Genomic DNA, 72,089 nt, shown 5'->3' with positions numbered 1-72,089 from the left:
CATAGCCTCTGCCTCTCCGTGAAGGAGAGTAAACGTGCGCCTATCTATCACAAGGACACCTGATGAAATTCACTCCGAGCGCGCCGATGATCAGTTCGGGCCTGGTCCATGCTGAGAGTGAGAAGGCAGCGTCGCAAAGAGATTTAGCTGATTGCATCCGACACAGGCACATCCTTCAACACCATATGAGCAGATATCATAGGTGTGTACAGAGATCTTAACTTCAACTGTGACTGCACCTGTGTCCAATGAGTCGGTATCAAATTTGTGATGTCTTCACCTGCACAGCTTCGAATTATCCGCTGAAGAAAGGCTATTTCCAAATATGGCTTCCATGCCCTTGTGAGGAAGGAACCTTGGTGTTTTCTTTAGGTGGAGGATGTTACAAAGAACCTTAATGAACGCAACGTGACAGAGGTCGTCGATAGGCGCTTTATTAAGGATTTGGGCGAAGATCCGATGGTGAACTCGGATGGCAAATGACATGGGATACGACTATTATCCACAGCATACACATGCATAATTGGGTCAATCATTCTATCGAGCTTTTCTGCCTTTCTTTCTTTGGGGATATGTTTCTCAACCCTAAACCCCTCCTTCCTCCAGAAATCGTTTCGCCATCACCAATCAAACGTTTTCTTACCACGTCACAATGGCTTTTGACCTCTACGTCATCTGCGGCATCAAGTTCTAGTTCTCTGCAAATGAATGTCAGTGCAGCATTCGCCTTATTTACTACCGAATTAACCCGCGAGACAGACTTCATGATATCCAGAACTAACACTTTAGTACAAATGAATCTCTTATTTATGAGTTTTCTCCCCATTTAGAAACGTTTTTACCTGCGCATTATTCCTTGCTTGATAGAGGTATTTAAAATTATGAGCGGGATAGATCGAGTTGACGTGGACAGGCTTTTTCCATTGAGAGTAGTGGAGATTCAAAAAAGAGGACATGAGTTGAGAGTTAGGGGGCAGAAGTTTAGGGGTAACACGAGGGGGAACTTCTTTACTCAGAGAGTAGTGGCTGTGTGGAACGAGCTTCCAGTGGAAGTGGTAGAGGCAGGTTCGATATTGTCATAAAAAAAATTGGATAGGTATATGGACAGGAAAGGAATGGAGGGTTATGGGCTGAGTGTAGGTCGGTGGGATTAGGTGAGAGTAAGCGTTCGGCACAATCTAGAAGGGCCAAGATAGCCTGTTTTGGTGCTGTAAATGTTATATGGTTATACATTTAACATTTAGCAGACTATGGAGTGGCGGTGCATTATTCTACTACGCAGCGACACCTGCACAAATATGACCTTCATGGAAGAGTCATCGGAAGAAAACCTTTCCTGCGTCCTCACCACAAAATTCAGCGTTAGAAGTTTGCAAAGGAACATCTGAGCAAGCCTGATTGCATTTAGGAAACAAGTCCTGTGCACTGATGAAGTTAAAATAGAACGTTCTAGCCACAATGAGCAGAAGTATGTTTGGAGGGAAAAGTGTGCAGAATTTCATGAAAAAAGCACCTCTCCAACTGTAAAGCACGGGAGTAGATCAATCATGCTTTGGGCTTGTGTTGCAGCCAGTGGCACGTGGAACATTTCACTGGTAGAGGCACGAATGAATTCAATTAAATACCAGCAAATTCTGGAAGCAAACATCACACCGTCTGTAAAAAAAGCTGAAGATGAAAGGATAATAGCTTCTACAACAGGTTAATGATCCTAAAACACCTCAGAATCCTCAACAGGCGCAAGCTGAAGTTAGGCTGCATCTGGTTAGCTCTGGTTGCTCTATACTAGGAATGGACTCGAGGAGTTGAAGAGGGTACAAACTATTGCCCGGAATGGAGGGCGTGTGGTGGAACAAACGTGGTTTATTTTCTCTGAAGCCGTGGAGATTGAGGCAAAATCTGATAAAGGTGTATAAGATTATGAGCAATGCAGATGAAGTAGGCAGACAGTATCTCTTTTGAGGGGTTGAAATGTCTAATACCAGAGGGCATACATTCAGTGTGAGAGGGGTAAGTTCAACGGAGAAAGTCAACGACTGTGTGAAAGACAAGTTCTTTTACACAGATTTGTTGGTGCCTGAAATGAGCACCTTGGATTTGGTAGAGGCAGATACATCAGGGATATTTAAGAGCCCCTGCAATAGACATGTGAATGTGAGGAAAGCAGAGGGGTACGGACATTGTGTGTACAAAATAGATTAGTTCAGTTTGCCATCTGATTACTGATCCACTTGGCCACTTTCAAAGAGCTAAAAACATTGTGGGCTGAAGATATATATTATTCTATGTTCTATGTCTATGTTCTATAACATTGTTCAGTCTACAATGTTTCAATGTGATTTTCGGTTCATTGTGTTGTTTTACCATACCAAAATCTCCTGAACTTCTTTCAGCATTTTGGCCGTATTTGCAAACCCATTCCACATTTCTGCAATGGACTCCCTCGTCACCGTCTGGGACTGGAAGCCTTTCCCCATCACCAGACTGAGGAAGAGCGGGGAATCCTCTGTCGGAGTTCCCTTCTGTGTGAGTTCTGTGATTTCCTGAAGACATGGAATGTGTTAAGTGACAGACTGAGTGAAAGAGAATGGAGAAGACAGTACCTGCTCTGTTATGGGACGTCCCAGTGACTTTGAGCACAGGAACAGTCACTGGGCAGCCTCTTCACCCATTCTGAAAATTTCTGTGCTCAGTCACTAGCAGGCAAAGTACTGACTGTGGAAATTACAAATCAGAATGTTATTAGAGTCACAGCAAACAAAATAGAGAAATAGGCCTTTTGGCCCATATAGTCCACGCCAAAATGGTAGTTTATGCTTTGCCCCAACTGCCTGCATCAAAACCCTCCGTACATCTCCCATTCTGTACTCATCAGAACTTCACAAATGTTGAAAATTAAATTTGCAACTACCACATACGATGCCAGCTCATTCCACCTCTGAGTGAAGAAGCTCAACCCTCTGCATGGTCCGGTCCGTGAAATCCATATTCCGGTTTACGGTCCAGTCCATGTTCCTTATTCCGGGTTTTCCGGGTTTCCACAGTTTCTGTTGAGGCAGCTGATTCTTATTCGGGCTAGCCTCATAAATAGCTTCAGGATTCAGCCTCTGGCTGCTGGATTGTCCTGTCCTGATCCCCTGTCTGTATCCCTTCCGTTCGCCTTCCTCCTGGAGCATAGCCTCGCCTGCCTCGCCTCTTCCTGAAGCCTGGCCTTCCTTCGCCTCGCCTCTGCCTGAGGCCTTGCCTTGCCTTGCCTCGCCTCGCTGCGACTCTGCCTGGAGCCTCGCCCTGCTTCGCCTTGCCTCGCCTTGCCTCTGTCTGGAGCCTTGCATCGCCTTGCCTGTGTCTGGAGTCTCGCCCTGTTTGGAACTGTCTGTCCGTGCCCACGCCTCCTCTAGGTAGATCCGGCTGTTCTGCCGCTACCTAGCGTTGGGAACTGTCTCGTCATGTGCAGCGTTCTGTGTTATGAGTCCCGGCCCTATGTCCCGTATCCAAGGAGGGGTCCCGGCTCGGTGTTTCATGTTCCTGTTTCTCCCTCGACCAGGTCAAGGCTTCGGGGTCTCTTCCATTTCTAGCTACGTCCTAGCACCTTGTCCTGTCCAAGCCACGGCTTTATGTTCTCGTCCTGTCCATGTGCCTCGCCCAGGCCAGGAGTACCTTGCCCAGCCCGGTATTGGGGTTCCCTGGTCCTGTGCTGGCGTTCGCTTGTCTTGTCCAGGAGTCTCACGTCCAGTCCAGTCACATCTCCTCGCCCAGATCTGGAGTCCGAACCCGAGTCAAGACCCAGGTTCTGGGTCTTTGTCCAGACTCTGGCCCGGAGTCCAAACCCAGTCTCCAAGCTCCCTGTTCCATGTCCTGGTTCCGGTATCCTCGTCAAGTCCTAGCCCTGGCCTGGAACCTTTTTCTCGTCCGGGGCCTGTGTCATGTCCAGTGTTCCTTCTTCCTCACTTTCCTTGCTTCCTTCTCATGACTAGTTCTGTTCCTGGTAATTCAGCGTCTGTGTCTTGCTTTTGGGTCCACTCCCAACGCCCTCCTTATGACACCCTCAGGTTCCCCTAAAATATATCCCCACTCACCCTTAACCTAAAGACTGTGTGAAGACTGATGGCGGGTGGTGAAGGGGGATGGTGCGGGAGGGTGGACACAGCTGTAGGGGGTAAGGGGAGACAACTGCAAAATGGAAACAAAGAGTGTCTAGACTTACTATCTGAATACAAGTAATTGTTTGAACTTACTTGCTGCAAAGATGCCCTGTACATTCTCAACGAAATTATTGATATAGATGAAAAGCAGCAATGAGTGTAGCCCTGGGGAACACCACTAGACACGGGCGTCGAGTCCAATAAACAGATCCCACCATCACTCTCTGGTTCCTACCATCAAGCCAATTTTGCATCCAGCTAGCGAGCTCTCCCTGGACCCCATGATCTGACTTTCCACAGAAACTTCCCATGCTAAACCTTATCAAAGACCTCACTGATGCCCATATAGGCCGGGATCCTGGGACAGTGGAGTTACAAGTCAGAGGGCATAGATTTAAACACTGGATGAAGAGGTTTAGACGGATATGAGGAAGAGGTGTTTCACTCAGAAATCTGAAACACACTGCCCGAGGTGGTGGTGGAGGCAGGTCCCGTCACAACATTTAGGAAGAGGATGAGCATTGAAACTGCCGAGATACAGTCGGCTATGAACCAAGTTTTGGTCTCCAGGGTTAAGGAAGGACATCCTGGCTGTAGAGGAAGTGCAGCGTAGATTCACGAGGTTAATTCCTGGGATGTCTGGACTGTCTTACGCAGAGAGGTTAGAGAGACTGGGCTTGTACACGCTGGAATTAAGGAGATTGAGAGGGGATCTGATTGAAACATATAAGATTATTAAGGGATTGGACAAGATAGAGACAGGAAATATGTTCCAGATGCTGGGAGAGTCCAGTACCAGAGGACATGGATTGAGAATAAGGGGTAGGTCATTTAGGACAGAGTTAAGGGAAAACTTCTTCTCCCAGAGAGTTGTGGAGGTGTGGAATGCACTGCCTCGGAAGGTAGTGGAGGCCAATTCTCTGGATGCTTTCAAGAAGCAGCTAGATAGGTATCTTATGGATAGGGGAATCAAGGGATATGGGGACAAGGCAGGAACCGGGTATTGATAAGGATTTGATCAGCCATGATCTCAAAATGGCCGAATGGTCTACTTCTGCACTTATTGTCTATTGTCTATAAGTGCTGATAAATGGGACGAGTGTAGACAGTGAGTGGATGGTCAGAACAAGTATGGCTGGCTAAAGGCCTGTTTCCGGGCTGTGTGATCCACCCCTCCGGACATGCTAAATTAACGATGGTGGCACCACAAGGAATTGATTTCAAACTCCACACCCCTCTCCAACCTGAAATAAAACAGACTTCACCCCTTTGTCACCACTGTGAATAATTGTTTCAGGGTGAAATACAAATTGGCCACCTCTGCTAAACAGCCTGAAATTGATGAAGTTCCTCTGCCTTCTTCCACAAACATTGCTTTCTTACAGTGAAAACAACCCTCTCACAGTGTCAAAATCAGTGATTTAATCCGGCCCCAAACACTGTGCTTTCATCCCTGCACTTTGTAACTTGAACCATCTCACTGAGGGTCTGATGGAGACACAACCCCTGCCCTTTGCACATGTGATCACATCTCCCCTGCTTCTGACATTTCAAATACCCTCCGAATGGTTTTCTGATTCAGTCTGAAGGTTATGGTACATTCAGCTCATCGCCAGGCGTGACAAACCATGTCTTCCCGCAGCTGTTTCCACCTGTTGGTGTGTCCTCTTTCCTCCACCTCCAGGGAAGCAGCATCTCCACACAAACTCCTCACTTGAGACGATTGTCTGTACCCGTGACACAGGAAATGACATCTCTGTCACTCTCCTGATACCGTGCCTGACCTGCTCACCTCCGGGTATCCTCCCAGCTCACTCTCCTCCTCAACAAGCCTCATTCCTCAGTCACAATCTGTGAAATCTTCAAAGAATAACGCAATCGATATATTAGACAGCCCGTGTACTCCTTCACTGCTGACCAGTAAAATCTCTCTCTCCTCAGCCCCTTTCTTTTTCCCTTTCCCTTTGCAAACTGCAAATATGCCATCAGATCTGAATCAACTGTAAGGACATTTATATCTCACAGGAGGATGTACAAACTCCTGTCGTTCTCTGATGCAGAGGTCACAGTTACACCTTCCACTTGCCAATCTGCACTCGCAGCCCATGACACACAGATATCCCAGATTCTGGGGCTTTGTAACAGACACAGTGTTAACAGCAAAATTAGACAATAATTATTATGAATAGAGCATTTCTGCTTCCTGAAGGGATTCGTGAGCTGTCTGATCCAATGGGCCAGATCCTCCCTTGTTTACAACTTAATTTGTCCCGTGTCCCCCCTTCCCGGGTCATGGGAATGTCCAATCATCCCACTTTCTCCCAATAACATCGCCACCACCGCGCCTACTGCTCCACATCTTTCCCATCACTTACTCCACACACTCACGTCCACCCATAACCTCTCCCCGCACACACAGACAGATCACCTTCACCCCAAACCTCCTCCCAGCTTTGAGAACCACAACTAACTGATCCCACAGACCGGGGTCGGACTCAAAGCTCCAACGGGGGCAACTGGCCCCCGATTTACACAGACCAGATCAGACTTGCGGCCCGAACAGGAGAGCCACCGGCAAACCCTGGGATCGGCACTGTTCCTGCAGCGGCCAGAGGTTTAAGCAGCGCCCCTGCGCGTCGCCGGAGGTTACTACAGCGCCAACAGCGGACGGAGGTTCCCGCAGCGACCCTGGGCGTCGCCGGAGGTTACTACAGCACCACCAGCGGCTGGAAACTGACAATGCGGATGGTTCATCTGTCGGTCCTTTCACTGGGAGACGCCCAATAGCCAAATCGACACCATCCAACCAACTCTGGGCGAACTATGAACTATGATAACTATCAAACATAATTCCTCTCAGCCATCAGCTTTCTGATTGATTCTCTGTCTTTTAGAGGAAAGGGTGCCTGTGGTCTACATTGTCAGAAAATTTAGTTTCCCAGGAGACAAATATTGCAGGGACGAGAAGTCTTCTATTGCCTAATACACTGTGTGTCTAGCCCGCTGACAATTCGGGTTTGCATTAGTAAAACAGTTGGTTATCAGAATACGAGACCGTTAAGTGACGGAAGCCACCTCAAACCACATCATCTTGAGAAAGATTTCCCACAAGCTTTGGGGTTTTGTGACTGAACTCGAGACAAACAACATGTTGCCCACTGCACCAGCAACACGGCACTGCAGGGCACATTAAATGGGTCTTTACATAACCTAACACTGGATTCAGTGATGACACCCGTGATTAATGTTGCTGTCCCACTGAAAACGTAAGAAAAGTCCAATAAGGAACGTTGTCCCACGGGTGACATCAGACCGGCGCCCCTACGTGCCTGACATCGCTCATAGATTCTCCTCACCGGGATCTTTCGTCACGTGAGCAGTACCTTACAGCAAACGCGCGTTGCAGTGCTCCCGCTTGTTTGGTTTAACGGCTGAGCTACTATTCACGTGCCCCTCCCAACCCCAACCTCTCTCCCCACAGCGAACAGAGGATTCATGAGCTACGCTATTCCCATTGGTGTGAAGCGATGTCAGTCACTGATTACACCGAGTAGCGGAGGCAGACCTGCTGAGAAGGCGTTAACCCGGCTGAACTGCAGCCAGTTCCCGCTCCAAACTCACCGCCAAAGTGGAAAAAAAACTTAAAGTAGATATCCGTTTTTTAAATTGATTTCGATTTCCCTCCGAGGTAAGTTGTTTGTATTTGTGAAACGTCTCCTGCGGCCAGAGTCTAATGTATGGCTGAGAGGTAGGATGAGACTGCTCCGTCCGTCGGCAGAAGAAGGAGGGAGGGGGAATTTTATTGAAAGGATGATGGTGAGAGAGGGGGCGGTCAGGATGTTTGTCCCAGTGGGAACAGGAGGGTCTCATCTGTGGAAATGTTTGAGCCCACGGTGGTGGCGAGCAAAGGGGTTCACCATATTAGGGGGCAAACGCCGGCAGACTGTTGACCTGCAAGTGGGGACTACGGTCCGGGCAAAGTGTGGATAGCAGGGGTGTTGAGGGGAAGGATGTTTCGGCCTGGGCTCTTATTGGATGGGCTATAGGAGTGGAGTGGCTTTCTTCTTTTCCTGTTGTCTGTGTGATTAAAGGGAAGGTATGAACCGACCCTTTTTCGGCCGGCAGGACGTCCCAGTGGGTCTTAAAGTGCTTGGAGACTAGTTGTTCCTAAACTGTGTCAACAATTTGTCTGAAGGACCAAATACAACATTTCCAAGGCTGTTATTCACACAAAATGTGTATTTTTATGTTGATCCTGACATAAAATGTGTACTTACGCATTGTTAATGACATAAATATCATATTTATATAGTGTTAATAGCATAAAACCTGTATTTCTATATTGTTACGCACAGAGAATTGTATAATTTGTGTTCCGTGTGTTATCTGAATGTACTTGCCTGTGATGCTGCCACAAGTCAGTGTTTCTCTGTACCTGTACCTTCCCGTACTTGTGCACTTGGCAATAAATTCAACAGGACCTGGGAGATCTTAGTGAGATTTGATTAGTTATGATCACCTTGGCAGCTTGGTAGGTCAACTGTAAAGAGACAGTACGCTGTTAAATGCCAGACCCTGAACAGTGTTAATAAACAGAGGAATCTTGGATCCATGATCACAGTTCCCTGAAAGGGACCACACAGATTAATAACAACACACACAAAATGCTGATAGAACACAGCAGGCTAGGCAGCATCTACGTCGACAGCGCTTCTCCCTATAGATGCTGCCTTGCCTGTTGTGTTCTACCAGCATTTTGTGTGTGTTGTTGTTTGAATTTCCAGCATCTGCAGATTTCCTCGTGTTTACATAGATTAATAGGGTGGTTAAGACGGCAACGGGAATGCTTGCCTTTATTCGTCAAGGCATTGAGTTAAAAAGACAGGAAAATATGTTGCAGCTTTATAAAACACGAATTAGGCCACAACTGGATTATTTCATACAGCTCTGGTCGCCTCATTCTAGGAAGGATGTCAAGGCTTAGGAGAGGATGCAGATGAGGTTTACCAGGGCATTGCCCGGATACTGGGGCATGAGTTATAACGAGAGGTTGGACAAACTTGGGTTGTGTTTTTCTGGAGCCCTGCAGGCTGGTGTGAGACTTCCAGAAGGATTATAGGATTACGAGAGGCATAGATAGAGTACAGAGAAAATACATTTTCCTCGAGTTAAAATTACTTATACAAAAGGCCATGCATTTAAGGTGAGATGGGGGTTATTTTAGAAGAGATGCAAGATGTGGGAGACAAGTTCTTTTACACAGAGAGTGGTGGGTAGCTGGAATGTGCAGCCTAGCTGATGGCAGATGCATATACGTTAGTGGCCTTTAAGAGCCATTTACATCGGCAGGTTGATGTGAGGAAAATGGAAGAACATGGCCGCTGTATAGACAAAAAGCGTCAGTTTAACTGAATGTTTAATTAGCAACTTTTCTGTAAGCAACACACAGTGTGTTGGAGAAACTCAGCAGGTCAGGCCGAGGCCATTCTTCAGGACTGTAATGGAAGGAGAGAAGTCAAAGAAAAAAAAAAGGTGAGGGAGTGGAGGACGTAGTACAAGGTCGCAGGCGATTGGTGAAGCAAAGATCCGGAATGCTGATTGGTGAACGAAATAAAGGGCTGAAGAAGGGGGAATCTGTTATGAGAGGGCAGAAACGATGGATAAAAACGAAGGGGGAGGAGCACCAGAGGGAAGTTATGGGCAGATAATGGGGAATGGTGAAGGGGGTGGCAATTACCAGAAATTCGAGACATCAATGTTCATAGTGCCAGCTTAAAGGTTACCCAAACGGAATATAAGTTGTTTCTTCTCGAATCTGAGTGTACCCTTATCACGACAATAGAGGAGGCCATGGACTGACATATCGGAATGGGAATGAGAAGTGATCTCCAGTTTACGTCGTGGTTCACTGACATGCAAGAGGCCACACCGGGAACCCCGGATATAGTAGGTAACCCCAACAGGAGAAATAACGATTTCTCCTTCCGGTGATCAAGATTTTCGCCTCTCCCCCTTTCCCTATTCCACATTCTGTCCTTTTATTTCTTTACACATCTTAATACTTTATCTGGGCCCCTCCTCCGTCGCTTTCTCTTATTGTCCATCCTCCTCTCCTATAGGATTCTTTATTCTCCAGCAGCTTCCCACCCACCTGGCTTCGCTTTTTCCCTTCCAGAAGGCCTCTTTGCGCTCCCACTACCTTTTAATTTAGGCTTCTCCCCTCTTCCGTCTCAGTCCTGAAGAAGGGGCTCGGTCGAAATGTCGTCTGCCGACTCTTTTCTGCAGATGCTACCTGACCTGCCGAGTTCCTCAAGAATTTTGTAAGCTTTCATTTCATACTGGAGTAACACAGAGGTTAGAGTGTTTCTGTGATAGGGAATGGAATGAAGAATCACCAGACTGATCCCTGGAGAGGCCGCGTCATCATGCAAATAGATATAAAGCACGATAAGCCTTTAATTTAGAGAACCGAGGACGAATAAGTGAACGCATTGAAATGCACAACATCAGCAGCGGTTGAACCAATGAGAAATGGTGTGGATTGTTCGGGACTGAAATGGGGGGAAATGTCTCTAACTCCGAGGGTGGTGAATGTTTGTGAATCCCCACCTGAGAAGGCAGTAAAGATTCATGATCGTCCTCGCGTAAAACTGAGGTCGGCAGGTGTGTGGAATCGAGGAAATGAGGATCGGGCAGAAACATGTGGCTGAGATGGGAGCGCAGCCGCCATCTTGATGATCATTCGATAGGCTGAATGGCCACCTCCTGCTGTTTCTCCCTTGGTGATGTTACATTCTTAGTCTCCAGTGAGGCAGGGGGAATGCGTATAGAAGTTAGTGTTTGTAAACATTGAACTGATTTGAAAAGAACCTGCACATTTCAGGTCTGGGTGTAAACTGTATGGCGGTCTGGTATGGGGGCCGAACCCGTAAATCGTTGACCCAAGAGTGGAGAAAGGGGGACGAAACGGAGGTGTAATTATGAAATAATGTGGAAAATGCTGCAGGTGGGTCATGCGCATTTGAGGGGCGAAGAGAAGAGTCACCAGTTTAGGAGAGAGACCTTCAGCCCGTCACTACATCCCGCTCCATTTTCCCATTTTAGCGCAGATCTGCAACATCTGCGGGTTTGTTTCTCATTGTTGTGCATTTTAATCTTTCTTCCGTTCTGTCAAGGCAATAAGATCCAGATCTGTCACGTCCTCTCGTTCTGGGTGGGTATTTTTTTTTCTTGACTCATTTCACTGTTACGAGCTGCAGTGCATTTAATGTTTCCCGATGTACGACCGTATTTAAGGGAGAATTAAGCCTTTCCATTGATCTGTGTGTCTCCAAAATGTGTACACTTCAGTGAAGCCTCCTTCCAGAGGATTCAAATCTGCAAACAAGGTTCTCTAATATTTCCACCAAAATAAAATAGGGAGTAGAATTATTATTATTATTATTATTATTATTATTATTATTATTATTATTATTATTATTATTATTATTATTATTATTATTATTATTATTATTATTATTATTATTAATAATAATTTTTTTGAACAACTCTGTGCTCCATGGTCTATGGTCTATGCTCTTTGCTCCGCCTCCAAAAGTCCCGCCCCGGCTCTGAAGACGCGGGGGCTCAAATTGCGCATGCTCAGTCTTGGTTTGCTTTCCGTTCTGAGTTGAAGCGCATCGTCGCGGGGAGGCGGGGGTAGGATCGCTGTCTGCGAGGCAAATACATCAAGTTCCCACCGGTGAGTATTTGAGGTCCTTCCGAGCGGGCATGTTTGAGTCCCGTTAATTCACCCGAACTGGCGGGTCGGTCCGGGTTGTAGGACCTTCACAGCCAACCGCCTGAGATGAGCCGCCGCTCAGCACTTGTTGCTTTAGCCCGAGGAACGGGTAATCTGGTGATGCCGGGACTGCAATCATCAGTTGCGCTGTACCTGGGGAAATTCGGCCTGTTGCAGCCGGAGGTTAAACGGAGTAATCGCGTTTGCGGGACGCTGCTCCATGTGTATAAGCAGTTTTATCTTTCGTCAGTTCAGACTAGGTAATGAGATCCAGATTTGTGACGTCCCCTCTTTCTGTGTGGGCTGTTTTTTTTTTGTTTCTTGACTCCATTCCACTGTTTCGACCCGCCGAAGAGCAGCGAATGTTTCCGGGTACATAACCCTATTAATGCGAGAATTAAGCCTTTTCCTCTTGCCTGTTCCTCAAAAATTTGTACACTTCGATGAAATCACCCTCCCGAAGTTCCGGAGCTGAAACTCAGACTGTCTAATGTTTCCACACAATTTAAGTGAGGAATGGTTTATTATTGCCATGTACTAACGTACAGTGAAAATTTTGTCTTACATACCATCCACACAGATCAATATGTTACACCTTCTTGTTCAATTTCCTTCCAGCTTGTACCTCACCACGTCAATGATATATGTCAACAATCTTTTTTCTAACCTTTGTCTCATTCTCAAGTATTGTACTGCACTTTTACTTTACTATGTTTTCCAGGAACTGTGTCTCTTTGTTCGGTTAATTGATGTTTAATTGAATACAGCACGAGGCAGGGTAAAGGCAGCCATTAAGCCATTTAAATTTTAGTTTCAGCCTTACAAAATGGCTTCTGTGCTGATTTTTGTCACAATGAAACGCAGAGCATATTATGTTGAGTTTGTTATTTCCTTTCTCGATGATTTTCGGTTAACCACTTCCTCCGTTTTCAGGGTAACAGCCCTCGGTAGCTGCAAGAAATGTTGCACACATTTATCGCTCTGTGGTCACCGCTTCGTAGCGTAGAGAAAGTGGCCTCGGGAGCAACTGCAACAGAGAGATAGTGGGAGGAAAGGATGCTGTGAGCATTGACTGTATGGAATGTATTACACACGCGTAGGAATGGACTGAGAACTAACAAATTAGGAGGGGTGGGGCTGGCATTACACAGATCTGTTGAACAGTATTGGGCGCCCCCAACATTTTGCAGTCAGATAATATCTGTGCAGTAAGAGAGAGAGAGGGAGAGAGGGAGAGAGGGAGAGAGGGAGAGGGGGAGGGGGAGGGGGAGGGGGAGAGACAGGGAGAGGGAGAGGGAGGGGGAGAGAGAGGGAGAGGGAGAGGGAGGGGGAGAGAGAGGGAGAGGGAGAGGGAGAGGGAGGGAGAGAGAGTGAGAGAGGGAGAGGGAGGGGACAATGTTCTTTTGCAGGAATTTTGAAGTAAGATGGATAGACGATCATTAGGTTCAGTTTGTGAATCGGAAATGCCAGGATCACCACGACAAATCGTCGGTCCCAAAGCGTCACTGAGCAGTCTTTATGTAGGTTATAATACTTGTTTGGTTCCAGTTCCACCTTAATATGTGAATCAGAAGTGGCAGGAAACCCACGGCAAATCGCCGGCAGCGAAGCGTCGCAGGGGAGCTGCAATACTGGAATGGAGTCCCTGAGATTATAGAACAGGCAGTATACAAGCTCTACTCCAGGTTGTTCAGCTGGGTTTGAATCTCTTCAGTTTGCAGCGAAAAAGATGATCGGAGCGTTTGGACTTTGGTTGTGGGGAAATCACCGATTACACCGCCCAGCGGAGCCGAGCTTGCCAATCATGATGACGTTTTAGAAAGAGACAACAATGTTGACCCGACTCGATGTCAGCAAACACAGGACGATAACTCAAGTTGGATTTAGCGAATGGAGGCTTGTGACGACTGTGATGTGCATGTTGGTATTGAAATATGTCATTCATGACTTTGATTTGTTTATGAATACACATAGCACGGCTAGCAAGTTGTGATACTAGGGAGTCTTCAGGGGGTCTTGTTGATATTGCAACATGTTATCATGTACTTCAAAGAGATGTTGGTCAGTGATGGAGATAGACTGAGATACAGGAAATGGTTTTCAATTTGGACAAGTGAAAGATGGTGCGTTTTGGACCGTGAAACCGTGGTGCGCCTGGTATGCTGAATGACGGCGCACCAAGCGTTGTGGAACAGAGCGAGCTGGGGTTTACCAGGGTAACTTTCGCTGAAAGCGGACGTGCAGGTATAGAGGGTGGAAAAGAAGGCTTTATCCATGCTGGCCTTATTCAGTCAGGCATTGAGTTTTGGTTTGCAGACATCGTATTGCAGTTATATAAATAGCCTGTGAGGCTACACCGAGTATTCCGTAGAGTTGTGGTCACCATATTGTAGGAAAACTATTATCGAGCTGGAGAGGGTGATGAAGAGATTGATGAGGATTCTGCCTGTGCTAGAGGGCCAGGTTATACGGAAAGGTTGGTCAAGTTGGATCTTTATTCCACGGAGCACATACAAATTTGGGTGACCTTGTAGGTTTATAAAATCAAGCGGGAGAAAGAAATCGATAACCATCCCCTTTGTCTTGTTGACATTGGGAAAGAGGTTATTTGACTGGCTCCAGGTCTTAAGCTGTTTTCTCTGTATGACATTTCATTATTGTTCCTGATGAGCCCCACCACACTGTGTCATCGGCGATTTTAATTTCAGTGTGGTTGTTGGGTGTTTGGCCATGCAGACTGTGTGAGTGGAGTGTACAACAGTGGGCTCAGCACACAGCCAAGTTCTGGATAATGGGAAGGAACAGCGGTTGTGCAACCTGACTGTCTGTGGTCTGTTAGCTAGGAAGCCCAACATCCAGTTGAGCAGTGGTGTAATTAGATGGCTGAGAAGGAATTTGTTCACCAATGTCTGTGGGACTATAGTGTTACATGCCGAACTGAAATTCAGAAACAGCATTCTGACACAAGTGTCCCTGTTTTCAGTGTGTGTCAGGTCAAGGGGAATGACAGACGCTATGGCATCTGTCCTGGAGTGATTCGGTACGTACGTTTATTGGTGAGTGCCCAGTGAGTAAGGATTGGAGTTTTTGATATGTGCCGTTATCAGCCGTTCAATGCACGCCACACTAACTGGCGTCAGATCGGTTTGTTCTGAATGTGTAGAGTTCGTTGGTACAGGGATGATGGTGGCTGATTTGAAGCAGGTGAGAACGGCAGCCTGGAAGAGTGAAGTGTTGGCAATGGCCGTGAAGAGATCAATGCGCTGATGTGCACACTGTATGCGAGCTCAGCCTGGATGTTTTCTGGCCCAGCACCCTTGCAGAGACCTTATTACGTCTTCTGTTACAGACATTGACTGCTCGGCTCTCGGGGTGGCGGGGGGTAGTTTTCGTGACTGGCTTGTGTTGTGCCTCGAAGCAGTGCTTAGAGCGCCAGGGAGGGAAGCGTTACTGGTACAGTCAAGGCAACCTTTTCCCTCACGTAGTCTGTGAAGCCCTTGATGCCCAGCTACATACACCAGGCTTCGTTTCCCAGGGTTGGGGAGTCCGATCGAAGGAATATGAGAGGTAATCTCAATACACAGAGGTAGTGAGTACCTGGAATGAGCTGTTCAGTGTTTGCATCATTGGTTATCACGTCGGGTTCAGTATCCTCACCGTGTTTGGAAATTCCTTCTCACTGTCGTCTGTCTGTGAGCAGCTGAAATTAAAGAAAAACTCAAGATGCTGGGAACTTGAAATCAAATTAGAAATTGTTCAAAGCCATCCGACACAGGGTGTTAGACCGGAAAAAAAATTATCTTTCGTCAGATTATCTGTTGAGTTTTTGTTTCATTTGTAGCTTGTTAGCACGCTGCCTTGGAAAGATTCAAGTCTCTTGGGAAACGAGGTTGTGTGGAACTGGGAAATTGGATTGAAAACTAACAGATGGAATTTAATACAGATAAGTGTGGGGTGTTGCATTTTGGCAGGGCAAACGAGTATATAACTTACTCATTGACTAGTAGGGGGTCTGCAATGTGGGACAAAACAAATTGACATGGGAATACAGATCCATTAAGGGAGAAGCAGAGTTAGATAGTGTCTTAAAGAGATCCCATGTTGGAAAACCCCTGCTGGATTTATACAAGTGTATTGTAGTATAAATAGTGTGAATGCAGTTAAGCGCTTGCCCATCTGAGGGTGAATTTAGGGCAAAAAGACAGACAGACAGACTTTATTGATCCCGAGGGAAATTGTGTTTCGTTACAGCCGCACCAACCAAGAATAGTGTAGAAATATAGCAATATAAAACCATAAATAATTATATAATAACAAGTTAATCATGCCAAGTGGAAATATGTCCAGGACCAGCCTATTGGCTCAGGGTGTCTGACACTCCGAGGGAGGAGTTGTAAAGTTTGATGGCCACAGGCAGGAATGACTTCCTATGACGTTCAGTGTTGCATCTAGGTGGAATGAGTCTCTGGCTGAATGTACTCCTGTGCCTAACCAGTACATTCTGGAGTGGATGGGAGACATTGTCCAAGATGGCATGCAACTTGGACAGTATCCTCTTTTCAGACACCACTGTCAGAGAGCCTACAACATCACTGGTCTTACGAATGAGTTTGTTGATTCTGTTGGTGTCTGCTACCCTCAGCCCGCTGCTCCAGCACACAACAGCAAACGTAATAGCACTGGCCACCACAGACTCGTGGAACATCCTCAGCATCGTCCGGCAGATGTTAAAGGACCTCAGTCTCGTCAAGAAATAGAGACAGATCTGACCCTTCTTGTAGACAGCCTCAGCGTTCTTTGACCAGTCCAATTTATTTTCATTTCTTATCCCCAGGTATTTGTAATCCTCCACCATGTGCACACTGACCCTTTGGATGGAAACAGGGGTTACCGGTGCCTTAGACCTCCTCAGGTCCACCACCATCTCCTTAGTCTTTTTCACATTAAGCTGCAGGTGATTCAGCTCAGCCTCATCTCCCTTGCTGATGCATCCAACTATGGCAGAGTCATCAGAAAACTTCTGAAGATGGCAAGACTCTGTGCAGTAGTTGAAGTCCAAGGTGTAGATGGTGAAGAGAACGGGATACAGGACAGACCCCTGTGGAGCCCCAGTGCTGCTGACCACTCTGTCTGACACACAGTATTGCAAGCGCACGTACTGTGGTCTGCCAGTCAGGTAATCAATAATCCATGACACCAGGGAAGCATCCACCTGCATCACAGTCAGCTTCTCACATAGCAGAGCTGGGCGGATGGTGTTGAACGCACTGGAGAAGTCAAAAAACATGACCCTCACAGTGCTCGCCGGCTTGTCCAGGTGGGTGAAGACACGGTGCAACAGGTAGACAATGGCATCCTCAACACCTAGTCGGGGCTGATAGGCGAACTGGAGGTGGTCTAAGTGTGGCCCAACCATAGGCCGGAGCTGCTCTAGATCAAGTCCCTCCAGGGTCATGATGTGGGAGGTCAATGCCACCGGTCTGTAGTCATTAGAGCCACTGGGGCGCGGCGTCTTCGGTACAGGGACGAGGCAGGACTTCTTTCACAGCACAGGAACCCTCTGGAGACTCAAGCTAAGGTTGAATACATGGTGAAGTACTCTACATAGATGTGGGGGGGGGGCACAGGCTTTGAGCAGCCTGGGGTTGACACCATCCGAGCCTGCAGCCTTGCTTGTGTGGAGACGTTTCAGCTGTATTCTCACATGTTCAGCTGTGAAGCCCACCGTGGTGGTTTCAAATGTGGAGGTGTGTAGTCACGAAAGCACGGTAGGGGGCTGTGAGGAAGGGTAGGAGTGGACAGTAGAGTATGTGGTGGTTGGGAGCCGACAACAGAAGAATCATGAGGGGATGGGCAGGGGCCACTGTGTCAAATCTGTTGAAGAGCAGGTTAAGTTCGTTGGCCCTGTCCACACTGCCTTCTGCTCCTCTGTTGCTAGTTTGCCGGAACCCAGTGATGGTCCTCATCCCACTCCAGACCTCTCTCATGTTGTTCTGCTGGAGTTTCCACTCAGGCTTCCTCCTATACTTGTCTTTAGACTCCTTGATCTTGGCTTTCAGGTCCCTCTGTATTGTCCTCAGCTCCTCCCTATTTCCATCTCGAAACACCCTCTTTTTAGCGTTCAGGATGTCCTTAATGTCCTTTGTTACCCATGGCTTGTTATTTGAATAACAAAGGACAGTTCTTGCCGGAACATTGCAGTCCACACAGAAGTTGATGTAACCAGTGATGCACTCTGTGAGCCCATCAATGTCCTCTCCATGTGGCTCACAGAGGGCCTGCCAGTCTGTCACGTCAAAACGATCCTGGAATGCCTCATAAGCCTCCCCCGACCATTTCCTCACTGACCTCGAGGTTGCAGGTTTACTCTTCACCAGATGCACGTAGCAGAGTTTGAGATGCACCAAGTTGTGTTCTGACCTTCCCAGTGGTGGAAGAGTAGAGGAGCTGTACGCATCCTTAAAAAGTGAAATACTTAAGGGAATCTGAGGGGTAACTGCTTCACTCTGAGGGCGGTGCGAATGCTGAAAGAGCTCCCAGCCGTATTAGAGATGAAGGTTCAATTGTAGTATGTAAGAGATGTCTGTGTAGGTACATAGGTGAGGGTGGTCTAGAGGGCTATGGTCTGGGTGCAGGCTGATGGTACCGGACCGAACATAGCACGGAATGGACGGGCTAAGAGTCCTCTGTCTGTGCTCTAAAGGCTCTATGAATCTACATTAAACTTGAACACATAATCGACATTTGTTGCAGACGGGTTGTATCCAACAACGTGTTTTTATTTTGGACCAGCGTCTGCACTGCTGGAAGTTCTGTAGAGATGGAACCACCGTGAGATTGGCTGAATGCACCTCGACAGGGTAAATACAACCAGTGGAATTTTAGTTTCACCGTTACAAAATGGCTGAATGATCATTTCATCTTTGCCATAATAAAATTCAGAACATGTCAAGTTGAGTATTATTTCCTTTTTCAGTTATCTTTGCAAGCCACTTCCTCCGTCGCCAGGGCAACAGCTCGCTGGAGCTGCAAGGAGAGTTGAACATGTTTATCTCTCTCTGGTTACTGACTCTCAGCGGAGAGACAGGGGCCTCAGCAGCCAGTGTTGATACGAGGATGCTTTGATCATTCACTGTGCGGGACGGATGATGTCTGTGCTGGAATGAAGGAACAACTAATGATTGTAGGGATTGCATTTATGCGATTCTGTTCAGTGTGTCAAACATCTTGCAATCAGTCAGTGTTTTGTGCATCAAAAGAACAAAGAAATATCCTGTACTCAGTTTCCAGTGCTATATTTTCAATGTTATATTTAAAAAATATTGTTCTTGTTACACGACGGGGAAAGTTGCTGTTAATTGACCTGAGCTTGATGACTGTCGCCAATAAAATAATGAACAAATGTGCTCAATGTAACTGTGGAGACAAGTTGAAATGTATCAGCACCCTCTTCGTGACCCAGTGTCCATGTTTCCCGGCTGATCTCCATCCAGACAAAGGATCATCAGGCCCCAGTTCTGTCATGGGTTGGTGTGGGAGTGTAAGGTTTTGAACTGGGATTAGCTGAGACACTGCCGCATATTATCGGCAGCAAAGAGCCCTGGGAGAGCTGGTGCTTGAGATACAATCTTGGGATGGAGGCTCCGGGAATATGGGACTGTCTGTGTTTGGGCTTCGGTCTACGTCGGTTCTTTTACAGATGCGGCTGGATGTTCCTCCTTCCTCAATGAAGCAGACGTCTCCGGGGGCTGGATATTGGTAGCGTGAATCTCTCAGTGTGTGATCTGGAAAAGATGTGCGAGGCTCTCGGTGCGGGCTGTGACCCTCTGAGGTTGGATCCTGGGATACCACACATGTTTTGACCCAGATAAAATGAACCGGGGATCAAGTTGTCCGGTTTTATGAGATGTTGAGCGAGTATTCCTGTTCTGTGCTCAGATGTTTGGTTCTGAATTTCCCTTGAAAGCGAAGCAGAGAATGAGTTCCCATTCCATGCCTCACAGGGAGAGGTTGTGATTAAATACGCTGTTTAGTGTTTGCACCAGTAGAAATAGCCCGGGGTTTCAGAAATCAATTCACATTTGGAAATTCCTCTTCACTGTCACCTGTCTATCTGCCAGTGGGAGTCAAAGGGAAACTCAAGATGCTGAAGATAGAACAGAACATGGAACAGTACATCACAGGAACAGGCCATTCGGCCACAATGGTTTGCCAAACCAGCTGAAAAGTATATCAACACCCACTCCAAAAATCTCCTACCTGCAAAATGTCCATATCCTCTCAATCTTCCTCACACACATCTATCTAAACGTCTCTTAAAAGCCTCCGATGTATTTGATTCCCCCACCTTAACAGACAACGCATTCCAGGCATCCACACCTCTCTGAGTAAAACAACTTACCCTCACATTTCCATTGCATTTACTCGCTCGCACCTTCATTGCATGGCCTCTGATATTAGACATTTCTAACCAGCGAAAAGATGCTCCCTGTCTACTCTGTCAATGTCTTTCATAATCTTATAATCCTCTATAGATCTTCCCTCAGTCCCTACCGCTCCATGGAGAGCACCCCAAGATTTTCCACTAGAAACTGGATGAATCCATTCTGACAAAAGGTTAGGAAACTGAATCGCTATCTTTTTTCCTCTCCCCACAGCAATTCCTTACCTGCTGAGCATTTCTTGTGATTCCAGTTTCTCTTTATTACATTCACCCTGGAACATTTTATATCCTCTGTGAATGGAGCAGGGCACCTGCGCTCGTTTTGTGAGAGTTAATAGAAGAGTAAAGAAACCAGATTTTTCCCAGTACATTATCCTTGTACCAAATGTCCTGTTTTTCACGGAAATGTATTCAGTACAGTTGTTGCTAACAAGGTTCACAAAATAAGCTGAGGAATCATAAGCTTTATGCGTGTGGAGCAGTGATGGCCCTGGGCCTGTGTTCAGTGCAGTTCACAGGGATAGTGTTCGGGGTGGGGGGGGGGGTGGGTAGATAGGGCGGGAGTGATTATTTACACCAACTGAATAGCAACAAGTCTGGATGCAGTGAGAATGTAGAGGATGCCTTCATTAGACGGAGAGTCTGGGATCTGACAGTATTGCCGCAGAAATAAAGAAGCTTCACTTAAAAACTGAGCTGAGAGAAATTTCTTCAGCCAAAGGTTGGGGGAATGTGAAGTTTGATGTCACAGAGGGTGGTGGAGGATATCGTTGGGTATATTCACATTTTGGGTTGCTAAATAGGTTGAGTGTTATAGCAGGGAAGCGAGAATAAGGTGTTGAAAATAAAATCTTCCATGAATGATTGAGCAACAGACTAGAATGACCGAGTCATCCAATTCTACTCCGATGTATTATGACTTGTACCTTATACTATGACTGAGCGATGACTTCATTGTATCCCATCACAAACAAGAGAAAATCGTCAGACGCTGGAAATCCAAGCAACACACACAAAATGCTGGAAGAACTCAGCAGGCCAGGCAGCGTCTATGGAAGAGAGCAGCGTCGACATACAGATGCTGCCTAGCCTGATGAGTTCCTCCAGCATTTTGTGTGTGTTCTTTTGCATCCCATGTCAGGCTTTGAAAAGTGTGAGTGACAGTTACAGATTTCTTCACTCGGATCATGATATATGCGTTCAATATTTAAATTTCAGTTTAATGCTTTGTTCTCATTTGTATTAGTAACATACTCTATTCTCTCTGGTTAAAGTTAGACCTGCGGTGAGAGGTTTATTGGAAGAAAAGCCAACGACTGGAAGTAAACCACAACTGAAGATGAGGGAACAGCAACAATTGAACCAGTCCGAGGACTGAGAGCATCAACTGGAGAGAAACCTTCATTGATTCCATTGATTCAGTCAGGAGAAAGTTTGGTGAGTCTCATTTACTCAAACACTGGTCTTTTAGACATTACAGTTCTGTACCAAGGAAGGTAGGAAATAGTTGGAGCGGAACTGTATAAATGTGGAAGTGCCAGTTATGCCAGTTGCAATCACTTCAGATCTGCTAATTGCTGTCAGCATCAGCTCTGTGAGGCCACGCATATTCCTCATATTGTTTGCTCAATTCAAACATCACTTCTGATGTTTCCTTGCTTGTCTGTGTTATGTCATAATAATTTCAAAACGCGGTGAGAATTTCCTTCCTTTATAAGACGCCGCAACTGCTTCCTGCTGTAGTGATTACAGAAATGTGGAATTAACATGAACGACAGCAACATAGATAGATAGATAGATAGATAGATAGATAGATAGATAGATAGATAGATAGATAGATAGATAGATAGATAGATAGATAGATAGATAGATACTTTATTCATCCCCATGGGGAAATTCAACTTTTTTTTCCAATGTCCCATACACTTGTTGTAGCAAAACTAATTACATACAATACTTAACTCAGTAAAAAATATGATATGCATCTAAATCACTATCTCAAAAAGCATTAATAATAGCTTTTAAAAAGTTCTTAAGTCCTGGCGGTAGAATTGTAAAGCCTAATGGCATTGGGGAGTATTGACATCTTCATCCTGTCTGAGGAGCATTGCATCGATAGTAACCTGTCGCTGAAACTGCTTCTCTGTCTCTGGATGGTGCTATGTAGAGGATGTTCAGAGTTATCCATAATTGACCGTAGCCTACTCAGCGCCCTTCGCTCAGCTACCGATGTTAAACTCTCCAGTACTTTGCCCACGACAGAGCCCGCCTTCCTTACCAGCTTATTAAGACGTGAGGCGTCCCTCTTCTTAATGCTTCCTCCCCAACACGCCACCACAAGGAAGAGGGCGCTCTCCACAACATGTCATTGACTCCTCTGTCTATTGCAAGATGCAATGATATACTTGCCCTGGAGTATATCGTCGTGCAAGCCTCTGCTAAGAGCAAACCCTCTTGAAGCCAAATGTCCCACCACCACATTTCATTCAGTCCTAACTAGCAAATGCCAACCAAAAATGTACATTTACGTAGCCTGGCGTCATCAAGTATCTTTCTACCAATAAATTGTCAGACCTGTGAATCTGTGATCAAGCAGAAACAGGTTTCGCAATGTTCCTGTTTGACCCTGTACCAAAGGCATGGGTTATATCTGTACTTGAGATGAACGGATGTTTTTGCAGCCAGGACTGCTGGAGCTGCCGGAGTCGGTTTAAACTCAGTCATTTCGGGATGGGAAGCAGCGTGTTGGATCAGATGATGAAGGAGATGATATTCAGTTAGATACAATGCTCAGAGGGACGGTGGGAGGTTTGGCTGTGGACAGGGCATCATGTAGTGAAAAGCAGCAACAGATCCACCCCCAACCCCGTCACTCCCTCTCTCACCCTCCTGTTTTTCTTGCCGGTGTTAATCGCGGGAGTCAGCAACTCTTTGTACCCACGGGCCAGTGAAATTAAAGCCTTTGATTCCATTCAAAGCCTAGTTTCTTTATAAAGAGTGGGGTTGAATTGTTTTCGAAATGAACATCGGGGAATGCGTAAAAAAAAATTAAATCAGATCAGTAGCAATTTCGGAGGGCTGAGTGGTCCACTTATGCATTCGGTGTGTTGTTTAGAAAAGTTCTAACAGTTTAATTAGTATAAGCCAATATAACAGCCGGATATTAATGTTATTGTGGAACTGAAAATAAAATCTACATTGATAACTACATACATGGAGATTTGTGTGTTAATGCTGTACCCCAGCGGGTTGCGGATCGACCATGACTCACTCGGTGAAATGGCCAGCACGGTACGGGACCGAGGGACGCGCTTACTGACTCTACAGTCTCCCCATCTAATGCGCGAACGAGCTCACCGCCCCGCCCACTGCCCACGTGCATCCTCTCGCGGAGCTTCGTCACCCTCGCGCTCCCGGGCTGACGTTGAGACGATTTGAGCATGCTGTGCGTGCCCGTTATCTGTCGCGGTGACGTGAATTTCACTTATCCCTCATTGGTGACAGCAAATAACCATTTAGCATATCAACCAATGGGGATTTGGGCTTCGTCATTTAGGAGTTCCCTCCGTAGATCCCGCCACGTGTTTCCTAACCCGACTCCCGGAAAAGATCCAACAAGCCCGTTTCTTTAATGTCACTCTTCCTCAACAAGGAGTTGGCGGAGCTGTAAGGTTGACGGATTGAAGTGGGAAAACGGGGGTTTATCTCCTCTGAAGTAACGAGGACGAATAAGGCTTCAAGTCAAGTCAAGTCACTTTTATTGTTATTTCGACCATAACTGCTGGTACAGTACATAGTAAAAATGAGACAACGTTTTTCAGGACCATGGTGGTACATGACACAGTACAAAAACTAAACTGAAATACGTAAAAACAACGCAGTGAAAGCTGCACTAGTCTACAGACCTACACAGGGCTGTGTAAAGTGCACAAAAACAGTGCAGGCATCACAATAAATAATAAACAGGCTAAATAGGACAAGGTGTCAGTCCAGGCCCTGGGTATTGAGGAGTCTAATAGCTTGGGAGAAGAAACTGTTGCATAGTCTGGTCGTGAGAGCCCGAATGCTTCGGAACCTTTTCCCAGACGGCAGCAGGGAGATGATATTGTATGACGGGTGCATGGGGTCCTTCATAATGCTGTTTCCTTTGCGGATACAGCGTGTAGTGGAAATGTCCGTGATGGCAGGAAGAGAGACCCCGATGATCTTCTCAGCTGACCTCACTATCCGCTGCATGATCTTGCGATCCCAGATGGTGCAATTATCCGAACCTGGCAGTGATGCAGCTGCTCAGGATGCTCTCAATACAACCCCTGTAGAATGTGATGAGGATTGGGGGTGGGAGATGGACTTTCCTCTGCCTTCGCAGAAAGTAGCGACGCTGCTGGGCATTCTTTGCTATGGAGCTGGTGTTGAGGGACCAGGTGAGATTCTCCGTCAGGTGAACACCAAAAAAGTTGGTGCTCATAACGATCTCTACCGAGGAGTCGTCGATGTTCAGTGGGGAGTGGTCGCTCCGTGCCCTCCTGAAGTCAACAACCATCTCTTTTGTTTTGTTCATATTCAGAGACAGGTTGTTGGCTCTGCACCAGTCCGTTAGCCGCTGCACCTCCTCTCTGTATGCTGACTCGTCGTTCTTGCTGATGAAACCCACCACGATCGTGTTATCGGCGAACTTGATGATGTTGTTCGAGCTATCTGTTGCAGCACAGTCGTGAGTCAGCAGAGTGAACAGCAGTGGACTGAGCACGCAGCCCTGGGGAGCCCCTGTGCTCAGTGTGATGGTTTTGGAGATGCCATTCCCGATCCGGACTGACAGAGGCCTCCCAGTCAGGAAGTCTAGGATCCAGTTGCAGAGGAAGGTGTTCAGGCCCAGTAGGCTCAGCTTTCCAATCAGTTTCTGAGGGATGATTGTGTTGAGTGCTGAACTTAAGTCTATGAACAGCATTCGAACGTATGTGTCTTTTTTGTCCAGGTGGGTTAGGGCCAGGTGGATGGTGGTGGCAACAGCAGGCCCAGTGAGGGGGCAGCAGGGTCTTGATATGCCTCATGACGAGCCTCTGGAAACACTTCATGATGATGGATATGAGTGCAACGGGACGGTAGTCATTTATGCAGGAAACTGAAGACTTCTTCGGCACGGGGACGATGTTGGCGGCCTTGAAGCACGTTGGAACGGTGGCCCCGCTCAGGGAGATGTTGATGATGTCAGTGAGAACATCTGCTAGCTGGTCTACACATCCTCTGAGCACTCTACCAGGGATGTCGTCTGGTCCAGCAGCCTTCCGTGGGTTGACCCTGCAAAGGGATCTTCTCACATCGGCCACGGTGGGACACAGCACCTGGTCGTTTGTAGGAGGGGTGGACTTCCTCGCCGCCTCGTCATTTTCCTCCTCAAACTGGGCGTAGAAGTTATTCAGCGCATTTGGGAGGGAGGCATCACTTGCACAGTCAGGTGATGTTGTCCTGTAAATGGTGATGTCCTGGATGCCCTTCCACATGCGCCGCATGCCGCCGCTGTCATGGAAGTGGCTGTGGATTCGCTGGGCGTGTGCACGCTTTGCCCCTCTGATGGCTCGCGTCAGTTTGTCCCTTGCTGTTGTTAGGGCTGCATTGTCGCCTGATCTGAAGGCGGAGTCGCGGCACCTCAGCAGCGCACTCACCTCCGCGTTCATCCATGGCTTTTGGTTGGCACGTATAGTGATGGTCTTGGGCAGTGACATCATCAATGCACTTGCTGATGTAGCTGGTCACTGATGCTGTGTACTCCTCTAAGTTGATAGAGTCGCCATCGGTTGCAGCCTCCCTGAACATGTGCCAGTCAGTGTCCTCAAAGCAGTCTTGAAGAGCAGAGATGGCTCCTGCTGGCCAGGTTTTCACCTGCTTCTGAACTGGTCTGGAGCGCCTGACGAGCGGTCTGTATGCTGGGATTAGCATAACAGAGATGTGGTCTGAGTATCCGAGGAGGGGGTGGGTCTCTGCCCGGTACGCGTCGGGGATGTTTGTGTAAACCCGGTCCAACACGTTCTCCCCGCTTGTTGCAAAGTCCACATACTGATGGAATTTGGGATGCACTGACTTAAGGTTCGCGTGGTTGAAATCACGGGCGACAATAAACAGACCATCAGGGTGTGCGTTCTGCAGATCGCTAATAGCCTCGACCATTTCATAAGCGCCTCCTTAGCATTAGCGCTGGGGGGAATGTAGACACCGAATATAAGGACCCGGTGGCTGTCTTTTGTTTGAGGTGTCTGGGTTTAAACAACGGAGTGAACAGACCCACCTTGGGCCTGCAGGCTGTCCCAGTGGGTGTTGTGGGGACAGACCCTTGGAGCATGGTTGCTCCCTGTCTGCTTTAGGGACAAAATGCAACATTTACAAGTCTGATATTGACTGAATGAAAACATCTATATTTATCATGTATTCTGTTTATGATACAATCATTGTCCAATTTATGTTCGTTTAATAACCCCGGCACATGCCTGATGTCACGTGTGGGATCCCCACACCGGGATCTGACGTCACTCTGCGGCCCCACATGCCTGATATCACGTGTGGGTTCCCCGTCACCAGGATCTGAAATCACGTGTGCAGTTCCTTACGTCACACTGGCGTTGAGACGGTCGAACATTACCGGCTAAGGTGACAATTACCTGACCCACCAACCCCACCCCACCCTACAATCAACAGAGGAGTTACACTCTTCACATAGGTGTGAAGCCATGTTTATCACTGGTTACGCCCAATAGAGGAGGCAGAGCAGCTGAGAGGGCGTTACCTCAGCGGCCTTCATCTCCCGCTCTCGCATCGAACTCCCCGTCAATGCGGAACAAGCCTCAAGTAAATGTCCTGCTTTTTGATTTATTTCCACTTCCCTCCGAGGGAAGTTGGGGGGTTTGTGAAGCGACTCCTGCAGCCGGAGTCTGATGTACTGCTGAGAGGTAGGAGGAGACCACTCGGTTCATCGGCTTGATGCGGGCCCAATGGGGAGGGATCTCGGCAGAAGGGCGAGTGTGAGGGATTTTGCTGAGAGGATAAAGAAGGTGTGTGAGGGGGTGGACAGGGTGGAGTCCGAGAGGATGTTTATTTCAGTGGTGGATCCAGGAGCAGGATGGGGGAAGGAGCCCATTCACAGTGGGGAAGGGACATGAGGGGCTCGTCTGTGGAAATGTCTGAGCCCACAGTGGTGTCGAGCAGAGATATTCACCACTTTGCGGGTCAATCACTGGTAGACTGTTGAGCTGCAAGTGGGGCCAATGGTCTGGGTAAAGTGGTATAGAGTGGTGTTGGGGGGCAAGGATGGAACAATGTTGGGTCTGATTGAATGACAGGATAGACTGGACGGGCTGAATGTCCTGCTCCTGTTCATGTTGTCTGTGTGTTTAAAGAAAAGAATAACCACATCCTTCTTGGGCCTGCAGGATGTCCCAGTGAGTGTTGTAGGGACCGGTGCTTGGAGCCCAGTTGTTCCCAAACTGTGTCAACAACTTGGCTGAGGGACCAAATCAACATTTCCAAATCAGCAAAAACAGTATTTATGACTATTGACACTATATATATATTTGTATGATGGTTATGACATAAAACTTGTATTTCTATATTGATAATGATACAGAATTGTATAATTTATGTTCCGTGTGTTATCTGAATGTATTTGCCTGTGATCCTGCCATAAATCAGTGGTTCTCTGTACCTGTACCTTCCCATACATGCGCACTTGACATAAATTCCACAGTTCGTGAGAAAACTCAGTGAGATTTGATTCGTGATGATTATCTTGGCACATTTGTAGCTCAATTATAAAGAGATAGTACACCTAAATGCAACACCCTTAACTGTGTCGATGAGCAGAGGGATCAAGGAGCTCCAAGTTCATCGCTCCCTCAAAGTGGCTACACAGATTGACAGGGTGGTTAAGAAGGCAAATGACATGCTTGCCTTTATTAGTCAAGATATAGCATTCACAATTCAGGAAATTATGTTGCAGGTTCATGAACCGTGAGTTTGGCCACATCTGAAGTATTTCATACAGTTGTGGTTGTCTTATTCGAGGAAGGATGTCAATGGCCCTGGACAGGGCGCGAAGAGGTTCACCAGGATATTGCCTGGATTAGAAGGCATGAGCTGTAACGTGAGGCTGGACAAACTTCGGTTGTTTTCTCTAGAGCTGCACAGACTGGGGTGAGACGATGGAGGCTCATAAGGTTACGAGATGCATAAATACAGTAGTTAGAGAATAACTCTTTACCCGGGGAAGAAATCAATATGCATGCATTTAAAGTGAGAGGGGTAGTTTGAAAGGAGATGTGAGGGGCAAGTGTTTTTTTTCACACAGAGTGGTGGGTTGCTCGAATGTGCTGCCGTGTGTGATGGTAGCGGCAGATATATTGGGGACTTTTAAAAGATGTTTAGATAGACACATGAATGTGAGGGGAAATTGTGTAGGCAGAAGGGATTAGTTCAGTTGGCGATTTGATTAATTAAATAGTTTGAGCACAACATTGTTTTCCGAAGGGCTGTTCCTGTTGTACTGTTCTATGTTCTGTGTCTCTTGCCGAAAGGTTTCGGGGTTACGCAGGCAAAATAAATGAGTGGAAACAACAGGTCAGCTGGAGCCCAATGTGGAAAATGTGAGATCACCCACTTCTGTAGGACAAACCGAAATCCTGAGTGTGATTAAATGGAGATGGACTGAGGCGCATTTGGTAGGGAGGAAGGTCCTGCTATTCTATCTCTGTCATTCTAGAATCTTTGTACAGTAATATCTATTTTTTAATTCAGTATCTGTGTATTGTTGGAGGACCATCAGTGATTATCCTTGATCCCTTCTCTCACCTCGTTCAATCTCCTTATCCCCACCACCTCATTCAGCCTCTGTCCAGTCTGTATCCCACCACCTCAATCATATATATCAACCATCTTGTTCAAACTCTGTCCAGCCTGTTTCCCACCAGCTCAATGATGTATATCAACCATCTTGTTCAACCTGTCCAGCCCGTATCCCACCAACTCAATGATATATATCAACCATCTTTTTCAACCTCTGTCCAGCCTGTACCCCACCACCTCAATGATATATATCAACCATCTTGTTCAACCTCTGTCCAGCCTGTATCCCACCAACTCAATGGTATATATCAACCATCTTGTTCAATATCTGTCCAGCCTGTATCACAACAATGATTATACCAACAATCGCTGTCTTCATTGTGAAGTATTTTGCATTACTGAGTCATTTCTGAATTCGGTGTTTGTTACCTGGATTACCAGAGGATTTATTCAATACAGCACGTGGTAGGTTAATGACAGCCATTCTGATTTTAGTTTCAATGTTACCAAATGTCCACTGTGTTAATCTTTGTTAGGAAACAGATTGATAGTGGGATGCGGAGGATGTTGTGAGCACTGAATGCATCGACTGTATTACCCCTGTGTTGAAATGAAGGCAAAACTAATGAATGTGGGCATTAAAGTTGTGCAGCTTCGTTCAGGCCATCACAAACATCTTGTAATCAGTCAATAGTTGCGCAACATTTCAAGTAAAAAGAGAAAACGCTAAGAGCATTCAGCAGATCGGGCAGCATCTTGGACAGTCCAGTTCTGACACTGGGTCTTCCACAGTTTCTCTTTCCTCAGATCCAATCTGATGTACCGTTTCCAGCACTTTACTTTCAATTTTTTATTAAAAGCATTTTATTCCTGTTAGCCGGTAGGACATGTGATGATTGTGTTGTGCAATATCCCATTTTCTTAACTCCAGATGTGCCACCAGTTTTGATCCCACTGTGAGAACATTTATATCTCACAGGAGGCTGTACGAACCCATGTCCTTCTCTTATGCAGAGGTCACTGACACCCCTTCTCCATTCCCAATCTGTACTCGCAGCCCATGACGGTGATGGCTGTCTAGGGTAGAACCATAGAACAGTACGGCACAGTACAGGCACTTCAGCCCTCTATGTTGTGCCGAACTATATAATCATTAAAAAAAGTACTAAACCCAAACTACCCCATAACTCTCCATTTTGCTTTCATCCATGTGCCTGTCCAAGAGGATCTTAATTACCCCGAATGTTTTAGCCTCCACCACCATCCCTGGCAAGTCATTCCGGGCACTCACAAAACCTCTGTGTAAAGAACTTACGCCTGATGTCCCCCCTAAACTTCCCTCCCTTAATTTTGTACCTATGCCCTCTGATATTTGCTATTGGTACCCTGGGAAACAAGTACTGACTATCCACCCTATCTATGCCTCTCATAATCTTGTAGACCTCTATCAAGTCCCCTCTCATTCTTCTACGCTCCAAAGAGAAAAGTCCCAGCTCTGCTAACGTTGCTTCATATGACATGTTCTCCAATCCAGGCAACATCCTGGTAAATCTCCTCTGCACCCTCTCCATAGCTTCTACATCCTTTCTATAATGAGGTGACCAGAATTGAACACAATACTCTAAGTGCGGTCTCACCAGAGATTTGTAGACTGAGACTTTGTAGGTTCTGGGACTCTGTAACAAACACAATGTTAACAGCAAGATTAGACAGTAATTAATTAATATGAAGAGAAAATTGTTGCTTCCTGACGTATCCTGTCAGATCCAATGGATCAGATCCTCCCTAGTTTACCACTTAATTTGCCCCATGTCCGTCCTCCTCGTCCAATAACTGCGTCCGATAACGCTCAATATCCCACCCTCCCTCTACTGTGCCAATCGCCCCAAATCTTTCCCAGCATTCAGCCCACATCCGCACACACAGACAGCACCTCTTCACGCAGGTCCACTCTCCCAGCAAGGGGACCCGCATCTAACTGATCCCACAATCCCGGCTCAGGCGCAAAACCGGGACTGAAAGACTGGAGAGCCCGGAGCCTCTGGCTGTTGGGAAGAGCTCGAAACCGGACATTTCCCACAGCAAATCACCCTCTATTTACTCAAAGCTGAGATCAGCCCCTTCCTCACCGCCGCTCGTACAGGAGTCCCGCCGGCGTCAGCTGGAGTCGGCACCGCGCCTGCGCTCTGCAGGAGGTTCACCGCGGCACCATCCGTGGCCGCAGGTCACTAGGTCAGAGCGTTTGGCTGTCCGGTTCTTTCACTGTGACACCCCGAACTCCACGTCAACTCCATCCAAACCACCCAGGGCGAACTTTAATGACCAACAAACCATAATTGCTCTCAGTGATCAGCGATCTGAATGATTCAGTCGCTTTTAGAGGAAGGGATACCTACAGTCGACATTGTGGAAGTGTTTAGTTTCCCAGGAGACAAGACTGTGTACGGGAGGTGTTCTGTAACCTGATGCAATCTGTGTTTTCACTGCTGGCAATTCCAGTTAACATCAATAAAACTGTTGTTTATGAAGCTTCTAAACAACAAGACTCTGCACTGACTGCAGCCACTCCATCCCAAAGCAGATCACCCTGGAGAGCCCTCCCCTCTGATGACGCATTGATCACATTGCGCATGCTCGCATTCCCGGAAGGGCGGTGTTTTCCTTTCCATTCTTTGTTGAATAGGTTTCAGGATCGGGAAAAGTCCCCTGGGCGGGGAGCCGGGGGATGGATCACTGACTGCGGGGTGAAGCCATATCATTCCCATCGGTGAGTATTGAGACCAGTCCCGAGTGAGGAGGTCTGATGCTGGGCAGTGAGACCCGTTATCTCAATCGAACTGGCGGCCTTCGCCCCGCTTCCTGGACGGAACCTGCCGGGGTCAGTCCGGGTTGTGGGACCTTCATACCAAACCGCATGGGATGAGCTAACGCTCAGCCCCTGTTATTCTGCTCCTCGGGAGGGGTGAGGATGAGGCGATGATGCTGGGAATACACCCATCTTTCGCACGTTTGGGCAAGGCAGTGAGATCTACATCTATCACGTCCTTTCGTTGCAGGTGGGGAATATGTTTCTCCTGACTCCATTCCACTCTTCCAACCTGCCGAAATGCAGCCTGTGTTTCTGGGTATATTACCCATTTGTGTGAGAATTTAGTCGCTTCTATTTTTCTGATTTACTCAAAAATGTGTGCACTTCAATTAAACCTCCCTCCCGAATTTCCAGTCTATCTGATATTTCCACACAATTAAAATAAGGATCCGGTTTATTGCCACGGGAGACCCTCCACCAGTCACAGGATCCTGTGTCCCCCTCTCATTTTACCGCAGATCTGCAGTATCTGCAGGTTTCATTTCAGCCCCGCCACCCCCTGCACTGATGGTGCAACAATCACTTTGCGCATGCTAACTGTTCCTGGATGGGCGGCAGTTTCCTTTCCATTCTGTGTTGGGATCGTCTGCGGGGTCGGGATTGGGAGAGGACCCTCGCCCCTGGGGCAGTGAACTTGGGGAACATCACCAGCACAGGTTGAATTAAATGCAGCGTGAGGCAGGGTAAAAGGAGCCAATACAACTTCAATTTCATTATTATAGAATGTTGCCGCGTTGCTCTTGCTCATAATGAAACTCACAGTACATGGTGTAGAGATTTGTTGTTTGCTTTTTTGGTTATCTTTGGTGAGCCACTGTTCAGTAACAGCCCAGGAAGGAGTGCTGCATGTTTTGTTTTTTTAATTGTCTGATCACTGTCCCTCAGTGAAAGAGACAAGTGACGTCGTGAAAAGAGAATGCGTTAAGGAAATGGAGCTGCAGCTCGATGTCATTTGCCACATACGGGACGCTGAGGAAGTTCAAAGTAAAAATTATCAGAGTACCTTTAAAACCACCATCCCCTCAAAACTATTCAGCAAACTCCAACACCTGACCTCAATACATCCTTGTGCAATTGGATCCTGGATTTCCTCACTTGTCGACCCCACTCAGTTCAGATTGCCAAAAACATCTCCTCCACAATCTCCATCAGCACAGGAACACCACAGGGATGTGTACTTAGCCCCCTGTTCTACTCGCTTTACACCTGTGACTGTGTGGCTAAGTACAGCTCCACCACCATATATAAGTTTGCTGATGACGCCTCTGTTGTGCGCTCTATCAAAAGGGGTGGTGAATAATCATACAGGAGGGAGACTGAAAACCTGGCTGAGTGGAGTAACAACAACAACCTCAATATCAATAAGACCAAGAAACTGATTGTAGAATTCAGGAGAGGGAAGCCCGAGGTCCTTGAGCCAGTAATCATTGGAGAATCAGAGTTGGAGGGGGTCAGTAACTTTAAATTCTTGGGTTTCACTCTCCGCGGTCCTGTCCCAGACCCATCATATAAATATAATTGCGAAGACAGTACGACAGTGCCTCTACTTCCTCAGGAGTAAGTAGAGATTCGGAATGTCATCAAAAACGTTGGCAAAGCTCTGCAGATGTGTGGTGTAAAGTCTGCTGATTGGCTGCATTACGGACTGGTCGGGGAACACCAATGCTTTTGAGCAGAAAATACTTCAAAAGGTATTGGATTTGGTCCAGTATGTCACGGGTAAAGGTCTCCCAAATATTGAGTTTATCTACATGAAAAGTTGCCGTAGAACAACAGCATCCATCATCAAAGATCCTCACAGCCCAGCAATGCACTTCCCTCGCTGCTGCCATCAGGTAGAAGGTACAGGTGCCTCAGGACATGGAACACCAGGTTCCAGAACAGTTACTATCCTACAAACATTTGTATGTGAATGTACATGGCTTGACGAGTAAGTTCGCTGATGGCACAAAATTAGTGGATGGTGTTCACGGTGAAGATTATCGTAGCTTATTGGGGATCTAAATGGGCAGAGGAGTGGTAAATCGATTGAAAAACCAACGCGAGAAGCAATGGTTTCGTGTAGAGGCTGGTGATTATGTGGGGGGACCAGCCAGAGGAAGTGGATGAGGCAGCACAATTGTATAATTCCAGAAGCAGTTGGGATGTGTAGATGGAGTGAAGAGGCCAGGAGGGAAATGGGTCCATCACAGGAAATTACAACTGAATCTGCCTTCACTGGAGTATGTGGAATTATATTACAGACTCTAAACTCGTTTGTTTTTAAATTTTCAGGTCTCTTACAAATCAACCTCATCCAATCTCCCCAAGTCTTTACAATTCTACCATTTAATATTTCCCCAATCTATTTTCTAGATTTAAATCATCTTAACCAGCTTACTTTATTATCGTATCTGTTCTGAGCAGAGCAAATGTAAGCTGTCTGGATGTGTCAAGTTTCTCATCGTCAAAATTGTTTTCTGTCTCCTTTCTGCCCTATCTTGAGAGCCTTTATCTTTGTGATAGTTGTGGGAGGAACCAGCCTTTTTCAAAGTACCTACCTCTATTCTCTCTGTGCCTGTGCTTCTATTTATGCAGCCCAGGATCCTTTATCCTTTTTAAACCACTTTGCAATTGGGGAGCTGTCCAGAGAGTAGTAGTTAACAATCACCTATACAACATAACACTGTTATATTCTTGTTTCCACCCCCACCAGATCACTATTTTAAGGAATGTCCAAAAGAGTTTATTGTTTATAGAGTCTATTTTAAGGAGATTGACTGTTGATATTAACAGGGAATGTTTTGTCCCTAAGCCAACGGATGCTCTGATACAGGGGATGGCGATACTGTTATTTGCAAAGTACTGTAATCGTACTCTGTCTGACTCATATTCTGCTTGTTTGTAATTCAGGGTATCACCGGCAGTTGGAGCATTTCTTCACCGGGACCAAAGTGTGAACAAGACGACGACAATCAACAATACTGTCACAATCAGAATGGACAGAGGTATGAATTCAGAGATTGTGTGATAAACGAGCATTTCTGGTTTTGGAAGGGCAGCTATCAACTCCCTCCTGGTTTTCTGGGCTGCTGCGGAAAGGAGATGAGCGGAGTTTCCGAAATCTGTTTTCTGTAGCCGAGCCGAGAACATTGCCGGAGTTGTGAATGGCTGAGGATCAGATACAATCTCATTCTGGATAAATATGCGGTTTGCTTCAGTGTTTTAATACCCGAATCCATGTCTGGGCTGTGTACAAATGGTGAATGTGAGTTCTCAATATTTCCCTAATAAGGTGATCTGATAACTGGATTTAAAATTCCCAGGATCTCTGATGGAAAACCCGGATTGGCCAATGACCAAATGTCTCAGTCCCCAGCAGACATTGTGATGGTGCTCAACTCTGATTCCGGGGGTAATAAAACAGAGATTACAGCTGGGACACAGGTCCTTCGGTCCAGCTAATTAATGCTGATCCAAATGTCTTTTGTGCTTGCTCAATTTTCCCACAGCTTTTCCAAAATTTCCCTTATAGACTTCTTCTATCCTTTTCCCTGCCCACATCCTCTCTCTTTAATTTTATTTGTGTTTACTGCCTCCTCTGGCTGCATGTAATTTATACCCATCACCCGCCACGTGAACAAATGCCCCTTCGGTCCATTTTAAATTTCTTCCCTCAAGTCTTAGACTCCTCTACCCCGGGAAAAAGACTATGACCATCTACCCTAACTACGTCCCTGATTATTTTTATGTACGTGTGTAGGATGTTCAAGCTCCAATTATCCAGGGCAAACAGTCCCAGACGAACCACATAACAGAAAACCCAACATCCTAGTCCAGTGGCATACTGGTCATTCTCCACTAAATTCATTCCAGCTTAATCAAGTCCGTTCTATAGAACCAGAGCTCCAGAGCAGATAGTGGAGCGGGGTTGAAAATAAATAATGTTAAAAGTTTCTGCAAAGTCAGTAAGTGTCTTTGATGGTGGTAATGATCTTATGAGGTGTGTCTATTTCAATGCAAGGAGTATTGTGGCGAACGCCGACGAGCTGAGGGCCTGGATTGACACGTGGAATTACATTATAGCCATTAGTGAAACTTGGCTACAGGAGGGGCAAGACTGGCAGCTTAATGTTCCAGAGTTCCAATATTTCAAACGTGGTAGGGGCAGAGGAATGAATGGTGGCGAGGTAGCATTGCTAGACAGGGAAAATGTTACACCAGTGTTCAGGCAGGACAGATTAGAGGGCTTGTCTACCGAAGCCATATGGGTGGAGCTGAGAAACAGGAAAGGAATGACCACATTAATGGGGTTGTATTATAGACCAGCCAACATTCAGCGAGAATAGGAGGAGCAAATCTGCGGAGAGATAACAGCCAACTGCAGGGAGACAAAAAGTTGTGATTGTAGGGGATTTTAATTTTCCACACATTGATTGCAACTCCCATGCTGTTAAAGGTCTAGATGAGTTAGAGTTTGTAAAATGTGTTCGGGAAAGTTTTCTAAATCAATATATAGATGTACCAACCAGGGAGGATGCAATATTAGATCTCCCATTAGGAAATGAGTTTGCGCCGGTGACGGAAGTGTGTGTAGGGGAACACTTTGGTTCCAGTGATCATAATACCATTAGTTTCAACTTGATGATGAATAAAGATCGATCAGGTCCTCGGGTTGAGGTTCTAAACTGGAAAAAGGCCAAATTTGAAGAAATGAGAAAGGATCTAAAAGCTTGGATTGGGACAGGTTGTTCTCTGGCAAGGGTGTGACTGGTAGGTGGGAGGCCTTCAAAGGAGAAATTTTGAGAGTGCAGAGTTTGTATGTTCCTGTCAGGATTAATGGCAAAGTGAATAAGAATAAGGAACCTTGGTTCTCGAGCGATATTGGAACTGTGAAAAAGAAGAAGAGAGAGATATATGACAGGTATAGGCAACAAGGAGCAAATAAGGTGCTTGAGGAGTATAAAAAGTGCACAAAAATACTTAAGAAAGAAATCAGCAGGGCTAAAAGATGACAAGATGTTGCGTTGGCAGTTAAGGTGAAGGATAATCCAAACAGCTTCTACAGGTATATAAAGAGCAAAAGCATAGTAAGGAATAAAACAGGTCCTCTTATAGATCGGAGTGGTCGGCTATGCATGGAACCAAAAGAAATAGGGGAGATCTTAAAAATGGTTTTTACATCTCTATTTACTAAGGAAACTGGCATTGAGTGAACGGAAATAAGGCAAACAAGTAGTGAGGTCATGGAACCTATACAGATTGAAGAGGAGGAGGTGCTTGCTATCTTGAGGGAAATCAGAGAAGATAAATCCCCACGACCTGATAGAGTGTTCCATCGGATTTTGAACGAGACTAGTGTTGATATTGCAGGGGCCCTGGCAGATAAATTTAAAATGTCGGTATCTACGGGTGAGGTGCTGGTGGATTGAAGGATAGCTCACGTTGTTCCATTGTTTAAAAAAGGATCTAAAAGTAATCCGAGAAATTACAGGCCGGTAAGTTTGACGTCATATCTTTATTTAATTTCCCAGTATCACCGGACACCGTTGCATTAAGATCCCGTGGTCATCATTCAACTGCTGGGATTTAAGTGACTGGCATTACTGTGTCTATCCTGTTATTTTACTGGGAGTGAATGTGTCCAGTCACCGGCTTATCGGTATGGTCACCAAGCAGGATGTACGGTTCACAGTAACCAGCACAGTCCCACTCCAAATCTGGCCAGCCAGAGTCACGGCTCCATTGCAGTTTGAATTAGTTTTGTTCAGATCTAAATCATACTCTTATAAACTGCAATTCATCACTTATTTCAGGTAGGGCATTGAAACGAGTAGGGAAAGTACTGAAGAGGTGTTTACAAGGCGGATCATCGGGGAAAGCTGATCGGGACACAGGAAGCAAGGTACCGAAGCAGGGTCAGATTGAGAGCGATGTCCCAGAATGCAGTACGGCCGCAGCGGAAGTGGAGCAAATGCAGCCCAGAGACACCAATCCGGACCCTGGAACCAGCACAAGTGAGGCGACTGCCTGTCAGCCCAGAGACAGTGACGTCAGAGACACTGAGCAGGACCCTGGAACCAGCACAAGTGAGGCGACTGCCTGTCAGCCCGGAAGCTCATTGAACACGGAATTGTCAAGTCCCCAACACGGAGCCGGTGAGTGAAATATGAGGGTGATGTGTTTGCAGAATGTGGCAGGGAGAAGGGTAAATGCGATTCCTTGTTGGAAGGTTGGTCAGAGAGAGGGGGAATGTGTAGGTGTGGTACGTGTGGTGTAGTGGGGTACCCATTACCCCACTACAGGAAGTGTACTACCTGCTCTGAGGATTTACGGGATGTGCATTGGCGGAAAGGCAGTTGTCCAGATAAGAGAATATTTCCAAGATGTGAATTAAGGGAAATGTATTTGCCAGGATGGAGAGTGTATCTCTGGGAAGCGAATATTACTGACAGGCCCAGCATTTATTGCCGATCCAAAATTGAAATAGGTGAGTGGGTCGGTTGAGGGATGGACTGGTGTGCATCAAATCTGGTCCTTCTATGAACGTAATGCCTCGAATATTGTTTGGTAGGTTTTAAGGCCAGTTGGAGATTGGAAATATATCGGTTTTAGTGTCTGTAGGCAGGTTCAAGTCATGTTTTTTTGTTGAGTTTGGTGAGAGCGGTGGAAACGAAAAATAATTTGAGTTCAAGCCTACATTTTCCTTTTTATATTCACAGAGCCAGAGTTGACAATCCCTGACCTCTTAGCAGAGGGGGAGGGATATCGACTGTACCAACTGACAAAGTTCTATAGAGACAGACTCAAACAAGCAATTGAAGAAAAGGTTGAAAGACTCGGTTGGATGTTGACAAAGGAGGGACATTTCAGTAGAGAAGAAAATGAGGTGAGTGTAGTTTGTGTATTGTCACAGAACTGCTGGGAATAGTGACCAAAATTAATCTTCACGTTCTTGGCGTCCTACCTGGCAATGGAGACTTTGATTTCTGACTTGTCTCTCACAGATCTGGTTTCAGCTGTTAAGGTGGGGAGCACTGGGAACTACAGGGTCGGCCTCAACTTTTTATCTCTCACCTGCTGTATTTATTAGTGTGATATGAGAGCAGTAGCGGCAAGTAATGGAAACTATGACAATTAAAGAGGAGGAAGTTCTGGCACTTTTTAGGAATATAAAAGTGGATAAATCTCCGGATCCTGACAGGATATTCCCTTGGACCTTGAAGGAAGTTACTGTAGAAATAGCAGGGGCTCGGACAGAAATATTTCAAATGTCATTAGAAACGGGGATGGTGCCGGAGGATTGGCGTATTGCTCATGTGGCTCCATTTTATTAAAAAAGGGTTCTGAGAGTAAACCTAGCAATTATAGGCCTGTCAGTTTGACGTCAGTGATAGGTAAATTAATGGAAAGTATTCTTAGAGATGGTATATATAATTATCTGGATAGACATGGTCTGATTAGGAATAGTCAGCATGGATTTGTACGTGGAAGGTCATGTTTGACAAATCTTATTGAATATTCTGAAGAGGTTATGTGGAAAGTTTACGAGGGTCAAGCAGTGGATGCTCTCTATATGGACTTCAGTAAGGCCTTTGACAAGGTTCCGCACGGAAGGTTAGTTAGGAAGGTTCAATCGTTGTGTATTAATATTGAAATAGTAAAATGGATTCAACAGTGGCTAGATGGGAGATACCAGAGAGTAGTGGTGAATAACTGTTTGTCAGGTTGGAGGCCGGTGACAAGTGGTGTGCCTCAGGGATCTATATTGGGTCCAATGTTGTTTGTCATATACATTAATGATCTGGATGATGGGGTGGTACATTGGATTAGTAAGTATGCAGATGATACTAAGGTAGGTGGCGTTGTGGATAATGAAGTAGGTTTTCAAAGCTTGCAGAGGGATTTAGGCCGGTTAGAAGTGTGGGCTGAAAGATGGCAGATGGAGTTTAATGCTGATAAGTGTGGGGTGCTACATTTTGGTAGGAATAATCCAAATAGGACATACATTGTAAATGGTAGGGCATTGAAGAATGCAGTAGAACAGAGTGATCTAGGAATAATGGTGCATAGTTCCCTGAAGGCGGAATCTCATGTGGATAGGGTGGTGAAGAAAGCTTTTGGTATGCTGGTCTTTATAAATCAGAACATTGAGTATAGGAGTTGGGATGTAATGTTAAAATTGTACAAGGCATTGGTAAGGCCGAATTTGGAGTATTGTGTACAGTTCTGGTCACCGAATGTTAGGAAAGGTATCAACATAATAGACAGAGTACAGAGAAGATTTACTAGAATGTTACCTGGGTTTCAGCACATAACTTACAGGGAAAGGCTGAACAAGTTAGGTTTTTATACTTTGGAGCGTAGAAGGTTGAGGGGGGACTTAATAGAGGTATTTAAAATTATGAGGGGGATAGATCGAGATGACGTGGATAGGCTTTTTCCATTGAGAGTTGGGGAGTTTCAAACAAGAGGATATAATTTGAGAATTAGGGGGCAAATGTTTAAGGGTAACACGATGGGGAATTTCTTTACTCAGAGAGTGGTAGCTGTGTGGAATGAGCTTCAGGTAGAAGTGGTAGATGCAGGTTCGGTATTGTCATTTAAAGTAAAATTGGGTAGGTATATGGACAGGAAAGGAATGGAGGGTTATGGGCTGAGTGCGGGCCAGTGGGACTCGGTGGGTGTAAGCGTTCGGCACGGACTAGAAGGGCCGAGATGGCCTGTTTCCGTGCTGCAATTGTTATATGGTTATATATATCGGGACTTCGAACAGGCATTCAGTCTGAAACTGATTTCAAATCTTGTCTGCACTGTCGGGCAGATTCACCTCATCTCATTAATCCAGGATGAGTATTAAACTGACAGATTGTAAACTGAGACAACCGGCTTCACTTCTGTCCTTGACAGAAGGAAACCTGCTAACCACATCCGGTCTTGGCTCCGTGAGTTCCCAAACAACGTGTGGCTTACTTGTCATAGTTATAGAAAAGAACAGCATAGAATCAGGCCTGTTGGCCCATCTATTTCCATGCTGGACTACTTAACTATGTATTCCCATTGACCTTCACCAGGCCATGGCGCTTTATACCCTCATCATGCATGGATCTATCCAGACTTTTTTTAACCGCTTGTACTGCTTGCGGTGCTAGCTAGTTTCACACTCTTAGCATCCTCTGAGTCAACAAGTTTCACGCTTGTACCGCTTGAACTTTTCACCTTTCACACTTTACTGATAACCTCTTGTTGTAGTACCTCTTTACCTCAGTACAAAATGCCTGCTTGCATTTATCCCATCTGTACCTCATGTAATTGTGTAAACCTCTCTCAAACCTCCCCTCAATCTTCCACGTTCCAATGAATAAAGTCCTATCCCGGTCACTCTTTTCTTATAACTTAGGTCTTCTAGTCCTGACAACATCCTTGTTTTTGTTTGTGTACTCTTTCAAACTTATTTCCAGCTGCCCTGTAGGTAGGTGAGCAGAACTGCACATAATATCCAAATTAGGCCTCACCAACGTCTTATGCAACATCATATCCCATCTACTGTACACGATATTTTCATTTATGAAGGTTAATGCGCTAAGAAACTTTCTTTCAGATCCACAACTTGAGCACATTTGCCATCACTTTCAATGACTTATGGACCTGTATTCCCAGATCACTCTGTTCTACCACACTTTTCAGTGCCGTACCGGTCGCTGTGTAAGATCTACCCTGCTTGGTCCTTCCAAAGTGCAATTTGTCTGCATTATATTGCATCGGCCCCTTTTAAGCCCATTCTCCAGTCGGTCTAGATCTCACTGCAAGCTCTTGTAGTTCTTGCAAGCGTTAGCTCTTGTTAGCTCTTGCAAGCTCTTTGTCCACGGCACCTTCCCAATGTTGGTGCCATCCGCAAACTTGCTGATTCTGTTAACCATAATTTCATCCAGATCATTGATATAGATGACAAACAACAACAGACACAGTACCGATCCCCGTGACACTACACGAGTTACAGGCGCCAATCAGAAATGCAACAGTCTCTAGCCACACTCTGGATTCCTCCAAAAAGCCAGTGTCTAATCCAGTTTACTACCTCATCTCGGATGCTGAGCAACTGAAACTTCTTGACCGACCTGCTATGAGGGAACTTGTCAAATACCGTGCTCACATCCATGTAGACAATATCCACAAACTTGGCCACAGCAAATTTCCTGGCAACGTCCTCGAAAATCTCTAAGATAGGTTAGTCGTGAAAGATCACGCACAAAGCTGATATCTCATGACCGCAAAAGTAAATAGTTTGACCTAAAAGGGAAGAAGAAAGCACAAAACATTAATGTGCTGACCAGCTGATATCTCATGATCTCAGCAATCAGCAGGTTGTCCTTAAAAAAGAAGATCAATAGGTTTACCTGAAAGGGAAGGGAAAAAATGAAAAAAATAATTCTGTTAACCTGCTGAATATCTAACAAATGAGAGACAGGGACATCCCATTTCAGGTCACTCTCCTTGGAATTCACAGACACTGATTGTCCTGTACTAGATCTGACCTACTCACCATGAGTGGTATTAGAAAATCAAGTGTGTTACACCCGTGAGTGACTCTGTTCTCGTTGGAACTCATTGGCGCTGTATGTAATGAATCAGACAGGCATTATCCAAAGACAAGAGGAGTCATCTGTAAATGTCATCTAAAATTCATCATCTGGAGACGCCTGCTTTACTGGTAAACCTTTAAATCTCTTTCACAACTGTAACTCCTCAGACATGGTAGCAGTGAAACTGAGGGATTATTTTACAGTGCAGTGGACCATCAGGGAATTATGCTGATTTGTTCCATAATTATTTTCCATTATTCGTGTTATGGAAAACCTTTCCAATTCCCTACTGGTAACTGTTCTGGGAGATCAATCATTCAAACCCGGGACATCATTCCTCTTGTTTCTCAGAGCAATGTCCTAAGCCCATCCATGTTCAGTTGCATCCTCGACTACCTTAATTCCATCATCAGTGTATGTTCTGGTCAGACCACTCGTCTGAGTGCTACCGGTACCATGTAACCCAGTACTACCTGTCGCATGGTCGGATGGTTGGTGACTAAACCAGCTCCCCCACCAGACTGGCCTGGTGAGGAGGATGGCTAGACACCCTGCAGGACGAAAAACAAGACCTGTCAAAGGGCGGATGACCCCTCTGTTAGGGTCAACGGCCCTCTAGAAAACAAGCGCGGAAAGCGCATCCCTCGCATCGAAGCTTGGTCTGGCCATTCACTGCAACAGAACTTCCCCCAGCCGTCCTGGACCCAACCAGGCTGCTGGATCCGGGAGGGGATGTCGAGAGGGTGGATCTGGACCGGTGCAACGCCCTACTCACCTAAAATCCACTCACGCACACGGTTCCTTTCTGAGGAGTGGGGTACCACCCCACTAACTGACTGAAAGGAACCATCATCACCCTATGGGACGGATAGCCAGAGAGAGAGAGAGGTGTTGCTTGAAGACGGTTCAATGTTTAATTCATAATTCCTCAGTAAATGAGGAAGCCCATGCCTGCATTCAGGAAGTGATCACCATTTTACAGCATGAGTGCCAGGCAGTAACCATCTCCATTATAAGACGGCCGCACTGACATTCCTTAATGTTCTGTTGTCTTTACACATCATAAGACCATAAGGTATCGGAACACAAGTAGGCCATTAGGTCCATATTCCTACTCCGCCATTACGTCATGGGTGATTTACTATCCCTCTCAACTCTATTCTCCTGCCTTCTCCCAGTGAACTTTGCTGACCAGACAAATCAAGAAGGTACCAACCTCTGTTTTAAATATACCCAATGACCTGGTCTCCGCAGCTGTCAGTGCCAATGGATTCGACAGATTCACTACTCCTCGGCTAAAGAATCTCCTCATCTCTGTTCTAAATGGACGTCCCTCTATTTTGAGGCTGTACCGTCTGGTTCTAGACTCCCGCACTTTGAAACATCATCTCCACATCCTCTCAATGCCTTTCGATATTCCACAGATTACAAATAGATTCCCCTCATCCTTCCACACTCCAGCCAGTACAGGCGCATCCAGGAATCATTCTCATCAAAATCAGGTTTAATATTACTGGTTCTGTCAGTTTGGATTCCTCTCTGGACTTTCCACAATGCATCGCGTATTTTCACTGATCAGGGGACTAAAACCGTTCACAATATACAAGTGAGGTCTGGCCAGTGCTTGTTCTTATATTCTATTCCTCTCGAAATGAACGCTAGCATTTGTTTTTGCCTTTCCTAACACCAACTCAAACTGCAAGGAATCCTGCAACAGGTCTCCTGAGACTCTTTAGAACTCTCAAAAATATTCTATGTCTTCATTATTTCTGCCAAAGTGTATGGCCATGTACCTCCCTATACTACATTCCAATTGTCACTGATTTGTCCATTTTTTCATCATTCATGTCCTGCTGCAAAATCCCTGCTTCCTCAACGCTTCCTGTCTTTCCCCATATCTTCGTAACGTGCGCAATCTAGTCCATAAAGCCTTCAAATCATTGACATAACGGAAAAAAGGAATTCTCCCAAAACCAACCACTGCCGAACACCACTGGTCACCAACATCCAACAAGAAAAAGCCCCATTTGTTCCATTCTGTGCTTCCTGACAGTCAGACAAAATCTGTCTGGAGAAAATCATGGATCCTCTATCAATGCTATTGTCTCTCTTGTCATACTGCCGTTCCCTGTCTTGTTAAACGGCGTCATGTGAGGTACCTGGTTAAAGGTCCTCGGGAAGTCCAAGTGAACAAATTGCACTGACGTTCCGTTGTCGACCCAGCATGCTGTTCTCTCAAAAAATTCCAACAGTTCTGTCAGACAAGATTCCCTTCCATGGATGTTGGCCTTTTTCTTATCATGTGCGTCCAAATACCCCGAAACATTATCCTCAATTATCGACTGCTGACGTCTTCCCAAACGCTGATCAGACTAAATGGCCTATAGTTTAAAATGATCGGTCCTCCGGAACCATTCCAGAATCTCGTGATTCTTGAGTGATCATCACTAATGTCTCCACAATCTCTTCAGCCTCCTTTTTCAGAAGCAATCGAGTGCAGTTGATCAGGTCTTGTAGCTTTAGTTTTTGGTTTGTTGGGTGGTAGAGTTGGTCTCCTGACTTGGTGTGTCTGGGTAGTCTTGTTTTGTCTGGTGTATTTGGAGCTCCTTTCCGGGGAACGCGCTAAGACAGTAGCGCGACATTAATACGCAGCGGCCTCTCTGGACTATGGATTTGGGGATTACAAAACGTTATGTAAATTTTCTGGTGTAGTCTGTTTTCTCATATGCTTTTGTGATATCATTCTGGGGGAACGTTGTCTCATTTTTTGACTGCATTGCTTCTGTGGTTTCTAAATGACAATAAACAGAAACTGAACTGAACTTAACTGACTCATCTATCTTCAGAACTTTCAGCTTCCCGAGTGCCTTCTCCTTAATAATGGCAAGTACACTCACTTCTGCCACTTGACATTCTCAAATATCTGGCACGTTCTAGTGTATTTTTTACAGTGAAGACTGACGCAAAATACTTACTAATACCTTTTGCCATTTCTTTGTCCCCTGACAGTACCTCTCCACTGTCATTTTCCAGTGGCCCAAAATCCACTTTCCTCTCCTTCACTCTTCATATATCAGACGGACCTCTTGGTGAGCTATTTTACGTTATTCGCTAGCCTACCTTCATTTTACATAGTTTCTCTACTTACGGCTTTTTAATTGCCTTCTGTTGGTTTGTGAAAGCATCCCAGTCCTTCAGCTTTCTACTATACTTTGTAATATATTGTCCCCTCTCATTTGCTTTCGTGCTGCTTTGACTATCTTGTCAGCCATGGTTGATCATCCTCCCTTTAGAATAATTCTTCATCTTTGTGATCACTTGTCCTGAGCCTTCTTAATTGCTCCGAGAAACTTCAGCCATTCCCGCTCTGCCATTGTCCCTGTTAGTCAAGTTCGAATATATTTTTGCCCAGGTCTTCTCCTATGCCTCTGTAATTCCTTTATCCAACTGTCGCACTGATCCATCTGACTTTACCTTCTCCCTCTCAAACTGCAGTGTGAGTTTTGCTATTTTATGATCACCGCCTCTTAAGGGATTATTTACCTGAAGCTCCCCAATCAAATCTGGCTCAATACACAACACCAAATCCAAATCCGTCTGTCCTATAGTGGGATCAACCATAGGCTTCTCTAAAAAGCCATCTCACAGGCATTCTATAAATTTCCTCACTCAGGATTCAACACTGACCAGATTCTCCAAAGCTACCTGCATATTGAAATTCCCCATGACTATTTTCACATTCCCCTTTTTGCATACCTCTTCCCTCTCCTGTTGTAAGTTGTAGCTCACATCCTGGCTACTGTTAACAGGCCTGTATCATCAGGGTCATTTTACTTATGCAGTTTCTTAACATCTACATCGTCCAATCCGTTATCACCTCTGTCTCAGGACTTTTCATTTTTAATGACAGCAGCTTCGACCCAACACTTTCACCTACCTGCGTATCCTTTCGATTCAATATTTATCTTTTGATTTAAGCACCCAACTATAAACTTTTGTCAGCCACGATTCAGTGATGCCCGCCATCCATTTGTTTTTGCTCTCTCTCTCCCCTCTCTTCAGTTCTTGTTGTCACATCTTGTTGATGTAATACTGCACATTGACAGACTGAGGAAATTAATCACATTGCATCTACTGCAGGGTGTCAGTGAATCCTTATTCTTACACACTATTGATTTAGAATTTCCTTCAGTTACTGTTTCTCTGTTAATGACTGAACCCAGGGAGGATGAGGCAGCAGCCCAGTTACTGCATCTGTTCTGAAGCTACTGCGGCCATGAACAGATATTTTCCTGTACATTCTCCATACCTGTTTGTCTGCTGCACAATAAATTCATTGTTTCCTTTTGTAGAAGGTCACTGAACTGACAGCGAAGGGAAACCGGGCAGAGAGTTCCAGACTCTTCCTCAGTTTGGTGATGGGCAAAGGCTCCCGGGCCCGGAGGGCGATGTGGGAATCCTTTGTGACATGGAGGACTGAGTTACCGAAGCTGGACAGAATACTGAGGGAAATACAGGAACATGGTATGTTAAAACCACACACTGAACACAAAGCACATTGAGATAAATATTTTAGTTATTTTAATTATTTTAGCTCTGTTACCATGGATGTTTTTTAAAAATGTTTAAACAGGTCCTGATCCACAGGAATACATGAACATCGCCCAAGGTTTATCTGAATTACCCACTCAGCTGATAGGTGAGTGATCAAATGCACAGTTCAAACCACATCTCAAATGTTAGTCTCTGACTTGGCAAAACTTGGGAATCAAAATTCGCCATTAAACATTCGCTGATCTCTGGATTCAAGTAACAATTCAAAGAATCTCTCTTTGCAGCCTGAATATTCTACAATATTTTTTTTTCTATTAATACAGCTGTTGGTTCTGCTGAATCCATGTAGACCACATCTACCACCATACCTTCATCAATTGCTTTTTGTTACCTCTTCAAAAAACTCAATTAGCCTCGTGAGGCAGAACCTTCCCTTCACAAAGCCATGTTGACCCAGACAGTAAATTCCAGGCACCCACAACTCTGTTAAAAAACTACCCACAATTGCTGTAAATTTACCCCATCTCACCTTAACCAAATGCCCTCTGGTATTAGACACCAGTCATATGTAAAAATAAACAAACAAAATACAGGCTGTCGACCCAAACTCTTATCTCTCAAACTTGCACACCTCAGTCAGATCTGTATTCTACCGCCAGAGGAAACAAAGCAAGTTTATCAAACCTCTACTTGTAGCACATTACACCGAATCCAGGCAACACCCTGATGAACCTGTTCTGCACCCTAACCAATCCTTCCAAGAGCTCGACAATCAGAAGTGAACACAATACTCCAGATGCTCCCTGAAACCATAAGATCCAGGAGCAGAATTAAACCATTCGGCTCAGTGAATTTGCTCTTCAATTCCTCTCTACCCCATTATCCCAGTAAATGTTGACACTTTTCCTAATCAGGAACATATCGACCTGCATTTTAAATATACTCAATGAGGCGTCTTCTTCAGACGTCTATGGCAATAATTTCACCGATTCCCACCCGCCAGCCAATAAATTTCTCCCCGTTTGGGTCCGCGGCAGCCAGGACAATTCCCCACAGTTCTCATGCATGTTAATTTTCTGTATGAACCTCCCATGTGGGATCTTGTCAAAGACTCTGCCAGTATACAAGTAGACAATTTCCATGTGGAACTTCATCCAACACCTTTGTCACCTCCTGGAGGAACTCAATCAAGCTGGTAAGACGCAAACCCGACCCAAAGCCTTGCTACTGAACCCCAAACCACCTCATACATCCTCTCTGTCATACTCCCATGGGGCAGAACATATAAAAGGCTGAAGCTATGTACCACCAGTCTAAACGAGAGCTTTATTCTGCATTTATAATACTACTAAATGGTCACCTACTATGTTATTATTAGCTCTTAATAATATTAAGGCAATTTTATATCTAAAATTATAGCATCGTACATCCCGTAACTAATAACAACTCAGATAACAACTTAGATAACCACAATATACTCACAGGACAGCAGACAGAATACCGTTCGGGTTTGAACAACAGATAAAAGATTATGTAATTCTATTTCAAACCCTGTAGAAAACAGTAATCTTTCAGTGTTATATTGTCTATCAATACAAAACACATCTGATTCTGTTCCTCGTGTGTTTAAAAGGCTCCAAATATATATAAAATTCATACAATACTTGTGAAATTTCTGCAGCATCTGATGAAGCATTCGCGTAAAATAAACGTCCTATTAACAACCACAGAGGAACAACGACCACTATCAAAATAAATGGAGGGATTTTCCAGAGAGTCTCACTAAGCACACTATGGTTTTGTCTAGCTTTAAGCCCACTCATAATTTACTGAAACAGACAAAATCAGGTATCTAATCAGAAGAAAATATGAATTATACCTTGACACAGTTATACATTGATGATTTTAAATTATTTGTTCTTTCATCAGTAAAGCTGAAACAAATAATTCAAATAATGGAACTAATTTCCAAATATATAAGCATGATCTTTAGACTAGGAAAGTACAGAACATGATTAAACATAAAGAAAGGTGCAATAGAACCGGTGGAATATCAAACAGAGCATCAGGATACAATGCAACAGAATATGAAACGTATATTTAGGACATCAATAAGCAAAGAAAATAGATAATCGTGTGATAAAGGAAAACCTTCCACCAAAATTTACTTCAAAGCTGAAAATCTAAATTTACTGCAAGGCTGAACAAACTTTGAATTTACATCGAGGATCAAGAAAATCTGCCAATCAGAGCTGAACAGTAAAAATATAACGAAGGTAGTAAACACTCTCTGTGCCCATATTGACGTATTGGTTTGGTATAATATCCTGGTCTGAAACGGATCCGGAAATATGCAAAGAAAAATAAGAACTTAAATAGCAATTTCTGGAAAACACCATGTGCACTGGAAAGCTCGTAGACTGATGTGAACGAGGACAGTATGAGGATGATGAATAACAGATCTAAAAAAATGAGACAACAGCCAGATAAAAATTTTCAGGGTCAGGGTTAATATCATGGATACATTTCGTGAAAGTTGTTTTTCTGCGCCAGCAGCACAATTACAGTAAAGCGTGTGCGGTGAGCGTGTATTTATGTATACAATTGTAGAAATAGAATTGTATCAGCATGACTTAATCAGTCTGATGGCCTGATGGAAGAAGCTGTCGTGGAGCCTGTTGGTCCTGGCTTTAACACAGCGGTACCATTTCCCGGATCGTAGCAGCTGGAACAGTTTGTGCTTGGTGAGACTTGGGTCCAGAATGATCCTTCGGACAATTTTTACCCCCTGTCTCTGAAATGACCTGAATAGTAGGAAGGTCACATCTACAGATGCACTGGGCTGTCCGCACCACTCTCTGCAGAGTCCTGCGATTGAGAGAAGTACAATTCCCACACCAGGCAGTGATGCAGCCAGTCAGGATGCACAAAATTTAGGGGCCCATCCCAAATGTCCTCCACCATCTCAACCATCTGTTTTGCTGTTTTTCTTTTTTTTTTGTTCAGACTAGAGAATAAGCCAGGCAGGATGTTGGAATGCTCCTTTTGCAGGATGTGTGAAGTCAAGGAGACATCCGGTGTCTCTGACAACGACACCTGCAAGAAGTGCACCCAGCTGCAGCTCCTAACAGACCGCGTTAGGGAACTGGAGCAGGAGCTGGATGACCTCCGGATCATTCGAAAGACTGAGCAGTTTATAGATAGTAGCTTCCAGGAGGTAGTTACACCTAAGGAACAGGGCACAGGTAATGGGGTTACCATCAGGCGAGGAAGGGGAAAGGGCAGTTACTGCAGTATTCCCCTGTGGCCATTCCCCTCCAGAACAGGTATACCAATTTGGATACTGTTGGGGGGAAGGATTACCTGGGACAAACTGCGGCAGCCGGATCTCTGGCACTGAATCTGGTGCTGCAGTGCAGAACGGGCGGAGGAAGAAGAGGAGAGCGGTAGTGATAGGGGACTCCATAGTCAGGGGTACAGACAGGAGATTCTATGGTCGTAACAGAGACTCCCGGATGGTTTGTTGCCTCCCGGGTGCCAGGGTCAGGGATGTCTCTGATCGCCTGCACAGCATTCTGAGGTGGGAGGGTGATCAGCCAAATTTCGTGCTACACATCGGTACCAATGCCATAGGTAGAAAGAGTCAGGGTGTCCTGAAGAGTGAGTACAGAGAGCTTGGTAGGAAGTTGAAAAACAGGACATAGAGGGTAGTAATCTCCGGATTGCTTCCTGTGCCACGTGCCAGTGATGGTAAGAATGCGATGCTCTGGCAGATGAACACGTGGCTGAGAAACTGGAGTAGGGGGCAGGGTTTCAGATTTCTAGATCATTGGGACCTCTTTTGGGGCAGGTGGGACCTGTACAAGAGAGACGGGTTACACCTGAACTACAAGGGGACCAATATACTTGCAGGGAGGTTTGCTAGTGTTATTGGGGAGGGTTTAAACTAGATTGGCAGAGGGATGGGAACCAGAGTGCCAGAGTAGATAGTGGAACGGTGGTAAACATAAATAATGGTGGTAGTTCATGCAAAGCCACAAATAGCAAGGTTGTGGGTGGTGGTAATAATATTCTGAGGTGTGTATATTTCAAAGCGTGGAGTATTGCGGGAAAGGCAGACGAGCTGAGGGCCTGGATTGACACATGGAATTATGACATCACAGCCATTACTGAAACTTGGCTACAGGAGGGGCAGGACTGGCAGCTCAATGTTCCAGGGTTCCAAAGTTTTAGACGTGATAGAGACAGAGGGATAAAGCGTGGGTGGTGGCTTTGCTAGTCAGGGAAAATATTACAGCAGTGCTTCGGCAGGATAGATTAGATGGCTTGTCTACTGAGGCCCTATGAGTGGAGCTGAGAAACCGGAAGGTATGACCACATTAATAGGGTTGTATTATGGACTACCCAATAGTTAGCGAGAATTGGAGGAGCAAATTTGCAGAGAGATAACAGACAACTGCAGGAGACAGAAATTTGTCATTGTAGAGGATTTTAATTTTCCACACATTGCTTGGAACTCCCATCCTGTTAAAGGTCTAGATGGGTTAGAGTTTGCAACATGTGTTCAGGAAAGTTTTCTAAATCAATATATAGATGTACCAACTAGGGAGGATGCAATATTAGATCTCCTATTATGAAATGAGTTAGGGCAGGTGACGGAAGTGTGTATCGGGGAACACTTTCCTTCTAGTGATAATAACGTCATTAGTTTCAACTTGATCATGGATAAAGATAGATCTGGTCCTCGGGTTGACGTTCTAAAACTGAAAAAGGCCAAATTTGAAGAAATAAGAAGGGATCTAAAAATCGTAGATTGGGACAGGTTGTTCTCTGGCAATGATGTGATTTGTAAGTGGGAGGCCTTCAAAGGAGAAATTTTGAGAGTGTAGAGTTTGTATGTTCCTGTCATGGTTGAAGGCAAAATGAATAGGAATAAAAAGCCTTGGTTATCGAGGGATATTGGGACTCTGATAAAGAAGAAGAGAGAGATGTATAACATGTATAGGCAACAGGGAGGAAGTAAGATGCTTGAGGAGTATACAAAGAGTAAGAAAATACTTAAGAAAGAAATCAGGAGGGCTATAAGAAGACATGAGGTTGCTTTGGCAGTCAGAGTGAACGATAATTTTAAGAACGTCTACAGGTATGTTAAGAGCAAAAGGATAGTAAGGGATAAAATTGGTCCTCTTGAAGATCAAAGTGGTCGGCTATGTATGGAACCAAAAGAAATGGGGGAGATCTTAAATGGGTATTTTGCATCTCTATTTACTAAGGAAACTGGAATGGAGTCTATGGAAACAAGGCAAACAAGTAGGGAGGTCATGGAAGTTATACAGATTAAAGAGGAGGAGGTACTTTCTGTCTTGAGGCAAATCAGAGTAAATAAATCCCCAGGACCTGACGGGGTATTCGCTCGGACCTTGAAGGAGACTAATGTTGAAATTGCAGTGGCCCTGGCATAAGTATTATGTCGATATCCACGGACCGGGTGCCAGAGGATTGAAGGATAGCTCATGTAGTTCTGTTGTTTAAAAAAGGCTCAAAATGTAAGTCATGAAATTATAGGCCGGTAAGTTTGACATCGGTAGTAGGTAAATTATTGGAAGGAATACTAAGAGATAAGGTCTCCAGGTATTTCGGTAGAGAGGGACTTATTAGAAAAAGTCAGTATGGCTTTATGCGTCATGTTTAACCAATCCATTAGAGCTTTTCGAGGAAGTTTCCAGGAAAGTGGATGAAGGGAAAGCAGTGGATGTTATATCCATGGACTTCAGTAAGGCTTTTGGCAAGGTCCCGCATGGGAGGTTAGTTAGGAAGATTCAGTCGCTAGGTATACATGGAGAGGTAGTAAATTGCATCAGACATTGGCTCAATGAAAGAAGCCGGAGAGTGGTAGTGGAAGATTGCTACTCTGAGTGGAGGCCTGTGACCAGTGATGTGCCACGGGGATCAGTGCTGGGTCTGGCCCAGGTGCTGTTCAGTGCGACTAGGCAGAAAAATGGTTTGGCACAGTCAGGAAGGGCTAATGTTCTACGGTTCTATGGTTCTATCTGAGGTGAAAGAGGTGCTGTTGTGCCTTTTTTCACCACACAATTGATGTGAGGTCCTCAGTGATGTGAATGCCAAGGAACTTGAAGCTGTTCACTGTCTCAACCCCAGACCCATTGATATCAGTGGGGGTTAGCCTATCTCCATTCCTCTTGTCTTTGCGACATTGAGGGAGAAGTTGTTTTCTTGACACCACTGTGTCAGGCTGATGACTTCTTCTGTGTAGGCTGCCTCGTTATTACTTGAGATTTGGCCAATAAATATAGTATACTCAGCAAATTTAATTAGCAGATTGGAGCTGTGGGTGGCGACACAGTCATGCGCATACAGAGAGTAAAGGAGGGTGCTTAGGACACAGCCCTGAGGGGCTCCTGTGTTGAGGGGCAGAGGGGCAGAGATGAGGGAGCCCACTCTTAGCACCTGCCGGCGATCCGACAGGAAATCCAGGACCCAGCTGCACAAGGCAGGGTGAAGGCCGAGGTCTCTGAGCTTCTTGTCGAGCCTGGAAGGAACTATGGTGTTGAATGCTGAACTGTAGTCTAATAACATCATTCTCACATAAGCATCCCTCTTCTCCAGATGTTTAAGGAGGTGTGCAGAGCAGTGACTATTGTGTCATCTGTTGATCGGTTGTGTCGGTAGGTGAATTGTAGGGGGTCCAGTGTGTGTGGTAACAAGCTGCAGATGTAGTCCAGGACCAGCCTCTCAAAGCATTTGCTTATTACTGAGGTGAGTGCGACAGGACTCCAAACGTTCAGGCATGTTGCCTTCGTCGTTTTAGGTACAGGAACAATGATGGATGATTTGAAGCAGGAGGGAACTCTACAGTGGGAGAGGATGAGATTAAAAATATCCGTAAATACACCTGCCAGTTGTGCCGCGCGCATCCTGAGTACCCGCCCTGGGATGCCGTCCGGTCCCTCAACCTTGCGACTGTCCACTCGTTGGAAACACCTGCGAACTTCAGCCTCAGAGATGACCAATGTGCAGGTCGCTTTGTCGGCTCTCCTCGGGGTCTCAGTGTTGGCGATATCGAACCGAGCGTAAAGAGACTTAGATCCTCTGGGAGACAGGCAGCGATGTTGGCAGCGCCACTGCACTTAGCTCTGAAGTCTGCATTGGTGTACAGACCTTGCCATAAGCTGTGTGTGTTGTTGGTGGAGAGTTGTGCCTGAATACGATCTCTGTATTGTCGTTTCGCTGCCTGGATGACTTTGCACAGATCGGAGCTGAATTTCTTGAGCTCCTGCTGATCACCGGCATTGTAAGCAGTCGGTGACACGGCAAGTGCTGTTCACATGGAACTGTTGATACAAATTTTGTGGTTTGGGAAGTCCTGACCGATTTCTGAAGGAAATCATCCACCCTCTGTGACAATAACACACAACTGGGGGATGTTGTTATTACACAGTTGTGATAATAACAGCCGGGAACTCCCTTGGCAGCCGGAAAGGTTTACACAGCAGCACCAGGTACTCCAGATCCGGGGAACAAAAGGATTAGAGGGAATGGGCATTCCGGGGTTCCACCAAGCATTAATGATCATGAAACATACCCTGAATCCTGTTCTCTTCCCAAATGTGTGTGTGTGTGTGTGTGTGTGTGTGTGTGTGTGTGTGTGTGTGTGTGTGTGTGTGTGTGTGTGTGTGTGTGTGTGGGGGGGGGGGGGGGGAGGGTGGTGGCACTGGATGACGACACGATTGTTGGTGACTGTAGGGGCCAATTCTGGATCTGCAGACCCGGGAGCAGTTGGGACAGAGGGGCAGCTGGGATGCAGGCGCTTGGGTAGTTGAATCCTTCTTGCATCCCCTCTTCTTTTCAGCAGTCGCTCTTCTGGGTTCCTCAAAATCCTTGGTTTTTCCGTGGATCAGTGGCTGTCACTCATTGACCTCCATATTTGCCTGAGAGAGCCTCTGCTTAATTTGGTCCTTGTACCTCCTGCGCGGGGCACCACGATCTCTCTTGCCCTGAGGGAGTTCTCCGTAGAGTACTGCTTTCGGCAACCTGGAGTTCTCCATGCGAGGTACGTGGCCTGTCAGACAGTGGATCTGGCTGAGCAGCAAAGCGGCTTCAGGGCCTGGAAGTTGAACATATAGAACTATGCATGTCTGTGTGATTATATGAAATATTAAGCTAAATAAGTAGTGCAGAAATAGAAATTTAAAAAGAGATTAGTGAAACAGTATCGATGGGTCCAATGTCCATTCAGAAACCAGAAGTCAGAGGAGAAGTTGTTCCTGAATCGTTGAGTGTGCACCTTACTCCAATCCTGTACAGTAGTCCCCATGAACCAGACGGTGATGCAGCCAGTTACAATGCTCTCCAAGTTATACCTGTAGAAATATTCGAGTGATGTTGGAAACTCCTGATGAAATATAGTCACTGTTGTGCCTTCTTTGTAGCTGCATCGATATCTTGGGTCCAGGTTAGATATTGAGAGATACTGACAGCCAGGAATTTGGAATTGCTCACTCTTTCCACATCAGATACCTTTATGAGGACTGGTGTGTTGTGTTCCCTCATCTCGCCTTTTCTGAAATCCACAATTAGCTCCATTGACATTTTTTATAACGCAAGCAGAATTCAGCACTCCGTACAAGCATATGCAAATCCAATAAGGGGTACACATCACTGAACGAAAATGAAAGCTTAACCCATAAAAAATGAAGAAACTATCATAAAACGCTAACCAATGGAAGAGTCTGACGCCCCGTGGAAGACAGCCACACGATCTGAGCCGACTAGATGTCGACAAGGAAGCGTCAAGCCCCTGGCTCAGAGTTGGAGAACTCTTCCCAGAAACAGAAGGGATCATTGTCGCAATACAGGACAAGGTTGTTAACACATGTAGTTATCAAAAATACAGAATAAACGACCAATAGGTTCATGACGATAAATGCTGAAAATTACAAGAGAAACCAGAAACAATCCGACTTTACAAGATCCCGCAGTAGTTTAACTGAATCTCATTACTTGCACAAGCACAGTCAAGTGGTGGACAACGTTCACAAAAACATTGCTTAAACTACAACTGATGAAAAACACCACAACTTACAGTAAGTACAAGCCTGCTCCACTTTTAGAGTCCTATCGGAGTCCTTCATATCATACTGCGTCCGATCATTATTTCAGATAGCGTAATCCATGATATGCGTTCGGATGTAATTTTACAGAATAAACAAGCAAAAGCAACTTTTTAAATATATATAGCCATTCCAAACACACATAGCTTACAGAAATGAATTAGTAAAAAAATGCCAGAAATATGTTGAATTAAAAGGACAAAATGAATGACTATGGAAGACGAACAGGGTATTCGTTATCCCAATCGTAATATCATTAACTGGTATCATCCTGAAGGCTTTACAGAATAGTATTAATAAATTAGGCCTACACGGCAATACTTGTGTAAATTTTCGAAAACCCTCGATACTATACACCACGAGAATAGTCAGAATTCTCCTATCAATTGAGACATGAGTGTGCTTGGCTATGCCTGTACCTCAGGTTTTACCAGTTTAGGCTAAGATGATGATGGTAATAATAATAATAATAATAATAATAATAATAATAATAATAATAATAATAATAATAATAATAATAACTTATTTATAAAGCACCTTTCATCCAGACGATGCCGTTCAAACCGCATCACAACGGGATAAAGTGCAAACTAGAAAATGAAAGACAAAATGTGTCAGTCCTAATATACACCTCAGACTTCTGCATAGTACTGTAGTTTTAGGTGTTGAATTCTACAGTTTAGGGACATCGTCCCAAAAAAAACTCAACGCTGACCTCCCAATGAGCCTTTGACCTTCTACCTTATTGTCTGCCTGCACTGCATTTTCTCGGCAACTGAAACACTGTTTCCCTGAACTATCCTGTTCCATTTTTCCTTCTACGACCTCATTGCACCGTTGTGATGTAATGATCTGTTCGGATCGCATGCAGAAAAGTTTTCCATTTTAAAGTGGTGCATGTGACAATAATAAACCAATTTACAGATTGATTGTCAATAATACAGTGCCCCTTGGTTGCTTAAGATTATTATACCCGAGGGGTTGGCAGTGCGGATGAGCTGCCACGACCAATGAAATGCTCTCAGTGGCGAGTAGCCTCTGTCCAGCTCCTGGCCTTCACGTGCGGTTCAACCACTAAGCCTGGTAAAGCGTTTCTTCTGACAGGAGAAGGGGCAAAGGTGGGTTACTGATGCCTTACAGCCAGTCGCTTTGTTCAGATGGGGCTCATCGGCTGTGATTGGTAGCTCACCCAGGAACAAGAAAACTCTGATCTCAAAACTCCGCTGCCTTGCAACTGTACCCCTCATGGGGAAAGTTTGGGAGTAAACCCAGTGGGAAAATTCTTGACCTGGAGCCCCTAAGTCAGTGTTAAATGGTGTTCAACGCAGACTAGCATATCCTATGACACCTCTGGTGCCAAGCTGTGTCAGTGTCTGCCGTTCCTTTGTGTTCATCAGATGCATGGAGAGAGGGAGCTTGCTACATCGGCAAAAGCTTCCTCTCCATATCGGAGTGTCCCGGCTTGCAGGGGCAGGACATCCATGGTCGACTCTGACAGACGGAGGCCTCATTAGACAGCGCCCCACACCCCCACAGCAAGACTGATGAGTAGCATTTGCCAAGACTTCACCACCCTCGCCCACAGACACGATGTACGTCACTGAGACAGACGCTTGTGGTTTCTTCCATTAACACAGATTCCATCTTTCCATCAATCCTCCATCACTGCGATTGAAAACTACCCATTGGAATTGGAAAGCACCCATTTTCTTTCTTATCATTCCGATGGGTTACCGATCCACAACTTCACTGTGAGTCTCCCCCAGACGCTGCCCGACCTGAGTATTTCCCGCATATTCTGCTCCTGTTTTGATGCAAGAGCAGTGGACACCTGTGACTTCCCAGTGTACAGCTTTGACAAAATGCACAGTGTCCTGCTCTCCATATTTCCACACCAGATCAATATTAACATCGTCTGTTAATGATGCAAACAATACTTTAAATATAGTGAAATGTTGTAACGGGAGTGCAGTCAGGATTGCAATAGAATATTCAAGATTCGAAAACTTTATTGTCATTCTAACTGTACATCAGCTCTGCAGGGCAGAATGAGACAGCGTTTCCCAGGAGCAATGCAATCATAACATAACAAACGCAACAATAAATAGTAAACACAACAATAAAAAGAAAAACACAACAGCCACATGTCAGTTAAAATCAAGTTACAAGTGTCCAGTGCAGTTAAAAATGTCCAAAGTAGAGTCAGATCGAGCAGCTATTTAGCAGTCTGACTGCCTGTGGGAGGAAGCTGTTTAGCAGCCTTGTGGTTTTAGTTTTGATGCTCCTGTAACGTTTGCCTGATGGCAGAAGAACAAACAGTTCATGGAGAGGGTGTGCGGGGTTTTAATGATGTACCGTGTCTTCTGGAGGCATCGACTCTGAAAGACGTCTTGGACAGAAGATAGGGAGACCCCAATAACCTTCTCTGTTCCCCTAACAACCCTCTGCAAGGTTTTCTGTCGGCAGCACTGCAGCTGGAGTTGGTACTCCACAACCTGGTCAGCAAAAGGTCAGCACACTCTCAACCACTCCTCTGTAGAACGTAGTTAAGATGTTAGTGGGGAGTGATGCTTGTTTAAGCTTCCTCAAAAAGTGCAATCAGGGGAATGTTCACTTTCACAAATAACCAGAACCAGAAAATGAGGATTGGACATTTCCAGGGACATCCGTTACTGTCAATGCCGGTGTCTGTGAACAGAATTTTACTTTCTGTCCTAATATCCATGGAAGCATTGAATTTATTCACGTAATCTCAAACACTGAATGTTGAAATGCAGTTATAAAGTTCTTTGTCAGATGAGCCATTTAACATTTTGAATATGTTCTCTGTTCCCATGGAAGATGTTCAACAGAAACACAAGGAGACTCTGCGGGCAGAAACTGAAACACTGAAAGTGAACACGATCCGGATGACGGAGAAGGTGAAGATTTTCCAGCTGGTTGATCGATACGCTGAGCTCACGGTCATTTCTACTGTTCGAGTTCGGACACTGGTGGAACATGAGCTGCTAGCAAGAGGCAGAGACCACGAGGAGTGTAGAGAGAAACATCTCCGCGGAGAGCTGGAAAAAATCCGGACTGATCAGTTGTTCCAGAGCAGCTTTTCCCGGAGTAAATCCAAATCTGGGAGTTCAGCAGCAGTGGCGGGAGTCCCAGGGATCGGGAAAACAACAATGGTACAAAAGATTGTTTATGACTGGGCCACGGGGATAATATACCAACAGTTCCAGTTTGTCTTCAGTTTCAAATTTCGTGATTTAAACAGTATTAACTGTCGAATAAACCTGAAGGAACTGATTCTGGATCAGCATCCTTACTTTGGGAATTTCCTGAGAGAAGTCTGGAAGAACCCAAAGGGATTGCTGTTTATATTTGATGGTTTGGATGAATTCAATGACACAATTGATTTTGCTGACAGTCGGAGAGACACAGAGGCTCAGTCCACATGCACAGATCCTGAATTCAAGTGCAAGGTGTCTGACATTGTGTACAGTTTAATCCAGGGCAAGCTGCTCCCAGGGTGTTCAGTGCTGGTGACCACCCGCCCCACTGCGTTACATTTATTGGAAAAGGCGAAGATCAGTGTCTGGGCTGAAATCCTGGGATTTGTTGATGAGGAACGGAAGAAATATTTCATCAGACATTTTGAAGATCAGACGGTGGCGGAAGCTGTTTTCAATTATGTGAAGGAGAACGAGATCCTGTACACCATGAGCTACAACCCCTCCTACTGCTGTATCCTCGCTCTGGCATTGGGCCCCTTCTTCACACAAAGAGTCAGGGACCCGCAGCGAGTTCCCAAGACCATCACCCATCTGTACTCCTACTATATTTACAACATCCTCAAAAACCACGGCCGTGAGATTGAGAACCCCCGTGATGTGTTACTCAAGGTTGGTCAGATGGCCTTCAAAGGAGTGTCCGAGAAGAAGATTGTGTTTACAGATGGAGACCTGATCAACTGCAATCTGCAGCCTTCCCAGTTCCTGTCCGGGTTCCTGATGGAGCTTTTGGAGAGAGAGGATTCTGCCCGGAGCGTGGTGTACACATTCCCACACCTCACCATCCAAGAGTTTGTAGCTGCAGTCGCACAATTCCTGAATCCACATCCTGGGGATATCCTGAAATTCCTCACTAAAGCCCACAGCACGAAAGATGGGCGATTTGAGGTATTTTTCCGTTTTGTAGCTGGTCTCTCCAACCCAATGATAGCTCGGGGCCTGGAGGAGTTTCTGGGCCCATTTCCTCATCAAACGACCTGCCGAGTGATTGACTGGGTGAAGGAGGAGGTTGAAAACCAGATATATAACTCTGCTGGTGAAGATGATACAAGGAGGCTCCTGAACGCATTACACTACCTGTTTGAGTCTCAGAATCGTGGACTGGCTCAGGCCACACTGGGATCTGTGGAAAAACTTTCATTCTGTGAAATGCCACTGACCCCGATTGACTGCGCGGTCCTGTCTCATGTCATCGAACTCTGTAATACAATAAAACAGCTCGATTTTTGGAACTGCCGAATTCAGTGTGAAGGAATCCAGCGGCTGGGAACCGGGCTGCACAAGTGCCAGGAGTTGAGGTAACCAGATTTCTCTCTCACTGTGAAATGTGAAACTGTTCCATTGTGTTGTTTCAATGTAAAGGAACTTGGGAAAAAAATGGAGTAAATCAAATTATGAAAAATTGTGACAAATGACCAAGGGTCAGTAATTCCCCAAGGATAGGAGGGTTCTGTGGTTCTTTCTGATGGGATCTGGAGACTTCATCAGATCAGTGAACAACGGCCATTGGTTTAATGGTAGTAAATCAGAGGAATGGCCATGTTTCTTGCTTCCTGTGACACGTCTATTGACAATGTTCCTTCTCACTGTTGCTGACAGCGACACCGACAGTGACTGCAAGAGTTGAGTAGGAACTTCACTCCCTCTTCCCGTTGAGGGACAAGGGAGGGTTAGCTGGCTTTCCCAGTGACAGGTAGGGAAATACCACTGTGAGATTGTCCTCCTCTGCCCTTCCCTGCAAGTTGCTATCTCCATCACTCCACCTGTACCCAGGACATACTCCATACCCGATACCCAGTCACCATGTGGGCATCTTTTCTCCTGATTGTGGACCTCAGTTCAGACCAACCTCTCCCATGGATCTACTTCTGCATCACCTCCTCTTGTGGGAACATCTTTACTCAACGCTATACTCTTGTGGAACCTCTCTGCACAAGTCCCATTCATCCTGTGCATTCGCTTCTCCACATCCTTCCATCACCCTTTCCCCTGTGGTGATCTCTCTTCCAACCCCCGATCACTCGTCTTCATTCCGCTTCATGCTGTGGATTATCTCTTCCCCATCCTCCATCCCCCTATGAGATCACTCTTCCCCACCCTCCTTCATCCTGTGGGATCTCTCTTCCCCATCCCCATCATCCTCTCAGGATCACTCCTCCTCATTCCCCATCACTCTATAGGGAACCCTCTTCCTTGTTCCCCTTCTTCCTGTAGGGATAATTTTCCCACCGTGTTTCCTTTGGTAATTCTCACATGAGGGACAAGATACCAACTGTTGGGGAAGGAGACAGAATATGGGAAATTACAGAGTCACACTGTTACACTAAATTACTGACATTTGGTAGTGACATTTGACAGTGATGAGAATTCCGATTAGTTAATTACTGAAGGGTTTCATGTTTTCTGAAATATCTGAGTGAGAGATATTCCCTCAGACCCACGGTTTCAATCTCTTTGTTCATTAGTTTGTCTCTTTGTGTTTAGACTTGGGGGGAATGACCTGAGAGATACAGGAGTGAAACTGGTGTCTGCGGCTCTGAGGAACCCGGAGTGTAAAATACAGAAACTGCGGTAAGTACCAGACTGTGGGAGATTGTGTTTGCAGTCACTGGGTATCAGACATTGGACATCAAGCTGAACAGTAATTGTGTTACTGATAAACACTGGTAATTTCCAATGTCTCCTGTCTGTATGTCTTTCACACACTCTCTCTCATTCCCAGGCTGAATGATGTCGGTCTCACAGATTCTGGTGCTGAGGATCTTGCCTCTGCTCTCAGTGCAAACCGAACACTGATAGAGCTGAACCTGAGTGTTAATAAACTGGGAGATTCAGGAGTGAAACTGGTGTCTGCGGCTCTGACGAACCCGGTGTGTAAAATACAGAAACTGTGGTAAGTACCAGACTGTGGGAGATTGTGCTTACAGTCACTGGGTGTCTGACACTGAACATTAATGTGATCAGTAATTGTGTTACTGATAAACACTGGGGATTTGTACCATCTCCTGTCTCTCTGTGTCCTTCACCCTCACTCTCTCTCATCTCCAGGCTGTGGGATGTCGGTCTCACAGATTCTGGTGCCAAAGATCTCGCCTCCGCTCTCAGTACAAACCGATCACTAACGGAGCTGGCCCTGAGATCAAACTCGCTCACGGACCGATCTATCCCTGCTCTCCGTGGCCTCATACTGAAGGTCCCAAGTCTGGTCTCTATCGAGTGAGTGTTCCTGTTAATGTTCACGGTGATAAAATATCAGCGGATCTGTGGGTTCGCCGGTGATATTTGTTTGTCAGCGTTTTTGAAACATTAACCCAGGTCCCCTGTTACTGACACTGTTGTGTAATCTGTTCATTTCATCTTTATCCTCTCATCTTTTTCAGGCTGTGGGGGAATCGGTTCAGTGAGACCGGGGGGAAGGAACTGAGATCTCTGCAGGAACCCAAACCCGGACTGAGAGTGAACCTGTGAACATCTGAATGTGTGAACATCCCCGCCCGTGGGATGGGGACATTTTGACCGATTCCCTGTCCTCCCGTTTGATGACAACGCTCCAGTTTTAATTCCCAGTGGTTCGAACGGCTCTCTTCTCAAACCAAGCACTCTTTGACGTCGGAGGAGTTTGCATAGACATGCATTTCCCCTTTCTGACCAGCGGCTCTGTTTCTGCTGGATGTCCTGGGTGCACATTTAATGAGGTCTTGGGGAATTACACAGACGGAAAGAGCCAGGAGGTGGGACTCAGTCTGGGACACCAGTGTCCTGAGGTGGGAATATACTGGGAGAGAATACTTTTTTCTCTTTGCTGAGGACAGTACATTCAGCAGTCTGGCCAATATAATCATGTTAAATCGACAAATACCCTGGTAGTGACCCTCGATCTGCAGCGATCCCGGACACGGCCCTGAAGTGTGATTTTATAATCATCGGTTCCCCGATGCAGAGTGACGGTGAGAATTGGGACTGATTATTCAACCGGTCACTCGTTGTCACCTGGCAGTTAATTGTATCTGACTCTGAGTGAATCAGGAACAGCTTAGTTATTCCCGCAAGTTAGCAGGTTACACATTGTTTAATTTACATTTGTCATCATAAAATCAATACATCGCCATAACTTTCTGTCTTGGTGTAGGACTTGATTTGAGGTTGCTCGGGAACCCCATCACCCACAGCGATCCAGAGCTTCTCGCAGAGGCACAGCTGAGGCGGAGGGAGGTTTGCTACCCAGGATCTCGTAACCCCTAAAGCACCCAAGCTGATCCCATGCTTTCTTCCCGTCTGCCCCCACTCTCCCAAGCTCTGTCCAATTCTTAACCACAGCACAGCCTATAACCCTGCTTTTTGTGCCATCCCTTTCCCTATCTGACTGTCCCTTAAATGTCTTGAATGTATCTGCCTCAATCACCACCCTCAGCAGTGCTTTCAGACACACGCCTCTTTTTGTAAAAATAAATTATCCCTGAAATCTTTTTCCACACCGTAACCTTGGCGATTTTAACATCTCTTAAACCTTCCCAATGAATCTGCCTCTACCACCACCCCACACCAGCAGTCTGTGTAAAAAAAGAATAAACCCTGCACCTCACATGTCCTTTGGAATTACCCCATCTCACCTTTAAAATGTGCCCTCTATTATTTGACATTTCAACCGTGGGGAAAATACTGTCTGTCTGGTAGATCCATGTCTCTCATAAATTGTATAAAATTCAGCAGATCTACTCTTAGCCTCTCCCGCTCCAGAGACGACAACTCCAGTATGTCCAAATTCTCATTATAGTGCATGCTCTCTATTCCAGGAAGCATCCTGGTTAGCACCGGCTGTATCTTCTGCAAAGCCTCGATGTCTTTCCTCTGATGGGGCCACCAGAGTTAATTACAGACTAAATTTATTTTTGTAAACTCTCCATGGTATCATCTTTCCTGAAAATCAACCAGCCCTTATCTCATTAAGTAGCCTCATGTGCAGCACCTTCTCAAATACCCTCTGAAAAACCAAGTAAACTAAATCCACTGACCTCCTTTGTTGATGCTGATTGTTATATCCTCAAATTTGCAACAGGTTTCCCATTACGGAACTTATGCAGACTTTGCCCTATTTTATCATGTATCCGGACACCTCATACTCCAACATTTTCCTAACCATGAAGTAAGACTAATTGGCCTACACTTTCCTATTTTTGCCTCCTTCCTTTCTCAAGGAGTGGCGTGACATGTGTAATTTCCAGTCCACAGGAACCATTTCAGATTCGAGTAGTTCACAAAGGACACCAGTGATGCCTCCACGATCTCTGTAGCTACTCTTTCAGAAATCTGGGGTGTAGTAGAGACTGTGCTGACTGGCTGCATCACGGCTTGCTACGGAAACAGCAATGGAATTGAACCGAAAATCCTACAAAATATAATGGATTTGGCACAGTGGTTCATGGGTTAAACACTCCAAACCATTGAGTAGCCCTGAGAGAGTGGGGCTGACAGAAACAGGCCAGTTTATGGATATAGCTCTGAGAGAGTGAGACTGAGAGACACAGGCCAGTTTATGGATTTAACTCTGAGAGAGCGAGAGTGAGAGACACAGGCCAGTGTGTGGATATGACCCTGAGAGAATGTTCAGAGACCCCTGACTCTCCCTTCCCCCATCCCACTTTCACTCTGCCTCCTCTTCTAGCTGCCTATCACTTCTCTCATGATTCTACCTTCTTCTACTACCCATAGTGCTTTCCCCTTACATTCCTTCTTCACCTCTCCTGCCTATCCCCTTCCTGCTTCCCCTCCCCCACCTCTTGATCTTTCCTCTGATTGGCTTTTCTCCTGGCACCTTCCACCCACCCCCACCTTCTTTATAGGGCCCCTGCCCCCTCGTTCATCTGTCCTGATGAATGGTCTCGGCCCGAAACGTTGGCTGCTCATTTCAACGGATGCAGCCCAACATGCTGTTCATCCAGCTTTTGTACGTGTTGAGTGTATCAATATATGTCCCTGTGAGAGGAGGACTGAGAGACACTGGTCAGTTTATTTATATACTCCTGACAGAGTGAGTCTGAGAGACACTGGTCAGTTTATTTATATACTCCTGACAGAGTGAGTCTGAGAGACACTGGTCAGTTTATTTATATACTCCTGAGAGAGTGAGTCTGAGAGACACTGGTCAGTTTATTTATATACTCCTGACAGAGTGAGTCTGAGAGACACTGGTCAGTTTATTTATATACTCCTGAGAGAGTGAGTCTGAGAGACACTGGTCAGTTTATTTATATACTCCTGACAGAGTGAGTCTGAGAGACACTGGTCAGTTTATTTATATACTCCTGACAGAGTGAGTCTGAGAGACAATGGTCAGTTTATTTATATACTCCTGAGAGAGTGAGTCTGAGAGACACTGGTCAGTTTATTTATATACTCCTGACAGAGTGAGTCTGAGAGACACTGGTCAGTTTATTTATATACTCCTGACAGAGTGAGTCTGAGAGACACTGGTCAGTTTATTTATATACTCCTGAGAGAGTGAGTCTGAGAGACACTGGTCAGTTTATTTATATACTCCTGACAGAGTGAGTCTGAGAGACACTGGTCAGTTTATTTATATACTCCTGAGAGAGTGAGTCTGAGAGACACTGGTCAGTTTATTTATATACTCCTGAGAGAGTGAGTCTGAGAGACACTGGTCAGTTTATTTATATACTCCTGAGAGAGAGGGAGTCTGAGAGACACTGGTCAGTTTATTTATATACTCCTGAGAGAGTGAGTCTGAGAGACAATGGTCAGTTTATTTATATACTCCTGAGAGAGTGAGTCTGAGAGACACTGGTCAGTTTATATATACTCCTGAGAGAGTGAGTCTGAGAGACACTGGACAGTTTATTTATATACTCCTGAGAGAGTGAGCCTGAGAGACACTGGTCAGTTTATTTATATACTCCTGGGAGAGTGAGCCTGAGAGACACTGGTCAGTTTATTTATATACTCCTGAGAGAGTGAGTCTGAGAGACACTGGTCAGTTTATTTATATACTCCTGAGAGAGTGAGTCTGAGAGACAATGGTCAGTTTATTTATATACTCCTGAGAGAGTGAGTCTGAGAGACACTGGACAGTTTATTTATATACTCCTGAGAGAGTGAGTCTGAGAGACACTGGGCAGATTATTTATATACTCCTGAGAGAGTGAGTCTGAGAGATACTGGTCAGTTTATTTATATACTCCTGAGAGAGTGAGTCTGAGAGACACTGGTCAGTTTATTTATATACTCCTGACAGAGTGAGTCTGAGAGACACTGGTCAGTTTATTTATATACTCCTGAGAGAGTGAGTCTGAGAGACACTGGTCAGTTTATTTATATACTCCTGACAGAGTGAGTCTGAGAGACACTGGTCAGTTTATTTATATACTCCTGACAGAGTGAGCCTGAGAGACAATGGTCAGTTTATTTATATACTCCTGAGAGAGAGGGAGTCTGAGAGACACTGGTCAGTTTATTTATATACTCCTGACAGAGTGAGTCTGAGAGACACTGGTCAGTTTATTTATATACTCCTGACAGAGTGAGTCTGAGAGACACTGGTCAGTTTATTTATATACTCCTGACAGAGTGAGTCTGAGAGACACTGGTCAGTTTATTTATATACTCCTGACAGAGTGAGTCTGAGAGACACTGGTCAGTTTATTTATATACTCCTGAGAGAGTGAGTCTGAGAGATACTGGTCAGATTATTTATATACTCCTGAGAGAGAGAGTCTGAGAGACACTGGTCAGTTTATTTATATACTCCTGAGAGAGTGAGTCTGAGAGACACTGGTCAGTTTATTTATATACTCCTGAGAGAGTGAGTCTGAGAGACAATGGTCAGTTTATTTATATACTCCTGAGAGAGTGAGTCTGAGAGACACTGGTCAGTTTATTTATATACTCCTGAGAGAGTGAGTCTGAGAGATACTGGTCAGTTTATTTATATACTCCTGAGAGAGTGAGTCTGAGAGACACTGGTCAGTTTATTTATATACTCCTGAGAGAGTGAGTCTGAGAGACACTGGTCAGTTTATTTATATACTCCTGAGAGAGTGAGTCTGAGAGACACTGGTCAGTTTATTTATATACTCCTGAGAGAGTGAGTCTGAGAGACACTGGTCAGTTTATTTATATACTCCTGAGAGAGTGAGTCTGAGAGACACTGGTCAGTTTATTTATATACTCCTGAGAGAGAGGGAGTCTGAGAGACACTGGTCAGTTTATTTATATACTCCTGAGAGAGTGAGTCTGAGAGACAATGGTCAGTTTATTTATATACTCCTGAGAGAGTGAGTCTGAGAGACACTGGTCAGTTTATATATACTCCTGAGAGAGTGAGTCTGAGAGACACTGGACAGTTTATTTATATACTCCTGAGAGAGTGAGCCTGAGAGACACTGGTCAGTTTATTTATATACTCCTGGGAGAGTGAGCCTGAGAGACACTGGTCAGTTTATTTATATACTCCTGAGAGAGTGAGTCTGAGAGACACTGGTCAGTTTATTTATATACTCCTGAGAGAGTGAGTCTGAGAGACAATGGTCAGTTTATTTATATACTCCTGAGAGAGTGAGTCTGAGAGACACTGGACAGTTTATTTATATACTCCTGAGAGAGTGAGTCTGAGAGACACTGGGCAGATTATTTATATACTCCTGAGAGAGTGAGTCTGAGAGATACTGGTCAGTTTATTTATATACTCCTGAGAGAGTGAGTCTGAGAGACACTGGTCAGTTTATTTATATACTCCTGACAGAGTGAGTCTGAGAGACACTGGTCAGTTTATTTATATACTCCTGAGAGAGTGAGTCTGAGAGACACTGGTCAGTTTATTTATATACTCCTGACAGAGTGAGTCTGAGAGACACTGGTCAGTTTATTTATATACTCCTGACAGAGTGAGCCTGAGAGACAATGGTCAGTTTATTTATATACTCCTGAGAGAGAGGGAGTCTGAGAGACACTGGTCAGTTTATTTATATACTCCTGACAGAGTGAGTCTGAGAGACACTGGTCAGTTTATTTATATACTCCTGACAGAGTGAGTCTGAGAGACACTGGTCAGTTTATTTATATACTCCTGACAGAGTGAGTCTGAGAGACACTGGTCAGTTTATTTATATACTCCTGACAGAGTGAGTCTGAGAGACACTGGTCAGTTTATTTATATACTCCTGAGAGAGTGAGTCTGAGAGATACTGGTCAGATTATTTATATACTCCTGAGAGAGAGAGTCTGAGAGACACTGGTCAGTTTATTTATATACTCCTGAGAGAGTGAGTCTGAGAGACACTGGTCAGTTTATTTATATACTCCTGAGAGAGTGAGTCTGAGAGACAATGGTCAGTTTATTTATATACTCCTGAGAGAGTGAGTCTGAGAGACACTGGTCAGTTTATTTATATACTCCTGAGAGAGTGAGTCTGAGAGATACTGGTCAGTTTATTTATATACTCCTGAGAGAGTGAGTCTGAGAGACACTGGTCAGTTTATTTATATACTCCTGAGAGAGTGAGTCTGAGAGACACTGGTCAGTTTATTTATATACTCCTGAGAGAGTGAGTCTGAGAGACACTGGTCAGTTTATTTATATACTCCTGAGAGAGTGAGTCTGAGAGACACTGGTCAGTTTATTTATATACTCCTGAGAGAGTGAGTCTGAGAGACACTGGTCAGTTTATTTATATACTCCTGAGAGAGAGGGAGTCTGAGAGACACTGGTCAGTTTATTTATATACTCCTGAGAGAGTGAGTCTGAGAGACAATGGTCAGTTTATTTATATACTCCTGAGAGAGTGAGTCTGAGAGACACTGGTCAGTTTATATATACTCCTGAGAGAGTGAGTCTGAGAGACACTGGACAGTTTATTTATATACTCCTGAGAGAGTGAGCCTGAGAGACACTGGTCAGTTTATTTATATACTCCTGGGAGAGTGAGCCTGAGAGACACTGGTCAGTTTATTTATATACTCCTGAGAGAGTGAGTCTGAGAGACACTGGTCAGTTTATTTATATACTCCTGAGAGAGTGAGTCTGAGAGACAATGGTCAGTTTATTTATATACTCCTGAGAGAGTGAGTCTGAGAGACACTGGACAGTTTATTTATATACTCCTGAGAGAGTGAGTCTGAGAGACACTGGGCAGATTATTTATATACTCCTGAGAGAGTGAGTCTGAGAGATACTGGTCAGTTTATTTATATACTCCTGAGAGAGTGAGTCTGAGAGACACTGGTCAGTTTATTTATATACTCCTGAGAGAGAGGGAGTCTGAGAGACACTGGTCAGTTAATTTATATACTCCTGAGAGAGTGAGTCTGAGAGACAATGGTCAGTTTATTTATATACTCCTGAGAGAGTGAGTCTGAGAGACACTGGTCAGTTTATTTATATACTCCTGAGAGAGTGAGTCTGAGAGACACTGGTCAGTTTATTTATATACTCCTGAGAGAGTGAGTCTGAGAGATACTGGTCAGTTTATTTATATACTCCTGAGAGAGTGAGTCTGAGAGACAATGGTCAGTTTATTTATATACTCCTGAGAGAGTGAGTCTGAGAGACACTGGTCAGTTTATTTATATACTCCTGAGAGAGTGAGTCTGAGAGACACTGGTCAGTTTATTTATATACTCCTGAGAGAGTGAGTCTGAGAGATACTGGTCAGTTTATTTATATACTCCTGAGAGAGTGAGTCTGAGAGATACTAGTCAGTTTATTTATATACTCCTGAGAGAGTGAGTCTGAGAGATACTGGTCCCCTGTATGTATATACCGCTGTGACAGTGGGAATGAGTGAGCAGAGGCTGAGTACGAGCTTCACTGCAGGTGATGTAAGGCCGGGTAAGCTCCTTTAATTAATCTAATTAGCTTATGAGTAGGTAATGGAGGCAGCAGTTAGGGCAGTTGAGTGCTCCGTTTGCAGTATATGGGAAGTCAGGGCGGGCACTGTTGTCCCTGATGACTACACCTGCAAAAGGTGCATCCAGCTACAGCTCCTGACAAACCGAGTTAGGGAACTGGAGCTGGAGTTGCATGAACTTCGGATCATTCGGGAGTCAGAGGCAGAAATAGGCAGGAGTTTCAGAGAGATAGTCACCCCTAAAAGTCAGGAGGCAGGTAGCTGGATGACTCAGGACAGGGAAGGGGAATAGATAGGAAGAGCAGAGCACCACTGTGACCGTTCCCATCAACAAGAAGTACACCGTTTTGTATACTGTTGGTGGGGACGACCTACCAGGGACAAGTTGTAGTGGCCGCGTTTCTGGCACCGAGACTAGACACTCAGCTCAGAAAGAAAGGAGGGAAAAGAGGAGTGCAGAAGTGATAGGGGATACGATAGTTAGGGGGACAGATAAGAGGTTCTGTGGGAGAGATTGAGAATCTCGGATGGTCTGTTGCCTCCCTGGTGCCAGGGTCCGCGATATCACGGATCGAGTTCTCAGTATTCTCAAGAGGGAGGATGAGCAGCTGGATGTCGTGGTCCATGTAGGGACCAATGAAGTGGAAAGGAAGACGGAGGAGGTCCTGCAAAGAGAGTTTAGGGAGTTAGGTGCAAAGTTGAAGGACAGGACATCCAGGGTTGCAATCTCAGGAATGCTCCCCGTGCCACGTGCTAGTGAGGCTAGAAATAGGAAGATAATACAGCTAAATACGTGGCTAAGGCGATGGAGCAGGAGGGAGGGCTTAATGATTCTGGCCAATTGGGCTTCCTTCCAGGGAAAGTGGGACCTGTTCCGACGGGACGGTTTACACCTGAACTGGAAGGGGAATAATATCCTTGCGGGTAGGTTAGCTAGTGCTGCTCTGGCGGGTTTTAAACTAGATTTGCAGGGGGAGGGGAACCAGCGTGTTAGAACAGATGGTAAGGTGGAGGAGGATAAAGGTTCTTGCGAGAATTGCTTGTATAGACAGAAATCAAAGGTTTGTATGTGATAAAAATGTTCTCAGGTGCCAAACTGGGGAAGAGGTGTCTGGCTTTCAAATAGAGAATGATAGGAGACAGAGAGTGAATGAGGATAGGTAGGTGATAGAGAAGGGACCGAAGGTTTGAAATGTATATTTTAACGCAAGGAGTGTTATGTACAAAGCGGATGAGCTGACAGCGTGGATCAGTACGTGGGGATATGATGTGGTGGCCATTACAGAGATTTGGATGGCTCAGGGACAGGAATAGTTACTTCAAGTTTTTACATGTTTCAGGAAGGACAGGGAGGGAGGCAAAAGAGGTGGGGGCGTGGTACTGTTGATCAGAGATAGTGTCACGGCTGCAGGAAAGTTAGAAGTCATGAAGGGATTGTCTATGGAGTCTCTGTGGGTGGCGATTAGGAACAGGAAGGGGTCAATAACTTTACTGGGTGTTTTTATCGGCCGCTCAATAGTAACAGGAAACAGGAGGAGTAGATAGGGAAACAGATCCTGGAAAGGTGTAATAATAACAGAGTTGTCGTGTCGGGAGATTTTAATTTCCCAAAGATTGATTGGTATCTCCCTACAGCAAA

At 45.4% G+C, this 72,089-nt stretch overlaps 1 protein-coding gene across 1 annotated transcript; it reads left to right on the top strand.

The window, feature by feature from the left end:
- Positions 1-11,796: 11,796 nt before the first annotated feature.
- On the top strand, positions 11,797-63,702 carry LOC140723620 (NACHT, LRR and PYD domains-containing protein 3-like). Its single transcript, XM_073038194.1, has 12 exons — positions 11,797-11,883; positions 21,640-21,802; positions 34,956-35,050; positions 37,859-38,200; positions 38,765-38,931; positions 46,978-47,149; positions 47,259-47,324; positions 59,152-60,889; positions 62,076-62,162; positions 62,314-62,484; positions 62,640-62,807; positions 62,972-63,702. Exons 3-12 carry the CDS (start codon positions 35,041-35,043, stop codon positions 63,057-63,059), a joined length of 3,009 nt encoding a protein of 1,002 aa, XP_072894295.1. The 5' UTR covers positions 11,797-11,883; positions 21,640-21,802; positions 34,956-35,040; the 3' UTR covers positions 63,060-63,702.
- The last annotated feature ends 8,387 nt before the right edge of the window (positions 63,703-72,089 follow it).

Source organism: Hemitrygon akajei, unplaced genomic scaffold, assembly GCF_048418815.1.
Source record: "Hemitrygon akajei unplaced genomic scaffold, sHemAka1.3 Scf000121, whole genome shotgun sequence".
Lineage (NCBI taxonomy): Eukaryota > Metazoa > Chordata > Chondrichthyes > Myliobatiformes > Dasyatidae > Hemitrygon > Hemitrygon akajei.
The sequence above is the reverse complement of the archived record's forward strand: the minus strand, read 5'-3'. Positions and strand labels throughout refer to the sequence as shown.

Excerpts from the sequence above, each read along its gene's own strand:
- LOC140723620 (XM_073038194.1), top strand. Across the intron at positions 62,485-62,639 it reads TGTAAAATACAGAAACTGTG|GCTGTGGGATGTCGGTCTCA; the intron begins GTAAGTACCAGA and ends TCTCATCTCCAG. Across the intron at positions 62,808-62,971 it reads CCAAGTCTGGTCTCTATCGA|GCTGTGGGGGAATCGGTTCA; the intron begins GTGAGTGTTCCT and ends CATCTTTTTCAG.